This window comes from Mytilus trossulus, chromosome 9, assembly GCF_036588685.1.
Source record: "Mytilus trossulus isolate FHL-02 chromosome 9, PNRI_Mtr1.1.1.hap1, whole genome shotgun sequence".
Taxonomy (NCBI): domain Eukaryota; kingdom Metazoa; phylum Mollusca; class Bivalvia; order Mytilida; family Mytilidae; genus Mytilus; species Mytilus trossulus.
In genome coordinates, this window is record NC_086381.1 from 40,300,154 (window position 1) to 40,362,677 (window position 62,524).

Sequence of the window (62,524 nt, forward strand, 5' to 3'; positions counted from 1 at the left end):
CATCGATCTCCCGTCTCACTCGAAATTTCATTTAAAACTTTAAAACAACACTCGTGGGAAAATACAAAATTCGTGATGTTAAGTGTGCATATTATGATGGTCTTAACAACCATTTAATTAGTACTGACTGAGATGATGTTGTTTCAGTCAAAATTTCATTTGAAACTTTAAAACAACACTCGTTGAAAAAGACACATTCGTGATTTTAAGCGTGCATATTATGACGGAATTAACAACCAGTGATCGGTACTGACTGGGATGATGTTGTTTTAAATTCAAATACTATAAATTATATTGATATGAAATATGTCAAATTATTTAAGTAAAAAATGTCAGTACATTTGTATCATTTCTTTTAAAGCTTTTATGTCTGATTGAAATGAAACAAAAAATAATTATAATTTTTTTTCAAAAATGAAGACTATTTTACATGTATAAGAAATTACAACACAAAACAATGCATCAGTAAACATATTTGTTGAGGGGCCAGCCGAGGAACGCCTCCGGGAACTGAAGTTTCTCGATCATAGTTTTATTTCATGCGGATCTATAGGAAAACAACACTTCATCATTTTCAAATGGATTAATTTTATTATTCTTACTTTTATTCTTCTTTTAATGCCTTTTCAAAGGAGTCAACTTCCTAGACAAGTTATATTAGTATTCTGTAATTTAAAATTATTATCATACTTTAGATATTTGGTTGTGACTAGGAACACGGTCATGATAACGTTTTTGAAATTGTAAAATGATCAAAATGATTACTATATACCCATATAGGTTTTCGTTTTGACAAATATAATGGTAAGGCTTAAATCAAAGGGTGCTGTCGATTCTCACTAATTGCAAGCAATCAATAGAAACATTCAATTCTAAAATTTGCAGAAAATTATAAGAACATATGTCAGCCAAAGAGGCTTTTTTTGTTCACTGATAACATTAGTTCATGGTTAACCTCACTTCCAATGTCAAATATTTTATGTTTATTCAGTTATAGATAATGCATATTCTAAGGTTTTTCTTGTTGTAGAACACAGCGAGGGTTGTCAGGATTGATCAAATGAAAGACCGACCGGAGGGAGGTCTTTCTTTTAACAATCCTGACACCCCGAGGTGTGTTCTACGACAAGAAAAACCTTAAAATATGCTTTATCTGACTTATATACCGTCAAAAAATATTAATTTTATAAAGATTTGTAAAATTTAGTTTCCTTTTTTACCGACAACACTAAAGTGGGATATTCCTTTCTAATGCGTTCAGGTTTTAATACGCCCTGCAGCTCATTTAAAATGTGAAATAAAACTCACTAAATAATTTAGATATAAACCTTTTAAAAATTGTTATCCATACACAATAAACATATTACTGTAACTGCATGAAGACACAAATGTACTTTTACCATCCGATAACGATGTATGAAAAATACAAGACCCATTGTAAGTTATTTATTGTACCACTTAGCTTATGGAAAAGGGGGAGGGGTTATGTTTTTTTTTCTATTTGCTATGTTATTTCTATCGCAGAAAAATTGTTATTTATTTAACCATTTTACTTGAATCGAATGAAAAAATCAGAAAGATTTTCTTTCCAATAGCAATACATTTTATTAAAAGATAGTCAGGATAAAATTATATACCCTCCGCACCCGACCCTTTCGTGAGTTACGTTAATGTTATTCAATAGAATATAAGATTATTTTATTAGTTGATCATTGATAGAGTAAAAAGTATACATAAATTTTAAAAAGTTAAGAACTGACACGAAGACGAATATAAATACATGTAGGTCACAGTATGATTTCCTATTCAGTGTGTATCGTTCTGAACATGCATGAAATATTTGCCACTGACGTTAAGCAAGCAACCAAAAATCAATCAACCTATTCAGTTTGACTCAATAAGATTTTAAAAATCTTACACACGAATATGTTAAATCTGGATTTATTTTATGAAAGTCTACATTAAAATTCATCTGACCTATATGATAATGTTTCTTTATTATAGCGATAAATCAACATAACTTAATTCACGTAATTTGTTTACTAAAATTAAATTGCGGGTCTCCAATATCGGTTTCTTTTACATCTATCATTTGTTGAACTATAGAAAATAAATTTCCAAATCGTCAACACAAAACTATTAGACGAATAAAATTAAATCATAGATTGCATGTTTATCAAAGAAAATAATGACCTTACACAGGTCATTATTTTATGCCTTGGAGCATATACCATTGAAACATGGTATCGTCCGGGTTGATTCTGAAAAAGAATGACCTGACGTTCTGAAAGAAAATAACTCCATATAGGTATATAATGTCAAATAACACATATGTGATAATAAACAGTGAATGAAATGATCACGATCTGTCAGTGTTAACTTTGTTCTCATCGGAATTCATATCAGCGGTTATCATAACTGATCTTAAAATTTTCAAATGATCAGTTCCCCTTTTGGAATATTTAATGCTTAGGTTTAAATTGTAGGGTGTTCCCGATGCTAACAACGTGTCCATATAAATAAAAATATTTATTTTGTGAATAAAGGGAAAAAAAATATTGAAAGAGATGTCAGTTGATCATGTTTTACTTGTTTATATATAAGATTGATTAACAGTCTGCTTGATGTCCACTGACATCATATATTTGATAACACGAACTCAATGCTGTCATTTTATACCACACTGTAAGAATTTGGTTGTTGCGGTTGTTATTTCATTCGGCTTTTGTTTAAATCTGCAACCAAAGAACGACACAATAAGCTGTCTGTACCCATTTCTGAAGAATGAACTTGTCATAGTATAGATAATTGTGTTAACAGAAAAATTAAATAGTTCAAGGTATGTAATGGTTAAATAAACCCATGACCGTTCTTTCTGCAAAATACCGTCTTTCATAATACCAGCTAATAAACGACCTGGTACCATACAGATAAAATATACACTGGTAACAGTCATTACCATTTTTGTGATAGCTGCTTCTTGTCTAATTCTCTCCCGTTCCAGTTTAGCATTGATCATTGTAGTCAAAAGTCTGTTAGTTTTAATCAGTTCACGCGCAAGACGTATGTTCGTCATCAAGATCACAGTAAAAGGGATTCCACGTATTAGGACATAATACGGCAAATACAAGTATCTATCGACAAAAGCTACACCAAAATGCAGGTGGAAAGAATGTTTCACAATAATAACAATAATCATCATACCCAGCATAACAGTATACAATTTCAATGTAAGGCCGGTATTCCACTTTTCCCTAAATTTAAAAGGGTTTCGAATGGCAAAACTTCTTTCCTTCCCAATTATCATTGCACTGATGCAGCTACTTGTTATAAAAATATCTCTTACCAGTGTTGTGTGCCAATAAATTTCCTTGCCCAGGAACTTCTGTGTTGGCATATGAATGATAGACGGAAGTGCCAGGGTGTCAGATATTGACATAATTACACTAAGAATGTTAACTGAAGTCCATAGTTTTCTTTTAAACAAAACAATTAATGTTATCACATTTCCGATGATTACATAAAACGATATTATCCAACATATTATAATAGTTTGTAGCGACCATCCGGTTCTACCTTAGCCTACTTGGAAAATATCTTTTGAACTATTTGTCAATGAGAAATTTGATTCCATGATACTCAAACAAAGAAAAAAACAAAAAAGTTCGTGTTTGTTTGTTTGTTGTAATTGTGGCTCCTATTGAATTTCTTCTCAATGAAAATAACTTGATGGTCACATATATACTTTCATCTTCAAACCTTTTATATTCAAGAAAGAAATTTATTTAGACAAGTCTGTCTCAATATATGTGCATGTATAATTCAAGGGCATTAAATTCTGACCGACATGAAAAGGATCGGATTGGTGAGGTGCGTATAGTTCAAACGTTGTGATATTCACGTAACTTCTACAATTTTATGTATTTTCCTTTTTGTCAAAGAAATAAAAAAAAACTAAGATATATGCATTATGTATATCTAGATCTTAGAACTGTCTTCCTTTGTTGACCGCTTTATTATGTTCTTCTGAACTCCATCGTCAACCCTTTTCATTTGTCAATCTTTGAAGAATAGTAATAGTTATTAGACGCAAGAAGGTGGACAGTCTAGAAACCAACCTATACATTAGATAATCAAACTATGCCAATTAGATCTATCTTAACATTGTTATCTTTTTCATTAATCGACAGATAATAAATTATTCATAAAATATAATGACTGCTTGCAATTCCAAAGCAATGATCACGCCCTTATACCCATGATAGAGATCAATCCGGACGTTGACGCGTTCGAATCGAACACAGCATACGCGTGTACCACTGTGTTAAGACAGTTAAGAAATCGTACTTTCAAAGCAAATCTAACATATCTTCTTTGGACATTTAGCTCCAATATATTCTCTGCCAGAATACTCATTTCATAATGTCTCTTGTGTTTCATTATCTTTAAAAGATACATTTTAAAATATCCACTGTAAAGAGTAAATAACTTTTATCATACATTTAGTAGTAAATACAGCAGTTTCGAATATTTGATAAATAGCCTGCTGTTTAACACATATCACGCAACTTTGATGCGCACCCTTTATCATACCCTTTATCACACCCTACCCTTTATCGCACCCTTTATCACACCCCTACACAATTTAGTTTTTTTTAAATTCAGCTACACAAAATGCAACTTTAAAAAAGAACTTAAAGAAATACCACAAAAAACACACAAAACATATAATAAAAAACTTTTTTTTTTAAAGCAACAGCAAGTAAATTTAAAGTTAACCCAGGTGCTTTTTAAACAAGACAAAAGAAGAAGTGAAGGTAACCCAGGTGCAAGGGATCAGAAAGAAGTTCATATATACTATCCTGTTGAAATATATGATAAAGCGTATAAAATATGACAAAATCCGTATTACATTCCGTATCGCCCTTGACCAATATCATCCCTCGGGCCAAAATAAAGGCAACAGTAGTATACCGCTGTTTAAAACTCATAAATTCATGGACAAAAAACAAAATCGGTGTAGCAAACTAAAACCGAGGGACACGCATTAAATATAAGAGGAGAACAACGACACAACACTGAAATGTAACACACACAGAAACGGACCAAGCATCCGACAAAATCTCACGAGAATAACAAATATAATATCAAAACCAAATACATGAATTTGGGATATACAAGTACCGTGACACGTCTTATTGCAATGTGAATATACACTAAAAAATAAGAGGACACAAACGACGCAACGTTAAAATATAACAAACACAGAAACGAAAACAATAATATAACAATGGCCATCTTCCTGACTTGGTACAGGACATTTTTAAAGGGGAATTAAAGTGGTGGGTTGAACCTGGTTTTGTGGCACGCCAAACCTCGCACTTTAATGGCAATGTTAAATATAACATTGAAATGACAACATAATATAACAGGACTACAATACAAATAAATAGGAGAACATATTAGACAAAGAAACACATGATTGATAGATAACAAAAAGCATCAGGTTTAAAATTCAATACGCCAAAAAGGCGTCTCATCAACACAAGACTAGACGACACAAGACGCCCAGATATAAAAGATCGAAAGTGAAAAAAAGGGTACAACGTTGTACAGCACTGAAGATCATAAATTGAAAAAGGTTGGGTCACATACGGCTATGTTTGTATGCTTGGGGTAACAACATCCTTATCATTTAGAACAAATAAAGCTATAATTGCAATATTTATATTACCTAGTAAAAGACTAATATAAAAAGAGAAGAACGAACCATGTTGATCTTTTATCAAATTATAGAAGAATTAACTTATTGATAGTTGTTTCAACCCAGTGGCAAACATTACATGACTAGATATAAACAATATCAATATTGACAGAATTAAACTTAAAAATGCACAGATTACAATATCTTCTATACTAAATTAATTCTGATAATAAACCTATCGTCGTAAAGTCCATTATGAAGATATTTCAGTCAGACTTTCGACTGACCCCTGTCTTCATGTACGCCCAAAGCATGACACAATCAAGATATGTGTACACTTCTTTGAAAAGGGAACTTGTTATTGTATAAATCACAGTGTTAACTGAAAACTTAGACAATTCAAGGAAAGTTAGAATTTAAATATATAGTTTTACAATAAAGCTTAAGGTGATATCTGAATAACTATTTTTGAAAGTTTACATGATTCGAATGTATACGCTTGTTTGAAGTAAAATTCAATTCTGTGAAATTTTCCTGTCTATACATTCACAAGTGTCGTTCGATTTAAGTTTAAATTATTAATGTTTACAGCTTTTACCTTTTGCTAACTGATGATTATTGTTGAGTATTTTTTACGTTCAAATCATGTATATGGCATTATCCGACTAATTTAATCTGCTACATAAATATGGGCTGTTTTTGACAATACAATGTACATATTCAGGCACTCGCATCATTCAGTTATGCTGAATTACTGTCATCTTTACATTTTTAGCATTTTAGTTAAATTTTAGGCGGTTTTCGTTTTAAATGAAAGTGGCCGCATTCGAGTTCATTCATAGTATTGGAATTTAAGTTTTATTTGATGATATTACATAACATATATTAAGGTTGACACTTTCATTCTTGACAAAAAACATCTGAAAAGTTACGTTTTTTTTTGGCATATTTGATAAATTTTTACATATTTCAGCTTGAATCGGAGCGTTTTTAATGACTAAATCAGTTAAAACCTTTCAAATTAATAGAAGAGATTAAAATAGACACAAACAAAGTGTCCAAAATCTTTCGTTTGATGAACCTGAAATTTGAGACCAAAATCGGCCCTTACCGGACCTCCTTTTAATTTTTAAACTTTTTTACATTTTAAAATGATTGCTATTTAAACAAACTACTAGTAAGTAAATTAAAAATATTAATGTTTTTCTAATAGATTATTGTTTTGTCAAAAATGTTAACTTTCTTATTGTTTGTATTAATTAAATATATATATATTATAATGGTTTTTTAAAATCCTTTTTATTTTTCAATTTTCAAAGGATTTTGTTCTTATTCGAGCGTCATTGATGAGTCTTTTGTAGACGAAACGAACATCTGGCGTAAATTTAATTTTTTTATCCGTGTACCTATGATCAGTTGATTTTGTAATACTAAGGCTTTTCTACCGCAGGAATAGATTACCTCAGCTGATTTTGGCAAAACTTTTGGGAATTTTTGGTCCTCAATGCTCTTCAACTTCGTACTTTATTGAGCCGTTTAAACATTTGTTGATTCGAGCGTCACTGATGAGTCTTTTGTAGACGAAACGCGCGTCTGGTGTTTATATAAAATTTTAATCCTGGTACCTATGATGAGTTTATTTGAAGATATTTCTGCAAAATTTCGAAAGGATGGTTTCCATGGCAACCACGGTTCAAAAGATAAAGAATTAATATATGTTACTTGTTTTCGGGCCATACCTTCTTTACCAACAAAATATAAAGATATTTAAAGAGGGGTCATGAAATCCCCATTAGCAAGATCATACGATTTAAACCACTATCTTAAAGTGGTAAACCTGCCGTTATTTACTTTAAACACATCATATACATCACCCTATTCGTGATGTTATCCATAAAGTTTACTAAGTTTAATTTTTATTCTTTCCTCCTCATAATTCAGATTAACAATTATGTTGTGAAGAGAACACTCCTACATATGAAGTCTGGATATTTAGAAGATACAGGAGCATTACGTATTAATTTACACCATGAACCCATTCTTTCACGATAATATATTCCGATCGTATGCTTCATGATAACACTATTTGAAATTATTTTGAGAGTCATCAGACACATAATAAATTTAGTAAAATCACACAAACACTGAACTCCGAAGAAAATTCAAAACGAAATGTTCCTAATCAAATGGCAGAATCAAATGACAAAACACATAACACAAATGAACAATTGCAACAATCGTCATATTCATGACTTCGTACGGGCATTTAAAGAATAAGGAAATGGTAGATTGAATCTGGTTTTATAGCACGAAACCTCTCACTTGTACGAAAGTCGCATCAAGTTCCGTTATATTGACAACGATGCTTGAACAAAATGTCGCAAGTAAAGATAAAACAACTAAACAAACACCATCAAAACCTGGGGGTGATTTCATATGTTTCCGAAGTGTAAGCATATCCTGCTTTACATGTGGATCCTTTCGTATTGCTTATGTTATTACAAAGTCAATAAATAGCATATTTCGGTAAGTCACATTCGTGCAAAAGAAACGGGATTGCAATAATGACATAAGAACAGTATATAATATCATGTGTATAACGAATATTGTATTACGGTCAACCAACTCAAAATGGCGTACTAGAAAATTACGAAGTGATTATTTGGACAATAAAAGAGAGCGGCATTGTTCAGACAATAAATATATGAAATTATTCATCTTATTGAAAACATGTATTAACCAAGTATCGAACTTTAGTGAAGAAACCATGCAAACTTTATATTACTATTGTGCTCTAGACACCCATAACTGCAACATAGTGTCAAAGTAGAAGGAACGATGATGATTTTACACGATCTGCAAATTAGTGAAAGTGTCAGCGATCATAAATTGCTTCAATAACACATTCAGCGCCTTCCATGAAGATTTGGTTTCAAGTTTATTTCCCTCCTCGTTTTCCACCAATCAGATGAATTGGATATGTAGAATAATTACATCACCTGTTAAATTAGAGTTAAGGCAAACGTAACGAGAATGTCGGCAATTATTCGACGACAGAAATTACCAAGTATATGTTAAATAAACAGGCTTCAATTCAAAGTGGACACTTTGTGTTTATCTACGTTTTAATATTTTATCGTGTGTTTTTCTATGTTGTGATGTTATACTATATTCTCAGTAGAATGGAGAAGGTTTGGCACCATTAAAACGTTTAATCCCGATACAAATTTTTGCACCTGTCCTTAGTCAGGAATCTAATGTATTTGTTTATGTAAATTATGCATGTTTCTCGTTTTTTATATAGATAAACCGTTGGTTTCTCATTTGAATGGTTTTACACATATAATTTTGGGGTCCATTTTAGCTTGTTGTTCGGTGTGAGCACAGGCTCTGTGTTGAAGGTCGTACCTTAACCTATAAGTGTTTACTTTTATAAAATGGTGTTTGGATGGAGAATTATTTCATCGGCACTGACTTATACCACACCTTCTTACCTATTAGCTTTACGTGTGCAGTGCAGTTTACTTTGTTGTAAGCTTATTGACAAATAAGATATGGTATGATTGCCAATGAGATTTCTCTCTTCCTGGTACCAGAGAACATATGACACAAAAGTATTTAGCAACTGTCCACGATGAACAAAGTCCATGACAAGCAGAATTTTTAAAGGCATATGTAAAACCAAACCAAGAACACTAAGTACCTTATCATTACATTATATCCATGATTTACAAAGCTATAAAAGAAAACAAATGTGGTACACAACAACACCCCAAACTGAATTTTCAGGCTCCTGGTTCTAGTACGCCATCACGAGTTGGTTGACCGTAATCACTTTTTTTTATCACTTGTTTCTAATGTGTTAGTCTTGTCTTTGGGCATGAATTTATGCAACCATAAGTTGATATTATGGCCTGCTGTTTCCTCCACGGCCAACAATCAGTATCTAATGCATCAAAATTGAGTCAACAATTATAAGAAACAAAAACAACAAATGATATGAAAGACAGCAACCACCGAATGACAAGCTCCTAAATTGGATAACAAGGCATCGATTTATCCAGAATAGTCAAAAAGTCAGTATAAGAATTACGTGGCGCTCTGGGAAAGTAAATATTCCTTTTTCTTGTATAGTTATTCAGTTCCAGTTATTTTCAAGGAGTTTTGGGTTTTGGTTTTGATCACTGCTAAACATTTTTAAATTTCAACGGCATGCATGAAAAATTGTCAGTCGACTTTAATCTACCAATCAATTCAATCAAGTTCCAAAGTAACAATAAATTGTACTGGTTTTGCACAGAAAGATTAGTAAAGGAAACGATGCAAGTTGTTATCAATAAAAAGTATTTATTTTTCAAAAAAATAATCAAGCAGTAAACGGGTGTACTCTCAATTTATTAATAGTTTCTTCCCCTGTGGACGAGTCGTCTTTCTGAGGAATTTTTTTATTTTTATTCTTATTTTTGAATAAATTTTCAATAAAAGTCTTCTTCTCTTCCCTTGTTTTAGTACTCAGGCTCTCTTCAATGCTATTCACTGAATGCATATTTATCATAATCAGAGCAGCAAGGATGTTACGAAACACAGGAAGTCCCGACATCTTTTACCTGCAATACAATAATAGTACATATTAAACCAAAAGGAAAGATCTGGTCTTAAGAACATATTATTGCTTTTCTTATTCCAACTAAATCAGATATCAGTGTGATGTAGATTAATTATTTATGTAAACGGTTATATTGCTTTCACCGTACATGTAAAAAATACCAGTCCTCTGATCATCAACTTTGGTCAAAGTAAAATATATATATATATATGACTTTTTGATTCAGAACAGCAATAAGGGGAGAGGGGTTGTGCATGTACTGATTATGAATCACGGATGGATACCACTAACCTTTTTTTTCAGCATATATAAAAAAAAGATGTGGTATGATTGCCAATGAGACAACTATCCAAAAAAGACCAAAATGACACAAACATTAACAACTATAGATCACCGTACGGCCTTCAATAGTTTATTCCTAATTTTAACATTTCTTTTCTCATAAAAAATATTTATCATAACAGTATTTGTTTATACAAAGATCACTAGTGGACTCTACTTTGATAACTTCAAACGTAGAATTGGTCTCTGTGATGTTTCCTTTTGTTAAATTTCTATATACATATACTAATACATGCCTCAGACTTAACACTTCTTTGGTCAAAAAGGTTCCGTAACTGAAATAATATTCACTTTTCTGGTGAGGAGGTGCCTTTTAAGCTGGTTGAATGTGTCCTACAGATAAGAATGTGAACAGTTAGTGGTATAAAAAGTAGATTTGAAAGGATGTTTCACAATATATCTTTAGCTGAATCAGAATAGGTACCATTTATCAATTAATTTTCCTATTCATTGGTCAGATAATATCAAATGCCATTGAACACGTTAAACAAAAAAATGTACGATATTGTATATGCACTCGGATGCTAAAAGTTTTTATGGAATAAAAGCACTTATAATTATTTATTTGTACTTGTTGTCTCTTTGACAGTCATATACAACTTGTCAATCTTTCATCTATACAATGAAATAGTTCTGTTATTTGTACAATAAAATTCTTTGAGTTGAATTATTAAAATAAGTGCAATTTGCTATAAAAAGAAAAATCACAAAAAATACTGAACTGATGAAAATCGAAAAGTCCATAATCACATGGCAAAATCAAAAAACAAAAGACTATAAGTTTAATTGCTATTATAAAAATAAAACCTCAATACTAATTCTCACCAATGATATGACATGGGCATGCCAGTCTTCGCTTTTCCAAATTAAACCTTCTAGGTGATCTTCTTGTGAAATCCCATCAGCCCTTGATCTCTGTGCTCCTTTAAATTATCTCATAGTTATAATATATATAATTTCAGCAGCAACAACTTCCTTTCTGTTAAATATGAAAAATACTTAAAAGTAGCTCAGCCTCCTAATGCTGATTAACTGAACTTCTTTTCGAATTAAGACTGGTTTAAAGTACTTCACACATTTATTAGAAAATAAAACAAGTACAATGGCTTACCAATCAACTTTTTCCCCTGGATTCTTCTGAAAACTGATCCGGTATATGATAAACAACGATGTCCTTGCAATCTTTCAACTCTTTCATGTTTGTTGTATTACTAGTTTTGTTGAGTGTAGTCCTCTTTACTTGGTAGGAAAGCTTCATTTGGTATAGTTAAGGTGTCAGCCTGAGGTACACAGTCCTCCAGGTCATGTGCAGAAACTCTGTTATAAACAGCTAAAGCATGGACAAGATTACACATTTTGTTTGACATGTCTTCTGTTTTATGTCTAGCTTTTGTCATCATGTTTAATTTGCTCATAACAATTTTGAAAGAAGATACGTCCTCTGTTTTTGTCGCCATAAAGGTGGTGTAAGGCGACTCTGTAAAGACTTCTGCTGATGTACGATCAGGTGTATCTATTCTGTTAAAATCAAATTGTACGAAAAAATAAATTTAAATTATCAAAGAATATTAATATAAGAATGCTGTTCATATCAAAACTAATAACTTGACAGTCATTATTTCTTTTAGTCTTGCTTATTTTCTTTACTTATCGGTTTCTGCAAGTCCATGTGTTTTAACATCAGGTTATATATCATGTAATTTCTGTGTCATTTAGTCTCTAGTGAAGAGTAACGTCTCATTTGCAATCATACCACATCTTCTTTTTTATATGTAAATGAATTTCTATGAACTAAATTGTGCATTTCAACTAAAGGGCAAAAATTTGAAGACATTTTAATTACCTAAATGTTTTGTTCAATTGGTTGGTGTAATGACTGGCTATTAGTCCAATTCCGAACCGGTTTGTCAAAGTTTTGACATATCTGGTCTACATGTCTGATGAATGATTTGTCTGAGCTGCACGAACCTGCACGGTTAAATGTAGGGTAAATCTGAAAAAGAAAACAAATCAAATATTCAATTTGAAACAATTCAACGGTCAGCATGGTCAGTACAAATACTGATCGACAGAAACTCATTTTTCTTTACATTCCGGTATATCATATATAAACAAGTTTCTTGTTTTAACCATTTCTACATATCTCATATATTCAGGCCTTTTATAGTTGACTTTGAAGTATGAAAGTGCTTTTTGTTGAAGCTTATACAGTATCATGTATATTTTTGATAACTCCTGTGACATTTGGTCTTGTAGAGAACTGTCTCATTGACAATCATACCACATCTTTTTAATCTATATACACGTAATTATTTGTTGTGTGATAAACCTCCTGCAGATTTGTAACACAACACATTTCTTATTCCACAATTCCTTCCTAGATTGTACATGCATTTGTTATCATGAAAATATGTATTTACCTTGGTGCAAATGTGACCCCTGAACATCGGAATACTAGTAATGGCTTGCTTTGCACCCATCTGTGTGTTTCTGTTAAAAAGCAATATGTTTATGCTGAATACAATTCTTGGTATCTGTTTATTCTTATTTCCCGCAATCAACAACATCAACTCTGTTACCAATGGATATTTTTCTTTGAATTCATTGTAAGCTCTCTTCCATGTAAATTTCACTAGATTATTTGTTCTTAACACACTCTGATTTGCTTGACACAATTGCAGCACATGTTTCATTTTGTTTTTAATTATTTGAAAATTGATCCTCTTTAAATTCTCATTCTAGAGTTTGTTAATTGCTGTTTTGTTCTGCTTAAGCACAATTGCTTTGCAAGCCAGTTTACTTGTATCTCTGAATGTAGATTGTCTTGAAATTCTTTTAAATTCCAGATGTACATGTGAAGACAATACCAACATGTAAACACAGAAGAAATCAATTTGCATGTACATGTACATGGGCAAATCCAGAAGCTTGATGAATAAGGGGCACTATGAAGCCAAATTTATATCTTTCTTTAGAGATGTATAAATGTATATGCGAGTGTTAGTGGTAATGGATAAAAAATTAGTCACATAAAAGACAGTTTCATAAATTGATACCAACAGTCTTGACCTTTAACATCTATATGTATATCTATTTTTTCTACGAAAAACATATTTATATGGTTATTTGTTTCCTGGCCAGAAGATCTAGATTTCACCTGTTATAATTTTTTGATTTATAGGAGTTAAAAACAAATAAAAATACAAATATGTATACTATTCAAATAAAATATGTACATATAGCCTACATTGAAGGATCTAAGGGATTAAATAACAGTTGATTTAAGGAGTCAAATCCTGCCGCCGCATTTTTGCGCCTGTCCCTAGTCAGGAGGCTCTCGCCTTTGTTTAGTCTTGTAGTATTTTAACTTTTAGTTTCTTGTGCACAATTTGGAGTTTAGTATGGCGTTCATTATAACTTAACTAGTATATATTTGTAAAGGGGCCATCTGAAGGACGCCTCCGAGTACGGGTGACCTTCTGCTGTTATCTGCTCTATGGTCGGGTTGTTGTCTCTTTGGCACATTCCCCCTTTTTATTCTTAATTTGATATTGTGATTAATTTCATGTCCAGATAACAAATGGATAAACAGACTCAGTAGCAATAACATTATGTTAGAAACGGTCTTACCATACAAAACCTTGAGCATTGCATGTGCACAAACGTTTGGCACTGAACTAAACTTAAAAAGTACACATTTTACTGTTTGATAACACAGTAACTTTAATACCACGTAGGTTGTGATTCTATCTTATTATAAAATTACTAACCTGCACTTTTGGAACTGGACTGACAGGAGATATATTCTAGTAGATTTAGGGGTGCGTCTTTTGGTTTTTGTTGAAATTTAATCTCTTTCTTCTTGCTTTTGGAGTTTCACATGAAGCTGTCAATGGCTTCTTTCCATAAGGTTCACGTGTGTATTCCGACTTCACTGGAGTCAAACATTCCCTCGATCTTTTCTTGGTTGGAGATTGTTTTCCTGTGCAAGTGAACATGATTTGATTCATGGAGTTATTGCAGTTCTGTTTTCTGGATGCGGCAATGACAATTTTGTAGATGCTTCAGAGTCTGATAAAGTAGAAAGTGTCTTCTGACTCATATATATACCCTGTTTAACATTATAGCACTAACTGTCCAAACACCACTGAATTCTTGCAGTTCAACACAACCGTAACAGGTAAACTGACTTCAAATTTTCTAATATATTGATTTCACCGTGAATCTTATGAATATTCCTTCTGCATTCCTTCGTTAAACTCTTCAGATCAAACACGTGTGTACAATGAAAACACGTTTCTTGATCAATTGCACATGTTTACAAACAATGTTGAACTCCTTCTGTATTTCGCGCCATCCGTCAAGATATATTTAATCCCTGATGCAGCTCGTTTTTTTAATTTACGATTGACTGTAATTTACTTCAGGCGTTAGTTGAGTTTTCGTACTGATCGGAATATAACGACTGGATTATTCGGGTTATGTTTTATATTGTTATATTGGGGCATATAATAGCTGGCTATGCGATTAGGGCGGCTTTGTTTATTAATGAAGGCTGTACGGTGACCTTAATTGTTAATTTATGTGTCTTGTTTGTCTCTTGTCGAGAGTTGTTTCCTTGGCAATCATACCACATCTCCTTTTTTATAGATAATTCAACTCTTTATAAATCCAATAAACTTATCCTTTGTATCCCAAACATATATACTAGTAGTTATGTTCATTGTATGTATTGTACAACTTTTGTCAGATACTCATAGCTAGACTGGCTTTCTCTTGATCATATAGGAAGATAAATTTGACCTAACAAACCAAACTTAGACGAAACACAGTATATTAATACGTTAAATATGTATATCATAACTGTATGTTGACGGTTTGAAAGACATCTATTTATAGTTGCCTTATGGTCCCAATTGTAGCCCTATTGACCTTAAAGGTGTGAAACACAAAATACACACAGTATGTCTCAGGAATCATATGAAATAGGACAGATTAAGGAAATCAACCCTGCATGTCATTGCTTTGGTGAATAAATAACCATGCTTTTTTATAGATTTGCTGTTTCTGTAAATTATTTTGCAATTTCAGGTCACATGGTTATTTGTTGTAGGTTAAACACCAAAATTTATTAAAAACGCGATGATTTTGATTTTCCTCAAGTCAGCTTTCCATTTCTGTGTAGCAACATCCCAGCGGCACCAGCATACGGAGTATATGTGTCTCAATTGATAAGTTACTCTAGAGCAAGCTCAACGTACGTTGATTTTGTTGAACGGGGAATACTACTTTCTCAAAACAGGGCTATGAATCAATTAAATCAAGGCCATCATTCAAGAAATGTTAAGGTCGCAATCATGAGCTGATTGGTAATTAAGACAGATTGTGTCTGAAATCATATCTGATATTCTCCCTTAGACATAATTGACTTCCATCATTACCGAACTGAACCAAGAAATAACACGACGAATGCCGTATACGACGGTGCAGAAAATGCTTAACCTTCTGGGAGCACCTGATTTTACTCCCGGTTTTTAGTGGAGTTCGTGTTGTTTCTAAATCATTATTTATATCTGTTGATGTAAATACCCTTTGGTTTTTTGAGTCTCTGATTACTCCTTGGTTTTGGTTGTTATTGTCTTAAGCCTTTAAAAATCAGAAACTAGAGGCTCTAAAGAGCCTGTGTCGCTCACCTTGGTCTATGTGCATATTAAACAAAGGACACAAATGGATTCATGACAAAATTGTATTTTGGTGATTGTGATGTGTTTGAAGTTCTTACTTTACTGAACGATTTTGCTTCTTACAATTATATCTATCATGAACTTTGCCCATTAGTAACAGAGAACTATATTTGGTAAAAATTTACATAAATTTACCAAATTAATGAAAATTGTTAAAAATTGACTATAAAGGGCAATAACTCCTTAAGGGGTCAATTGACCATTTAGGTCAAGTTGACTTATTTGTAGATCTTACTTTGCTGAACATTATTGCTGTTTACAGTTTATCGCTATCTATAATAGTATTCAAGATAACCAAAAACGGCAAAATTTCTTTAAAAATTACCAATTGGAGGGCAGCAACCCAACAACCAGTTGTCCAATTCATCTGAAAAATTCAGGGCAGATAGATTTGGACTTGATTAACAATTTAACTTCCTGTCAGATTTGCTCTAGATGCTTTGGTTTCATAGTTATAAGCAAAAAACTGCATTTTACCCCTATGTTCTATTTTTAGCCGTGGCGGCCATCTTGGTTGAATGGCCAGGTCATCGGACACATTTTTCAAACTAGATACCCCAAAGATGATTGTGGCCTTGTAGTTTCAGTGGAGATTTTGTAAAAGATTACTTAGATTTATGAAAAATGGTTAAAGATTGACTATAAAGGGCAATAACTCCTAAAGGGGTCAACTGACCATTTTGGTCATGTTGACTTATTTGTAGATCTTACTTTGCTGAACATTATTGCTGTTTACAGTTTATCTCTATCTATAATAATATTCAAGATAATAACCAAAAACAGAAAAATTTCCTCAAAATTACCAATTCAGGGGCAGCAACCCAACAACCGATTGACCGATTCATCTGAAAAATTTAGGGCAGATAGATCTTGACCTGATAAACATTTTTATCCCATGTCAGATTTCCTCAAAATGCTTTGGTTTTTAAGTTATAAGCCAAAAACTGCATTTTACCCCTTTGTTCTATTTTAAGCCGTGGCGGCCATCTTGGTTGGTTGACCAGGTCACGCCACACATTTTTTAAACTAGATACCCCAAAGATGATTGTGGCCAAGTTTGGATTATTTTGGCCCAGTAGTTTCAGAGGAGAAGATTTTTGTAAAAGATTACTTTAATTAACGAAAAATGGTTAAAAATTGACTATAAAGAGCAATAACTCCTAAACGGGTCAACTGACCATTTTGGTCATGTTGACTTATTTGTAGATCTTACTTTGATGAACATTATTGCTGTTTACAGTTTATCTCTAACTATAATAATATTCAAGATAATAACCAAAAACAGCAAAATTTCTTCAAAATTACCAATTCAGGGGCAGCAACCCAACAACCGATTGACCGATTCATCTGAAAATTTCAGGGCAAATAGATCTTGACCTGATAAACATTTTTACCCCATGTCAGATTTGCTCTAAATGCTTTGGTTTTTGAGTTATAAGCCAAAAACTGCATTTTACCCCTATGTTCTATTTTTAACGGTGGCGGCCATCTTGGTTGGTTGACCGGGTCACCCCACACATTTTTTAAACTAGATACCCCAATGATGATTGTGACCAAGTTTGGTTTGATTTGGCCCAGTAGTTTCAGAGGAGAAGATTTTTGTAAAAGTTAACGACGACGGACGACGACGACGACGGACGACGACGGACGACGACGGACGACGACGGACGACGACGGACGACGACGGACGACGCCGGACGCCGGACGCCAAGTGATGAGAAAAGCTCACTTGGCCCTTCGGGCCAGGTGAGCTAAAAAGGAGGGATAATTTGATTAGTTTATTTCTAGTGTGGTTATTATCTATCAATCAATGAAATATCATTTGAAATCTTAACTGTAGTACTTGACACGATAAAGCTTTACTAATGCCAATTAAGAAACATTTTGACATACTTCAGTTGTGAGATTGAAGACTTGGAGTTAATTAAGACAATAATAAACATATAATGATTTCTTAACATTCTTTATTCGACTTATGAAATTCATGCAAGTGTCATATTCAATTTTTGTTATTTTTGTTATTTTTCTTTTCTTTGTTATTTTTCTTGTCTGTGTTATTTTTCTTTCCTTTGTTATTACTTTTATTGTTCTTGCTTTTCTTATCTTTTTTATTCTTTTTATTTTCATTTTTAAGTTTTTCTTTAATCCAGTCTGTATAAGCAGAAACTGTGACATGAACACTTGGAATACTTCCATCGCAAGGGGTAGGACCAAACGATAATACACCTACTAGCTTTTTACTGCAAACCAAAGGCCCACCACTATCTCTCTGAATAAACAAAATTTCATTTCTTAAAATAAATACAATATAAGTATACAAAGCCAAGTTCTTGAGTCAATAAAAACCACCAGTCAAAACTTATTTTTGTTTTATCGGCGAGTGTTCACTGATACCTTACGCCCTATTCTTTTTATCAATAGAATTTTGAGAATCTAAGAGTTTGCAGTTGTGTATATAGAAATACTCCCGTCTACCATGTTGAAGACACCATCACGACTTGGCTGACAATAACGGAACATCTGTTTCACAAATGACGACGGATGAATTCCATTCGTCGTTATCATAATTACACAATCCCTTTCACTTTTTGAAACTTATTTGAAGTGTTTTTATTTTCACGAATAACACGAAAGTGAAATATGTGTAACAAGATCTGACCTTTATTGACAACTGAGATCAATCCCGCTTAAAGGAGTTCGTGTTTGTTAGTTGCGAGTTTACTATGGTGTGGTTTATAGTCTAATGTTTGTCTTTTGATGCGTGTATCCTTTTTGATGTAGCGTAGTCTGACTTATGTGTTTGAACGTCTCTTTAGTATATTTAGTCTCTCGTTTATATCAACATATTTAAAATTTGAACCGAGAAACGTGGTGCCTATTTTCTACGATGTATACGAAGTGTTTATAACATATATGTTAATAGAACGTCTAGATATAAGCCAACAATCTTTCTCGCGAGGGCACGGGTTAATTATGAGTAATGATACGTATACATAATAATTAAAATAAAGTCAGATATCTTCAAAAGTTTTTTCGATCATCAAATATCATTTATCTGGAAATTACCTAACCAATGTGAAATTTACGGAAACATGAAAATAACTTTGAATTAATTATGTGGGCTAATGAAATATAGTTACATTACAAGAATCTTTTTTCCCATCCTGAAGACATGTGATGTTCACCGAGGACTTGGATGGAAAAGACCAGGAAGCCTTACAGTAGTCTTTAGCAACAACAGGCATTGACACTACTTGCAGACGATCAGGATAGTTCACCCCTATAATAAAAAGTATCAAATAGACCAAATTAATTATGTTGTAAAAATCCTTAAATGATAAGTTTTTAAGGAGACGTAAGAGTTAAACTCTAACAAAGATACTTTTAAAATCCCGTCACTTTATTGTTGTTTTTTTTTCATTTATCAAGGTCCTACGATGATATTTTCTTTTAATAATTTCCAGAAAATATGCGTTTCCTTTGTATTTGGTTTTACCTAAACAAATACTCATGTGTCCGGTTTGCTTGCAGATTGCAAACGTACACATTTTATTATTAACATTCGTAAGTTATTTTTTTTTTGCACACACATAACTAAAAAGTGGTTGCACGATTACTGGATGTCACCTACATGTCTTCTTTCATAAAATAAGTTTTTTTATTATCCAACATTTACATTTTGCAATAGAGAATTGAAACATTAGAACATCTAATCTGGGAAGTGAGCAAAATCCAAAACTATAAAAAAGGATTGCAAAAAAGTATTCAATTTATGATGCCGAAAGTCATTTAAATGGATTTCAAAAACCGCCAAGAGTGGATAAGAAATAACATGGTGGCAGTGTGACCATTTTAGTGAAAAATAGTCAACATTTAATTGTACGGCATGAACTATTTGTAAGCAATCTGGAATTACTTTGGCTTGAAGTGAGGAATTGTAGTAACATGTTTACTTTGTGTGTTATGCTGGCCTCGAAACTCAAACTCTCATATATGAAACTTAATTATTGAGTTACATAATAAAGCACCTGGTTAGTTTTTGCTAATTTCGCTTTGTGGTGATTTGAATTTGGATATGATGTCAAAACATATAACTCTTAATAAAAGTAACTTTATCGTTTACATTTTATAGAAAATGATGTTTGGGAGTCTTTTTTACAGCCAAAACTCGAGCTTGTTTTGAATTATGTGTGAATAACAGAAAAACATCATTACATCAATATTTATTCTTTCGCCGACATGCAGTCTTATATTCCCGTTTTAGTAAAAAAAAACAAAAAAACTTTTAAACAATATTGATTTTAATGACAAATTCCTGATTTACAGCGTGCTTATTATGACGGTCTTATATCGGTACTGGCTGGGATGATGTTATTTCAGTCGAACTTTCATTAAATACTTGAAAACAGCACTCGTTTAACAGGCAAATTCGTGATTTTAAGCGTGCAGATTATGACGGTCTCAACAACAATATATCGGTTCTGACTGGTATGATGTTATTTCAGTCGAAATTTGATTTAATACTCGTTTAACAGGCAAATTCGTGATTTTAAGCGTGCAGATTATATTGGTCTTAACAACCAGTTGCTCGGTACTGACTGGGATGTCGTAGTTTTTAATTCAAATAAAACAAATTATATTGATGAATGTGAAATTTGTCAAACCATTGTAAAGTATTGTCAATAGATATATATCTACTAGAACTATTACAGTAAGACCATATGATTAAACATTTAGAAACAATTTGATCTTGATAAGAACAAATATTAGACATCGAAATACAATTCAGAACAAACAGAAAACTTTCCAGAACACTTGAAGAATAAACGAAATTCGTAATGTTTTCATTCTAAATTATAAGAGATATTCGACAAAATTGGCAGGATATAACAAAATTTGGGACCTGGAAACATAGATCGCAGGCGTCGACAGACTAAATACAAAAGTTAAACATTTAAAATATCAGTTTAGTTATAAAAGCAAAAAATGACCATGATTACAAACTGATATCACAATTTCATGAACTTATTGTCATGGTATTTAATAAAATTCGTTGTCACAGAGAAAGTAATATAAGACCAGTTAAGAGTCTTGAATGTTAACAAAACAGCTGGAATGGCGGTGTCAGTCCTATCTTTTATGGATATCTAGCTTTATTTTGAAATCATTAACTAAATAATTTTGATATATATCTATTAGTTAAACGACTAAGAAGCAAATATAACCGGGATACGAGATGGAAGGATGACATGCCAAGGTACTATGGTTTATTACAGTCAGGTTTTGGTAATTAAATCACACGTTATCCCCATTGCATTGTCATTGTATAAAACATATTTGCGTGCAAAGAACTCTACTCCAAAAGGACCAAAAAAGTTAACCAGCTTGTATGGGGCTTAAGTTGTACTGTTTGATGATGAACCATTTGTACAATTGTTTTAGTAATTATTCAAAGACATCTCTTATTTGGGTGTACGCAATGTACCTCGTATCGTATTTATCATATTTCATGCATTTCTGTCGTTTAGATATTTAATCCCGAGTATTTTTATTAACGTTCTAAAGTTTTTCTCATTAAATCCTTTTACCTACACTATTTTTATCATAATTCAAACCAAGAAAATAGTAAACGACTTCTCTAAATCTCCTAATCATGTTGTTTAACGTTCGCGAGAAAATAAAAAGCAAATTAGAAAGTCAAGGTATCTGATTAAAATTTAGTGGTGCTGCTATTCTTATACTAGTATAGTCTGTCTTTTCGTCTTTTAAGTTTTTTTTTGTCTATGGCGTTGTCCTTTTGTGTTAGACTTATGAGTTTGAATATCCGTTTTGTATCTTTAACCTCTAATTTCTATTAATAATTTATGAAAAATCTAACCAGTAGCATTGGTATTTCCCCATCCAGATATTGTGCATAATTCACCAGTATAATTTTTCCCTATATCCGTGTCCAGGTCGATTTTATTAACGGTAGACCCAAATTTAAGCGGCGTCTTTAGCTGTAGTAGCATCAGGTCAGGATCGACACTATCCCCACCAACTCCAACATATTCTTCGTGCTGAAACACAATGAGCACAATTTAGTTTATTGTATATTAATCAGTATATGCAAACGATATGATTGAAGTTTGTACAAAATAAAACAAAAGAAAACAGTTTCAAGATTTTTGTCTTCAAAGAAAAACTGAGTATGAAGTCGTAGTTGTTATGGCTTTCTAACATTTTACATCTGAGCATAGTTTTGTGTAGACGAAGCGTACTTCTGGTGTATAAAAATATTTTTTAACCTTTTACCTTTCGATGGCTACTATTCGTTTGCTTCTTTGTCTTATGTATTTCGTGTTTATTTATTGTAACACTGTCGTGACACGCTGTCATTTTAATGTTGTAATTAACACAGTCATTTAAGTGGGAGGTTTGGCATGCCACAACACCGACAGGAAAGCAGGATAGGCGTAATATTACATGTACACCTATGTCAATGAATATTTAGGTATATTATATACTTCTTATAGTCCATACCACATAGTATTTTTTCAAGGGAATAATCTGTTTCATCTGACTTAAAAAAGAGCTTCCAGCTACTACTCTCATATTCTTTGGCCTACAATAGAAATAAAATCAAACTGTATCGATATAATGAAGACATATTCTAATATACTACATGAAAACAGATGCGTGATTGCAAAAAAGATAGCCTTCCACACCAAATGACACTGAGTAGCTAGGTAACTACACATTCTTTATCATCAGATGGTGGATGGAAAATAAGCAGGTATATGACATGTCAGCACTTATTCAATCGTTGAACAAACAAACCTAAGCGTTGCAACATCAATGGCAAGGTATTCCTCATGTACTGAAGAAAAGTCTTTAGAAGAGGGTTACATGCATGTTATGTAACACGCGTCTTTGATATATATGTTGTATATTTTTTCAGTTAAAACAAAAGACGAATAAGTCCGAGGAAATGAATGCCCACTCTCAAGCTTTTCATCTGGCCAAAATCAGTTGGAATAATTCTTGACCGTTATATAACTAACAACTCAGATGTCTATACGTCAAACACTCAAATCAATCAATGTGTTCGTAGATAGTAGATGTTTTTGGTTCTGTTGGGTTGTTCCTTTTGGGATTGTTATACGATGATGACTGATGTACCCATATTTTGACTATTTTATTTATTGTGGTTGTTTATTTAACGCATCAATGTAAATATAACGGAATTTGATAAGACTGTTATTAAGGTGAGAGGGTTAGCGTTATAGACCCAGGTTTAATCCACCATTTTCTACATCAGAAAATTCCTGTACCAATTCAGGAATATGACACTTCTTGTCCTTTCGTTTTTGATTTTGCCATGTGATTATGGACTTTCCTCTAAGTTCAGTATTTTTGTGATTTTACTTTTTTCTATATATTTTGTCGTTCTAAGCATTGTATATGAGTTTCGTAGAATTTCAATGACACATCTTAAGCTAAAGTGCAGATATGATACGAAGGTTCATAACTCTAGTACAGTCAGTCACTACCAGTTGCAAAATGCAAGCTTGAACTTATTCTACTAGTTCTTCGAATTGTGTAAAAGTTACATCAGTAAAGCGTAAGTGAATTGCGGATACGAAAGAAATGCATATTCCAAGGTATAAAGGGGTATAATTGTAGAGCCTTAGACGTACTGCTGTCAAAACTCTATAATCGTCTGCAATTGTTGGTTCTTAGCATTATAAATATTATCAACTTCGAATGAGTTCAAACATAACTTTATTGGTTGACCGTTATGGAAATAACCGTTTCACAAATGATATCGGATATGTTCCTTACGTCGTAACTACAATCTTCTTCCCTTCCATTAACGTAACCCCCCGAATTAGACTATTTACGGGATTTGTAATAACACATGTAACATAAGCAACACGACGGGTGCCACATGTAAAGCAAGATCACTCCTAGATTTGGTGGGGCTTGTGTTGCTTATTCTTTGGTTTTCTATGTTGTAGCATGTGTTCTTTTGTTTATCTTTTTGTGTTTTTCATTTTTATCCAGGTGTTGTCAGTTTATTTTCGATTTATGAATTCGAATGTCCCTCTGGTAACTTTCGTCCCTCTGTTAGAGTGAAGAATCAAAAACTGGACAAACGGACAATACAAGACGACTACTTGACAATTATGACCATATCAAAAATTATACGCTTTTTTTAAGGTCTTCATAAATTAATGTTTCTTTTAATTGTTACTTTTTTAATTGTGTATTCAACGTTAAAGGAAATCAGACGTGGATCTTAACTTTATTCGTATTTATTTTCTGAATTGATTTTTATAAATGGAGCACGCGTTAGAGACAATAGTTTGACCATAAAAATAGGAATGTATGGATCTCAAATTAAGAGCTATGAAAAATCTTATCCAATGGCATGGTACAATATCAACCAACATTTGAAAGTTAACACTTGACGCATCTAACAATAAAAATAAAACAGTTTCTCGCTATGTATACGGTAGCTGTGAAAAAGCAAACATGGATTAAAATCAATCTTAAGAACTTGACCAATACCTGTGACATTGACCTTATTTTATTTTTAAAGAGGGGCAAAAGATACCAAAAGGGACAGTCAAACTCATTGTTCTAAATAAATTGACAACGCCATGGTTCAAAAACAACATAGAAAACTAAAGACTAAGCAACACAACCCCACCAAAAACTGGGTATATGTTGAACAAATGCCTTCAACTAAAAAAACACATGAAGTCTATGTAAATGGTAATGGTTTACTGGATTTCAAATATTCACTACATCGATTGAAGAAAAATCTCATGTGAAGTCAACAAGTTGCTTGAAACAAAATTATCGCAACATGATGATGATTTAACGAGTAATTTGGAAAATATAAAACAAATCAAAAATAACTCTTCATGGAAGGGTAGGAACACTTCAAAATTTATAATTTTTTAATTGTGTTTGAAATCGAATTGAACAAATTCACGAAAACGTATTAAATTAATTATCATTTTTGATAACACTGTGGACAGAACAATTTGATTGCGCTTAGATCATCAATTGACTGGGTCATATTTAAAGTGAAACGTTCGTTTGTAATGCCTTCTTATCACGTCGTACTTATTATAGAGATTTACATTGTGGAATCATCAAAGATTCTTAATACATAAATTAAATAATTCGAAAAACTAGCACAGGAATTAACCTTGTGTTTGAACTAATTAAATATTCAGATATTCTCTACAGCCGTAATTTTTCTTTACATACACATTTCTATAACTTTTTGTGTTCAACATTAATATGAAACTCTTTTTGTTTTAATTTAAGATTTATACATTAACTGTAAAAAGAATAACTTACTCATAAACAGGATAAATAACACAATGTCCAGCTGTAAGAACCCAACTTCTGTCAATAATTGCTCCTCCGCAAATATGCGTAAAAGTCCCGCCTTCATTATCTCTGGCCTGAAGTGAAACCATCCATGGATGATCTTCTATGTTGGCCTCTTCCCCATTAACAATCTTCACACTTGTATCAGCCGCAAAAGTCTAAATTATGATATAAAATTAATTGAAAAAATACTTTCCATTTTCAACTTTATTTCTTTCGATATTTCTTATCAAATCTTAAGTAAAATCATTTCGACTAGAGAAAGGAAAAAAACCTGTCATCATCCAATAACCTTTAAGGTGGTACCCTACATTTTGACTAAAATTAATTTGGCTCGTGTAATTTTCATAAAATTTTGACAAAGTATTTACTTTGACCCTTTGACAAAAATATAAAACTTTCAAAAAAATTGAACCAAGCATTTTATCATAAAAATTACACTGGTTATAAAGCAGTTTGACAAACACTGATTTTGATCATTGAAAAGCTTAATATTCCCTTAACAACACAACGTAATTAAAACATTTAGCTGATTTTAAAGAGTTATCTCCCTGTAGTGTTAGGTACCACCTTTAAACTCTCTTCGATTACAGCGATTATACAGTTACATCATCAGGTCTAAAAGTCAAAGTAGTTCATTAATAGTGACTTATTCAAAGTAAAGACAATTCTATTGAAACTTAAAAACATATCTTCGCTAAATCACGAACTTTAACATATTTTGAAAAATGATACTAGCATAGCAGTTGTCATAATAAAATTCCCAAGAAAAAAAATAATAATATCATAATGTAATAACACATTCCCTTTTTGGAATTATAGCGATAATTAGGTTTCTATCATAAAATCACAAAATTAAAACAATTCAGTCATGATGAAGGCGGACTACAAAAATAGCTTAAAATCATCTTCCTTTACACTTTTATTTCCGTAACGAGGAGACCAATATGATAGAAGCTACATTCTAGGACATACTGCATACACGTAGTTGCATAGATTAAGTAGTTGACTTCATAAATTATGCCGTTAGTTTTCTCGTTTGAATTAATTGACATTTGTTATTACGGGTCTTTTTTCAAGGTGAGTATGCGGTATGGACTTTGTGCATTGTTGAAGGCCTTACGGTGACCTAGTGTTGTTAATTTTTGTGTCAGTTGGTGTGTTGTGGATAGTTATCTCATGTGCAACCATACCACATCTTTTTTTCATATATCATCATTCATGTAATCTCGGAAGTACTACAGTTCGGCTTATATGCTGTGTTTGTTTGTTTCTTCTAAAACATAATCTTATCTTCCTTTTTGTTTTCAATTACACAAGCAGAATACCACGTTTATACCCGTCTTTCATTACCAACAAAGTTTTCTGTGTTTCCTTTTCAGACCGATGTATGCTAAAACATATTAATGTTCTTAATAAGCAACACTGTTTATAAAAATTGAATTAGATCATATGTTTTATATCTTTAGTAAATATGTATATACGTACCGAAGCAAAAAAGATCACTACAAATACACAAGAAAGTAAAATCATCAATATCATCATTATAATTATTACATTGTATTTTTTAGCATTATCTTTATATTGCATTCGTTTGTGAAAATTCTATTACAACAATTGTATTTGTATAATCATTCTCATTTCTATGATTATTCCTGTACTGAAATCGAAACATCTGAACAGTATTGAATGTCCCGTATTGTCCATGTCTGAAAATAATCAAGATATAACTGATTAACTTATTGTTCAAACGTTCACTTTGATGTTCAGATAAACATGACTTTTTTATGTTTACTTTTGTGGCGATACATAACACTTCACGCTTACCTTATAGTTCAAAGTGGTATTGTTTTGTTTGAAGTTCATGCGATTCTCTGCGTTATTTTATTTGTTTTTGTTATCATTGTGTTTCTCTTCCAAAAAGATTTAAGATACTTGAAAAGAGGAAAATCTGTCACCGAAATTTATAGGTAAACATTATTAACTTACCGACAAATGCGCTAACGATGAATACTCGATACATCTGTGTGCTAACTAACAACTTCACTTCTGAAATCTAAAACATGCAATACCTATTACATGTATCTAATGACTAATTCATCCTAAATATGACAAAGATATATAAAAAATAAATACAAAACTAATGCGATTAACGAACAATCATGAAACATAACAACAAATCATATGAAAAAAGAAAAGAAAAGAATCTTAAAGACACTTTTTCGAGAGAATACTGTCACTTTGTTCAGCTACATCGATTAAAACGATTGCTTTTCAATTGGTACTTTGTCTTTGATTCAACGGTGTTGTTTTATTGCAAGTTTGTTGCCCAGAACCACAAAACAGTAATATAGAATCTAAATGTTTATCTATGATTTCAAATTCTTTGATATACAAAAAAAAACAATGTTTTGCGTTGTCTTGTCTCAAACTATGCATTGTTTAAAAAGATCAAATTTATGATAGTGGAGATATTTCTGCAAGTTGTTAATCCCAAACGTAACAAATACAAGTCTCTCAAATATATTATAGTAAAACATTATACCTGTGTGTCATGTTTGTATAGAAATAAAACAAAAGACAATATATGTATGATATAAACTACCCTCAACTTGTTTTCATTTTCTACGCAATCTGTATCCAAAGTATCCTTATGGCTAACTTGGTAAATACTAATAAATCTTTCATTTTCTCGATCATTCTACTCTTTTTTTCATGCAATATATCTATGAGACCAAGATTGCATCATTTCAGACAAACTTATTCAAAGTAAAAAGATGTAATTTATCAATTGACAAACCTTGAAAACTGAAATTTCTAAGACGGAACAGAAACGTTCGTCGTTGTATTACCTCTTCTGTGATGAATTAAAATCTGAACAGCCAGGTATATATACATGTACATGTACGTAGTGCGTGGTATGTAGTTGAAGCTGTTACATCTTGTTTCGAACATTACATTTTCAGCACGTCGATAATAATTTACCAATTGACACTGGTTAATTGCTGACATTAAATAAATATGTTTCTTATGATAAAACTTAAGATGGGGAATGGATCATAGTGCTTGGTTACTTTTCCTTGCATTTATTGTCAACTAAAAGGAAGATTTGATACTTATTAAGATCATACTATATTAGGTAATGTTCCTAATCAAAACAGTTATTGAAAAAAATTTAAATATTTATAAAATCTTATAAGGGTTCACATAATTCTTCTCGTCAACATTTATGTATTATCATAAACTATTAAGATTTCAGTTATATTGTATATACTGATAACTGGAAGTGTGATCTGTTGAACTGATATGGTGGTTTGATATCCAAGATTAGATAGTCGATTCTAAAAGTAAAAAAGATTGATTTAAATATGGCAGCGGGACAATATTTGATTACTCACAGTCAATTGTAAATCTGAATTCAGACAGTTTATTAACAAATCATAGTAGATACATATTTAATAATGCACGTATCTTTCTAGCTGTAAGAGCTACTAGAATAATTGTGTTCATTTCAAATTATAAATTAAGTAGATGTCAGAATAACCTGTAATCCTACATTTGATGAAATAATCCAAATGTTATCAGCACATCAATGACAAATATTTGAATGATAGATTACCTTAGACGTATTTGGCACAACATTTTGGAATTTTGGATCCTCAATGCTATTCAACTTTGTACTTGTTTGGCTTAATACATATTTTGATATGAGCGTCACTGATGACTCTGATATAGACGAAACGCGCGTCTGGCGTACTAAATTATAATCCTGGTACCTTTTATAACTATTTACATCACTGAGTCGATACCACTGCTGGTGGACGTTTCGTCTCGGAGGATATCATTAGCCCAGTAGTAAACACTTAAGCGATAAAGTGTTTTCATGAATATTAATAATGTGGTCATTTTTATATATTTCTGATTTTTTGGAATTTTTGGAAAAAAACGCGTTTGGCGTACTAAATTATAATCCTGATACTTTTGATAATTAAATATTACACTACATAATTCTAAACATTAGCTAAGATTGATCGAAAGACCATTTGAAATCAGAATTTTTTAATTTGTACGCTGTGCTATCATCTCTGTTTCGGTTCCTGATCGCACAACGCTAGTAACATAATTTACTGTTACCCGTTGTTTTGAAAACGTCAACAAAAAGTTTATTCAAATAAGTTAGGCAAACTGCAGTTCCAACAATATTGATTACACGGCAAATTTCTCACGCTTTTGAGTGTTGGTTTACTTAATTTGGTCTGATCTTTTATTTATATAAAGGGTTTGGAAACTTCTTACTTTGCACATCATAAATCACAAAACCTCTAATGTTGCAAAGGTCAACTAACATTTACTGTTCTTTCGTGATGAAAGCACATTTAGAATTAACTTTTCGGAACTACTTAAAGTACATGATTCATATTATCAACGAAACTTTCAAACAACGTTTTTTGTACATTTATCTTACAAAACAACATGTACTGTTAAAATATTCTTTTAATTTTGCAATTATTGGAATGTTCGTTAACGTAGTAATTACATGTTTGTACTCTTACATTTAATTTATGTTTGTATATATTTTTAATAATTTTCCTGGTGATTGTTCACTACATACAAGATGTCACACTGAATATGATTATAACAATATTATGTAAAATAATGATGTAAAATTAATGGCAAAATGCATTGATTTGTTTGTGTTTTTGTGTCCAAAGGAATAGAACCATGTGTCCTTTTTCACCACAAGAGGCAGAGCTCTAAGTATTTGGCCGAAATATCAACACATTAGAATACCGTTGTCTGTCTGTCCGTCCGTCGTCAACATAACAAATGACGTAACCAAGTTGCATTAAACTTTGTTGAATTGTTTTTATTCATTGACATAAGCTCCCTTACGTTTATTTTTATAAATTATAGATTTTACGTTTCCGAGTTATGGGTTTTATTCATTAAAAAGGGTTGATTTACCAGTTTTATGAAAATAAAATCTGAATTCTGTTAAAAAAAAACTCCAGTTCTCAAACAAACAGTTTTTATTAACATCCATTTACAAATGTATATTCAATTTCGTAATTCTGAAAAATTAACTATCGCAATTGTTAAGTGTTTTATTAATTATTGTGGTATTTAATTACGAATATCAAACGGTAGCTAGATTATTTTTTTTTATCTTGTCCTGGCCGGACTTATTCTTAAAACTTGAAAACTTGAAACTTCACAAGAAGTTTTGCTAAAGGTGCTTCAATTTATAATAAATTAAATAAGATTTTGATTTGACCTCGAAGATCTCCGTCTGTTTGAACGATAAGGGTAATATTGTAGTTGATTTCATTGTGTATCCGATTATTCATTTGATACATGTCAAATGAACAGGAATTTTATTCATAAACAACTGTTTAAACATTGAATTATACGGATGTGTATTGGAAATAAATCTCTAACTTGCTATCAGTAAATGCAAGTACTCTGAATTTGATATGTTTTGTTTTTTTATATTTTAAAGTATATAAGTCAACTTTTTTTTTAAACTGATGTAAACAATTTATTTTGTGTTGTGTCATTGCACCTCTTTCTAAATGAGGAGTAGTTCTACAATCGTAAATGAGCCAGTGCAAGACAAATACCCTGAGATACAGAGATTGTTGCTTGTTGCTTTCCATAATATGTTTTTTTTTATCATTATTGTTTTAATTTTTTGCAGCATGATGTTTACCTAGTTAGTGAACTGTTTACATTTTCCCCTAATGTTTAATGCCGTATAATGAACTGTAATTGTTAAAATATTCATTTATTGGTTTCGTAATATTTTGTTTTCTTTATTTGAAGCCGTACCACTAAACAGTGTTAATAAATTAAAGTTTCCAAGCGATTTAATGTCACAGCATTCACAAGTACAAACCAAACGCTTTGGAAATGTTGGTCCTCAATGCTCTTCAACTTCTTTCTTTTTTGGCCCTTTTAACTTTTTTGGATATGAGCGTCACTAATGAGTCTTTTGTAGACGAAACGCGCATCTGGCGTATATACTAAATTTAGTCCTGGTTTCTATGATGAGTTTATTTACAACCACTGGGTCGATGCCACTGCTGGTGGAGATTTATTTCCCCGAGGGTATCACAAGCCCAGCAGTCAGCACTTTTTTTGCTGACATGAAAAATCATTGATATGGTTATATTTATAAATTTACTGTTTACAATTTTTTGAATTGTTTTTGAAAAACTAAGGCTTTTCTACCTCAGGCATAGATAATCTTAGCTGTATATGGCAAAACTTTTAGCAATTTTGGTCCTCAATGCTCTTCAACTTCGGATTCAGTAGAATGTTCCTGTGCCTGTAGTGTATGCCCTTATATTTTTACAGTTAGGGTTTTTTTGCTTGTGAGAGAGCTGTCTTCTTTTTCAATTATCATTATTAATGATCTATTTCTTATACTGTATTTTTGTCATTTTGGTCTTTTGTAGATAGTTGTCTCATTGGCAATCATACCACATCTTCTTTTTTATATTCGTACTTTATTTGGGCTTTTTAACTTTTTTGGATTCGAGCGTCACTGATGAGTCTTTTGTAAACGAAACGCGCGTTTGGCGTATATACTAAATTTATCCTGATATCTATGATGAGTTTATTATACTTAACTACAAAATAATTATCAAGAACCTAGCAAGTATATATAAAATTAAAGACGGACAGCGAGGTTTAAGGTAAAGTATATGAAAAGTGTATCTTTTTTCAAGTATTTATAAGATTCAATAAAAAAAAAATATATATAACAATATAGGCTGCTAGTCTTTTCGGTCAACGTACATTGACAAGAGTACATTATTCCACCATTGGAACTAATAAAGTAGTAAACACATTATGCAATATATTTTTTTTCAATATTTTTATGTTTCAAAAGCATGAAACTTTCATGTATAGGTGACATCTTGTATGTAGGAAAACATTACAAGTAGGCATATTCTTGTTTTTTTTAATCATTAAATGTATTAGTTTAAGGATATACATTAAACTACTAAGTACAATGATGTAATATTGAATTTATCAAACGTTTACAAGAAATTGATCGGATATGTTAATTATGTCGTAACTACAACATGTACAATATCCTTCTATTTTCATGAATGTGACCTACCGAATAAGACTTTTACTGGATTTGTAATAACACAGACAACACGACGGGAGCCACATGTGAAGCATGATCTGCTTTCTCTTCCGAAGCACATAAGCTTACCCACAGTTTTCTGAGGGGTTCTTGTTGCTGAGTTTTTAGTTTTGTATGTTGTGTCCTCTGTACTATTATATGTCTGTTTGTCTTTTCATTTATTGCCATTGCGTTGTCAGGTTTGTTTTTCAATGTATCAGTTTGACTGTCCCTCAGCTGGTATCTTTCGCCCCTCCTTAATTTGAGACATGCTTTGTTGAACCGGTTAATGCTTTAATTGCACTTCTTTAATATTGTCTGGAGTTGAATCATGTTTTATTGTATTTGGTTAGGGGTAAATTGTTCAACGTAGAAAAATGAGAAAGGAAAAATAGTTAAAATTTATTTTTAAAACCAATTCAGCACAATAAAATAAACTCACCTTTTCCCCTCTATGTTTTAAGCAAATGTCGTTAAACATTGTTCAGTTGAATTATGTGTTAATTTTGTAATTTCTTGATTGTTGGTTGGTCGCTTAACTTACAGTGTCAAGTACATGTATTCAAGAGTGTTGCTATCGATTATAAATTAACAATAAGACAATACGTAGGTAGGTTTTGTCACTGTAGGCTGCCAAAAGTATGACCGGAATGCCCGAATTGATCTAAAATAATTTCGATGTTTGAAACTATGTTCTATTTTTGAATATTGAATTGAATATTGAATTCGTATTGAATTCTAAACCTGATGCCGTTTGTAATCTATTTATCATGTGTTTCTTTGTCTAATACATTCTCCTAGTTATAAACATTGTAGTCCTATAATATTATGTTGTCATTTCAATGTTATATTTAAATAAAAGCAACAGTAGTATACCGCTGTTCAAAACTCGTAAATCCATGGACAAAAAACAAAATCGGGGTAACAAACTAAAACCGAGGGAAACGCATTAAATATAAGAGGAGAACAACGAAACAACACTGAAATGTAACACACACAAAAACGGACCAAGCTTCAGACAAAATCCCACCAGAATAACAAATAAACATCAAAACCAAATAACCGGCTCAACTAAGCCATTAAATTTCGAGGTTTGGCATGCCACAAAACCAGGTTCAACCCACCATTTTTATCTATAAAAATGTCCTGTATCAAATCAGGAAAATGGCCATTTTTTGTAGCATTTTAACGTTGTTTTTCCGTTGTGTCGTTTGTTTTTTCTTATATTTGAGTGTGCATTCACATTACTAAAAGACGTATCACGGTACTTTTCTATCCCAAATTCATGTACTTGTTTTTTATGTTATATTTGTTATTCTCATCGGCTTTTGTCAAATGCTTAGTCCGTTTCTGTGTGTGTTACATTTTAATGTTGTGTCGTTATTCTCCTCTTATATTTAATGCGTTTTTTCAGTTTTAGTGATACCCCAATCTTGTTTTTTGTTTATAGATTTACGAATTTTGAACAGTGGTATACTACTGTTGCCTTTATTTAACTGATAAGCGAGGAATTTAAAATATGAAATACAGGGTTGCTTATTCTATCCAATAAGTTACTATCCCTGTATAACAGTGTTGTCGTTTAAAAAAAAAATATCTGTATTTGAACATATTGTTTCCCGAAAGAAATCATTCATAGATACTAGTTTTTCGATATCACAAACTAGTAAAAACATTTAAAATTGTTATCATCGGTATACACGTGAGGACATCATTCGTGAATATATCTCAACATGCAGACTTCTTACACGTTCAGGTATTTTACATCCAATATTTTATGGAAATATTCTTTATAAAGCACAACAATGTCAGTATTCACCTCAGAAGCTAACACAACCTTTACATAGACTTATTGAGAAGGGATATAGTTACGATACTGTTGTCTGATCATTAAAGATTTCATATTTTGGCGTTAATATTGATTCACTTTGGGTCTTTGCATCGGAACTAAACACATTTAAAAAAAAAAACAGTTGTTTGCATGACACGGTTATGTTCTTCTCCTATATGTTATGATGCTATGATACTAAAACCCTCACGGGAGGATTGTCCCTGATATTCATATGATGAAGATATAATATTTCAATCAGTTTTATTGAAGTCTGAAGCTGGCAGGTCAAGTTATCTGCTAGTAATCTTGTGTTATTTATATATTATTGTAATTTTCTTTATTTTCTTTGATTACATCTTCTGATATCAGACTCAGAATTTTAATGTGCAAATTGTTATGCGTTTACTTTCCTACGTTACCTAGAGTTATAGGGGAGGGTTGAAATCTCACAAACATGTTAACCCCGCCGCATTTTTTCGCCTATCCCAAGTCAGGAGCCTTTGTTAGTCTTGTATTATTTTAACTTTTAGTTTCTTGTGTACAATTTGGGTTGAATATGGCGTTCATTATCACTGACCTAGTATATATTTGTTTAGGGGCCAGCTGAAGGACGCCTCCGGGTGCAGGAATTTTTTCGTTGCATTGAAGACCTGTTGGTGACCTCCTGTTGTTATCTGCTCCATGGGCGGGTTGTTGTCTTTTTGGCACATTCCCCATTTCCATTCTCAATTTAAGATAAAACTACAAACGAAAACCACTGCAGAATCAGAATTCTTACTTTCATCCAACAATTCTTATATTAAGTGATTCTTTTTATATTATATTCTTGATGTATTTCTATAAACATATTAATATGAGCAGACGTAGATTGAAAGCCAAAGAGACAAAATAGAAGAGATTGATAAACATGTTTATCCAAGCTGCATTTTTGCGCCTGTTCCAAGTCCGGAGATTCTGGCCTTTTTAGTCTTGTATTATTTTAATGTGTAGTTTCTTGTGAATGATTTGGAGTTTAGTATCACTAAACTAGTGTATATATTTATCTAAGATCGATCTGAAGGACGCCTCCTGGTTTGGGAATTTCTCGCTGCATTGAAGACCTATTAGTGACCTTTTACTGTTGTCTGTTATATTGTCGCGTTGTTGTCATTTTGATACATTCCCCATAAACATTAACATTATTTGCAATAACTGTTATGATTTGGAACATTACTTACATACACTAACCTAAATAAGTTTCAAATCTGTCATGTCATGATCGGTGCCACAATTTAACACAAACACATAGACCTTTCCTGGTGTTTGTTTTGTTTCGTGTAGTTCACAAATTTGATGTCTGAAGAGTGTTATGTAAAATGTTGTTTGAACGTTACGTTTTTTCGTATTCCTTTTGGGATGTTTCTTTCTTATTTTATCAATAACCAAAAAGTTACATACATTTGACCATAACGATTTATTTGTCTAGTTTCCGCAATTAACCCGTGTCAATTGGTAAATTGTTATTGACGTGCTGAAAATGTTATGTTTAAAACAAGATGTAACAGCTTTAACTACATACCACGCACTACGTAAATGTACATGTATATATACCTGGCTGTTCAGATCTACAGAAGAGGTAATACAACAACGAATATTGCTGTTCCGTCTTAGAAATTTCAATACAGGTTTGTCAATTGATAAATTGCATCTTTTTATTTTGAATATGTTGAATAAGTTTGTCTGAAATGATGCAATATTGATCTCATAGATATATTGCATAAAAAAACGAATAGAATAATCGAAAAAAAATATTAGTATTTTAGCAGTTAGTCAAAGGAATACTTTGGATAAAGATTGCGTAGAAAATGGAAACAAGCTGTGGGTAGTTTATATCATATATATTGTCTTTTGTTTTATTTCTATACAAACATGACACACAGGTATAATTTTTTACTAAAATATATTTGAGAGACTTATATTTGTTACGTTAGTGATTTACAACTTTCCGAAATATCTCCACTTCCATGAATCTGATCTTTAAAACAATGCATAGTTTGAGACAGAATTTGAAATCATAAAAAAAAACCAAAATGTAGATTCTATATTACTGTTCTGTGCATTCGTTTCAACCGATGTAGCTGAACAAAGTGACAGTATTCTCTCTCGGAAAAATTGTCTTTAAGATTCTTTTCTTTTCGTTACTCATGTGATTTGTTGTTATGTTTGATGATCGTTCATTTATCCCATTAGCATTGCATTTGTTTTTATATATCTATGTCATGTTTAGGGTCAATTAGTCATTGGATACATGTAATAGGTATCGGATGTTTTAGATTTCAGAAGTGAAGTTGTTATTCAGCACAAAGATGTATCGAGTATTCATTGTTAGCGCATTTGTCGGTAAGTTAATAATGTTGACCTATAAATTTCGGTGATGAATGTTTCTATTTTCAAGTATCGGAAATCTTTTTTGAAGGGACAAATTAGGATAACAAATACAATAGTTGAGAGAATCACATGAAATTAAAACGAAACAAGACCAACTGGGTCGATAGGGTAAGCGTCAAATGTTATGTATCGTCACAAAAGTAAATGCATTTCAGTCTTTTATAACCCTTTTTATCTGAACATCAAAGTGAACGTTTGAACAATCCGTTATTCAGTTATATCTAGGATTTTAGATTATTGTCAGACATGTTCAATACGGGACATTCAATACTGTTCAGAACTTTTGATTTCAGTACAGGAAAAATTATAGCAATGAAAATGAGTGCAACTGTTGTGATAGTATTTTCTCAAACGAATTCAATATAAAGATAATGCGACAAAATACAATCTTATAATTATAATGATGATATTGATAATTTAAATTTCTTGTGTATTTGTAGTGATCTATATTGCTTCGGTACGTATATTATACAATTATTGACTTTTGATGAGGTTGATACAATGATTTATCAACCCCAGAGATGTGATATTCACCAAGGCCAACTTTTTCAGTAGCTACTTCTGCTGCTTCAGCCATACTTTGTTGCCGGAAACATGTAACTGTCGTCTGTGAGATCGAAACGATTTTATGTAGAGAGCGCTGATTGGTTGATATTTATTCGGTCGTTCAATTAAAAACCATTTTATTTATACATCCCTTACATAGCTAACAAGAATTCCCCGTTTCTATATTTAGGTACACGGACGCTTTTCCAAATCTTATATTAACCTCTCGTGATTTTTGCCGCGGTGAATATAATGTGGTATCAAAGACGATTTTCTATGCTTTAAGCCAATGAGAAAACAGAAAATGTATAGTCATATAATAAAAACATTTATTAAAGATAAAAAAAAATATGATGCAATTCAACTTTTATAAACAGTGTTGCTTATAAAAAAAACATCAATGTGTTTTATTTTGCATCGGTCTTTCAAGGAACACAGCAAAATTTGTTGATAATGAATGACGGGTATCGATGTGGTATCCTGCAATTGAAAATAAGATAAATGAAGCTAATATTTAGTTTTAATGTAGATGGGGTAATAATTTGACAAAATGTAGTAGGGTAATAATTTGACAAAATGTAGTTTATTTGGTTTTAAAAAAAATATCATAAAATGAATGGGTCACGGTGCTTATGCTACAGGTTGTTCAAAATTGACAGATTTTGTTTAGATTATGCATGGGAAACTAAATTTTCTGCCATAAAGATAAAACTGCATTATAGCATTTTAAAATAGAATATGAGAAGATAGCTTTAATAGCATGCTTTCAGACATGAAATGAAAAAAAAATTTGATCACTGGACCCGTTTTCTTGCTACATAATAGAATAGTGAAATTCCTAACATATTCTTTTGTCAAAGCTTCTTAATTTGAATTATATGCCTTTACATTGCAGTTGCCTCCCCTTAGGTGGCAAAGTTTGAAAAAAAATGAATCAAACACAACTTTCTGGGTTTTTTGTGTGTAAAGTACAACTATGAATGTGATAATACATCACTTTTTCTATATTGAAATGACATTTCTTTCACATGAATTAACTACTACTCTCAAAATTTGCACATTCTATCAAAGATCTAGACCGATGTTTTCTGGTATTTCAAAATCCAAGATGGTGGAAGACACCCTATCTACATTAAAAGAAGCAAACTAACGAAACTGTAGTACTTCATAGATACATGTATGATGATAAATCAAAGTGAAGATGTCAGCACCAAACCACTGATTGATAAATGATGACACCCACAAAGAATATCATCAGAGGTATCGAAACAGTGCTAGCAGTTAGAAACCAAACACATTTCATTCCATCCTTGATGAGTAAATTGTATCATCTCCGATTATAAAACACTAAATATGGTATCTTCTAATAAATTTAGCCAACTACTTGATCGATACACCTTCTGTATGCATTAAATAAAAGAAAGTAACATCTAGCACATTGGCCTTTTGGTTACGGAAATAAAAGTGTAAAGAAAGATTATTTTAGCTGTTTTTGTAGTCTATCTTTATCATGACAGAATTGTCTTTTTCTTCTTGGGAATTTGATTATGACAATTGTTTAATTAGTATCATTTTTCAAAATATGCTAAACTTCGAATTTTAGGCAAAGATACGTTTTTGAGCTGCAATAACATGATTGTCTTTACTTTGAATAGGTCACTTTTAAGGAGCTATTTTGACTTTTTGATGATGTAACTGTATAATCGATGTAATCGAAGTGTGTTTAAAAGGTTATCGGATGATGACAGTTATATTGTCGCGAATTGATAATTATCTTTAATGGTAATTTAAGGATGATATTTGTTTTATTGGGGAAAAGTTGACAATTTTTATTATCGCATTAATGAAACCGTCTTAACCTGTTGAGTTTTTGATATTTTTTGTTTTTCATTTCTCTAGTCGAAATGATTTTACTTGGGATTTGACAAAAACTAATTTAAGAAATAAAATTGACTATGGAAAGTTATTTTAGCTCACCTGGCTTAAAAGGTCATGTGAGCTTTTCTCATCACTTGGCGTCCGTCGTCGTCGTCGTCGTCGTCGTCGTCGTTAACCATTTTTCAAACATCTTCTCCTCTGAAACTACTGAATGGATTTGAATGAAACTTAGCATGATTGTTCCTTAGATTATTTTTCACAAAGTGTGTGCTTCGATTTTTGATCCGTCAAAAAACATGGCCGCCGTTACTTAAAAAGAACATAGGGGTCAAATGCAGTTTTTGGCTTATATCCCAAAAACGAAATCATTTAGAGCAAATCTGACATGGGGTAAAAATGTTCATTAGGTCAAGATCTATCAGCCCTGAAATTTTCAGATGAATCAAACAAACCATTGTTGGGTTGCTGCCACTTAATTGGTAATTTAAAGGAAATTTTGCAGTTTTTTGTCATTATCTTGAATATTATTATAGGTAAAGATAAACTGTAAACAGCAAAAATGATCAGCAAAGTAAGATCTACAAATAAATGAAGATGACCAAAATTGTCAATTGAGCCCTGAAGGGGTTATTGTCCTTTAATGACAATTTTTCACAATTTGTTCATCATATTTGCTAACTTTAAAAAATCTTCTCTAAAACTACTCAACCTAATTCAACCAAACTTCAACTGAATGATCAGTAGGGTGTATGAAATAAAGTTTGTGCTTTATTTTTCATTTCGTCAAAAAACATGGCCGTCATGGCTAAAAATAGAACACAGGGTAAAATGCAGTTTTTGGCTTATATCTCAAAAACTTCAGCATTTAGAGCAAATAAGACAAGAAGTTAAAGTATTTATTAGGTCGCGGTCTACCTGTCCTGAAATTTTCAGCCGAATTGGGTAACTGGTTTTTCAGGTATTATGCCCCTGAATTGATGATTTTAAAGAAATTTTGCAGTTTTTGGTTAGTATCTTGAATATTATTATAGATACAGATAAACTGTTAATAGCAAAAATGTTAAGCAAAGTAAGATCTACAAATAAGTCAATTTGACCAAAATTGTCAATTGACCCCTTAAGGAGTAATTGCCCTTAAAAGACTTTTTTCACAATTTGTTCATCATGTTGACTTACTTTAAAAAATCTTCTCCTTTGAAACTGCTGTATTAATTTCATCCAAACTTAGGCTAATTGAGTTTCAGAGTATCAAGTATACATTTTATATTTCATTTCCTTGTATGTCAAGAAACATAGCTCCTATGGCTAAAATAGAACATAGGAGAAAATGATTTTTTTCTTGCTTTTGAAGAAAATAGGACGATTCAAAGAACATTTAAATAAATTGAAAAGCCAAAATAATCATTGATGAGAGATTTAACCAAAAATATTAAGGTGAGCGATTCAGGCTCTTGAGAGTCTCTTGTTTCAATAAATTTTATATCATAATTTAGACTTTTGCGGCTGATACAAGTGTAAAGATTGTTAATGGCGAAGAGGCAAACATAGAAGATCATCCATGGATGGTTTCAATTCAGGCCAGAGATAATGAAGGCGGCACTTTTACTCATATTTGCGGAGGTGCAATTATTGACAGAAATTGGGTTCTCACAGCTGCACATTGTGTTAATTATCCTGCTTATGAGTAAGTTATTCTTTTTACAGTTAATACATCAATCTTACCTGTCAGTAGATATTTAAATAGTGCAGAAAATAATGTTTATACAGTCATGATTGTACATGGAGAAGAACAAAACGACACAAACCCACACTCAGAAAAAGAATGTTGAATCTATCATAGCATGGATCAATCTTTTCCAGTTTTTCTTTGGATTTAAGAATAGTCGGTGCTTGATCATTAATACGTTTCTGTTGCCTATGTTTGTTTTTTATATAGTTCTTTGCAGAAAAGATCCAGTTTCCAATGTCACCAATATCATTTAAGTACGAAAAGAGTGAACTAAGGGTGGGACCATTTAACTTCAAAATGGGGGTATGTTTTTTTTCCTTAAGAATATTTTGTCATCCTTAAATTATAAAACAAAACGTGGTCAACATGGTCAAGACGGTCAAGTAGATGACAAAAAACAACAATTTCTGTATCCATAGATTCCCAATACCTTAAAAAGTAAAATCACAAACATTAAAGGATTAAATTTTGAACAAGGTAATTTGATTGATAGCGTCCAAAAATAAATTATGATTCAGACAAAAACAAATAGTTCCTGCCCATATCTTGCTGTTAAATGGTTGCTCTCTTATGTACATTTTGTGTATATTTTGTATTAGTAGAACTATTGAAAATTGCAACTTAAAAATTTTGATGGACTCAGTCGAGGATTATGCCAGGCAATGGGCTAAGCGCGAGAAGGAAGACGTAGACACTCTATCCGATGGATTAAGGCAGTGAGGTCGTTAATACAAATCAGAATTAAGAAACTGAATGGGTCCATCAATGTCAATGCTACGTCAATCTTCAAAGACCCAAATGTTGCTAAACACCTATCCGACCTCCATGATATATATGTTGTTGTCCCCGCAGACAAAGCCCCAAATAACGTCGTTTTTGTCTGTAAAAGTCATTACATTAATTGCTTGATAAACGAATTAGGAATAGACAATTCACTTGGAAACTCAACATGTACCCTCACGACACTTACCAAAGAGGAAATCCTGGATAATCATAGGTCTGTTCTTTGTTGCTTTGGTATTTCAACCAAAGATGAAGAACTGGATCTTCCATCACTGTATTGGATACCTAAACTACATAAGTGTCCTTACAAACAACGGTATATTGCGGGGTCTTCCAAGTGCTCCACGAAACCCCTTTCTAAATTATTAACATCTATTTTATCAGCAATCAAAGACGGGCTTCAAAGTTATTGTGAAACTGCCTATTCTAGAGGTGGCGTGAATCAGATGTGGATACTTAAAAATTCCAAAGATCTTTTAGAGTACATACAATCTAACTCTCTTTCATCTTGTAACAGTATTAAAACATTTGACTTTTCTACTCTTTACACAAGTATTCCACATTCCAAACAAAAAGACAAATTAAAAGAGTTGGTATTACTTTGCTTCATAAAAAAGAATGGCCAACGTAGATACAAGTATCTTGTCTTAGGGAAGGATAAATCCTACTTTGTAAAGAATCACTCTGATTCAAACAAAAAATTCTCTGAAACCGATATTATCAAGATGCTTGATTTCTTGATTGACAACATATTTGTTACGTTTGGAGGACGTGTTTTTCAACAGACTGTCGGCATTCCGATGGGAACAAAATGTGCCCTTCTACTTGCTGACTTGTTTCTTTATTATTATGAGGCTGACTTCATGCAGGAACTTCTTAGGAAGAAAGATAAGAAGTTAGCAATATCCTTTAACTCTACTTTCTATAGATGCCGTTCTTTCACTAGTCAATTCAAAATTTGGTGACTATGTGGAACGCATCTATCCCATTGAATTGGAGATAAAGGATACTACAGATACAGTTAAGTCGGCTTCATATCTTGACTTACATCTCGAAATTGACAATGAGGGTCGGTTGAAGACAAAACTTTACGACAAAAGATATGATTTCAGCTTTCCAATTGTGAACTTTCCATTTCTAAGTAGCAACATTCCAGCAGCACCTGCATACGGGGTATATATCTCCCAATTGATACGATATTCCCGTGCTTGCATTTCCAATCATGATTTTCTTGATAGAGGGGTTACTGCTCACAAAGCAGCTATTAAACCAAGAGTTCCAAATGGTAAAGTTTAAATCATCCCTTCGTATATTTTACGGACGCCATCACGAGTTGGTTGACCGTTATGGAATAACCGTTTCACAAATGATATCGGACATGTTCCTTACGTCGTAACTACACTCCTCTTCCCTTTCATGAATTTGACCTACCGAATTAGACTATTTACCGGATTTGTAATCACATAAGCAACACGACGGGTGCTGCATCTGGAGCAGGATCTGCTTACCCTTCTGGAGCACCTGAGATCACCCCTAGTTTTTGGTGGGGTTCGTGTTGTTTATTCTTTAGTTTTCTATGTTGTGTCATGTGTACAATTGTTTTTCTGTTTGTCTGTTTCATTTGTAGCCATGGCGTTGTCAGTTTGTTTTAGATTTATGAGTGTGACTGTCCCTTTGGTGTCTTTCGTCTCTCTTTTGATAATGCTCGCGTCACATTGTCCCGATTTTTATGCCGATGACAACACGATTATAGAAATTTTCAAAATCGGGACTTATCGTTTCCAGTTCGGGCTATTCGTATTGCCATCTTTAACCATCGTGGAACCATCGGCCACTTTTTCTAGCCTTCGGGAGCAACTTCGGGAAGGGTTCTAAATTTTTTAACATGTTAAAAAATCCCCGAAGGTGCGTCCGATGTTGAGGGTTCGTATTGAGTTCGTATCACCATCCTCATAATCGTAATGTCACAGGGAATGCACCGTTTTGCATTCGTGTTTCCATCGTTTCCATCGGGCAGTTTTGACATTACGATATCTACACGAATGACTCACAAAGCTACCAGAAGGTCTTGTGATGGCAACACGACTTCGTGAAGACCTCGTAATCCCGTCGTGTTGCCATCATATAAAAGTACGAAGGCAACAAGATGGAACTACGAAGGCAATAAATCCAGCTAAATGAATGTTAATTTTTGCGCTAAAATACATTCAAAGTGCCATGCGCGATATGCACTGGTCAGTCTAATACGACAGTTACGAAAGACGTTCACAAAACATGGAGCTCATATCATATGATTCTATGAGAACAAGAAAGGCGACATCGTTGTTTCTATTAATTCATATGGAACAAGAATGGCAGCTATTACAGGATAAGTATTTACTTTTACAAGTAAAATATTATTTTTTGTCAATTTTTCATATCAAGTAACATAATGAAAATCATAAACGCGCCTCGTACACCAACACTGCAGGTACACGTATATAGGGAAACCAACTTTTTCTTCATTATTTTGATTTTTTATGTATCGTCTGAGTTGTTGTCACACGAATGTTTACTCCATAACCATTTCATTTTGTTTTCTATATATTTGGCCGCATTTGTTGCTTTCCCCACATCCTTTCTTTTGTCTATATTATTATGATATTCTCCTGGAAAGAGCTCTTTTTGAATAAAAGGAATCAACGAGCACATTACCTTACCTTTAAGATAGATAGTAAACAAGGGCATAATTATGGGTGATTATTCAGAATAGTGCACACATTTTACTGTTCAAACAAGGCAATGCCGAGCGTGGCATCCCCTCGTATGTAACATGTTAGGGACAAATATGGACACTATATTTACGTTTAATCCAGCTGCAATTGTTTTTAGAAATCAACCAAAACATTCAGTAACTGGATATACCTTTAATATTGTCTTTTACACATTTGTTTTTCGTTCATTTTTTTACATAAATAAGGCCTTTAGTTTTCTCGTTTGAATTGTTTTACATTGTCTTATCGGGGCCTTTTATAGCTGACTATGCGGTATGGGCTTTGCTCATTGTTGAAGGCCGTATGGTGACCTATAGTTGTTATTGTTTGTGTCATTTTGGTCTTTTGTGGATAGTTGTCTCATTGGCAATCATACCACATCTTCTTTTTTATATTTAGAACCAGCAGGTAACAAAATGAACAACCAATTTCCTATTATGCTATTTCAAGGAGAAAAAACAAGTCCATCTGCATGACCTTGACATTTGGCCTTGAACGTAAAAAATGTCATATCATTACAAGGAGGAATAATATACCAAATGTGGTTACAATCTTTTGAAGCATATTGGTTTTAGAGTTACCACAAGGGTGATATTGCCTTGTATTACAACTGCCACTGTGACATAGACCTTTGAAGTTTAAAGTCAATAGCGCTTAAGATATTCTTAACAAGTAACACCATACCAAATTTTGAGCATTTTGGTTCTAGAGTGCCTTTTAGACATCGTATGGCCATCGCGCCATCATCGTAATCCATCGTGTATCCTTCGTGATCCATCGTGTAGCCTTCGTGATCCATAGTGTAGGCTTCGGCTGATATATGAAGCTTAAATAACCGTCTTCGATTTACCTTCGTATGTCCATCTTTTGCTATCGTATATAATTTCGGCACCATCGTATAGACTTCGTTATTCATCGTACTTGCTTCGGTCACTTTTTGGTATTTCAACGAAATCGGGACCAACTTCGTACGAACTTACAATTTTCGCATTCGGATGTCCATCGTATATAAAAATCGGGACAGTGTGACGCGGGCATAATGCATTGTGTTGAAATAACATTTTAGACAAAATAAAAAGTGAAAAAATAGCCAATCGGAATTGATAAGTCTCAAGGTTCGTCACGTCCAAAAAGAAAATAAGTGAACATTTTAAGTTATTAAAAATGTGTATGTTAAATAATAATCACGCCCGTATATAATGATTAGTTCTTTTTTAACCTATCTACTCGAGCTCATTGTCCTCTTGTGAAGAGCTAACTTTTTTACAATCATGCTACATTTTCTTTTTTATATGGTATATTACAATCTGTTTTCATTACATCGCTTCAGTTTTATTTTATTTCTTTTTTAGGGCAAAGAATATGAGAGTAGTAGCTGGAAGCTCCTTTTTGAGTCAGATGATACAGATTAAACCCTTGAATAAATACTATGTGGTATGTGGACAATAAGAAGTATATAATATACCCAACTGTTCATTGACATAAGTGTACATGTAATTTTACACCCATCCTGCTTTCCTGTTTCACTGTTTATACATTCAGCTTGGACAACATTAATTATGTCGTACATTTCATATGTATTACTGAACAGGATGACTCCATACACGATTAACCCCATATTCATTTTAAATGGTCATTATGACAATAAAAGCTGTTAGAACATTTCCAATTTTGATTGATGAGTGTCAGTCAATTTGCAGAGTTATCATCAGCGGTTAATTCAGAAATGTTCAAACACTTCGCTTGTAGTAAATTGAGATGTGTTTACCTACACTCTTAAGCTTGCTACACGCTACTCAATTAACTGCAAAGCGTCTGAACAGTTATTAATTTGATTTATTCAATAACGATAAAGCATAGGATTTTTGGATAACAAAGAGTCACATGATGTTAATTATTTTACAGAGAAAAAAAGCATTCGGTCTTCAGCAGAACAAAACGAAACAGACAACTGGTCGTTACCGGACCTATTCAAATTTAAATAACCGATGGACAGTTGATTATCTGTTAAGATTGATGTTCCTTTAATAAAACATCACTACAAAACAGAATAATGTAATTTTTGATGTAACGTATCTTCTGATTGGTTGACACCGTTTTGTTTATCAGCACAGAGACATAATTTTTGCATGTGACCGTGACGTCATCAACCTTCTTTATAGTTTATTCCGTTCTAAAATGGAATTAAAAATTAAATTATAAGAAATGACTGTACTATTTGTTTCTGTCTAGTCGAAATAACAAGAAAAATGTAGTGTACACTTTAGAAAACCCGCTACACGCGTAATTTAGTGTGAAAAAATGATACATTCCTTCAATAAGTTATTTTTTTAATTTTTTTTATTTATTTTTTAATTATACATTCTTTATTAAAACCTTTACATTTGTTTGATACAGAAAGTAACGGTACTTTAAATAACGTAAATAACTTGCATATGTTAGCAGCTTGGCATAAGTGATTTATAAAGTTGTTATGCTATTTGGATCCGATACTTTACATGGTACTTTTCAGTATTTAGGGGAAATGTCGAAATACATCAGTGAGTTAATTTAATTTTTTTTGGTATGTGGCACATATATTTTATTGTTGATTTGCAACATATTTGAATTGTAACAAAATTAGAGTAGTAAAGGTTGTTCGTACCACTATAAATTTTATTCCTTTTCTTCACTTTATCTCTTTGCACTCAGAGAAAACTATATGAACCACTAATACTGATTTTTTGAATGACAAATGGGTCATTGTATACATTTGTTATCTTTTTAGAATTTCATATCCATTTAGCATCTCAAATACCCTAGCATGCTGTGTCAACGGTACTAAAGTACTACAAAAAAAATGTCGTCAACGATTAGGCACGTCAAAATATTTAACATTATTTTTCAGAAATAGATAGTGAATGTAGTATTGTAATTGCAATTGTTGTAGAGACGCTTATGCTCAGCACGTTTGCAGATAGAGAGAAATTTAATCAGTGCCCACTACACATGATGTTTCAAGACTATGTAATCATGTATAAATTATAATATCACAACGAAAGGAAAATTACTGTATCTATGGAAAGTAAATTCAGTCGCCCTTAGGTGTATCGTCTTTGAAATTATTTAGTCGAATAACTGCACGTCCAGTTTAGGTCAATATCACGATTCTAGCCTCCAAACATATTACGTGGACATTTAGAACTAAACAGACACATAAGTGGTTCCCACTTCGAACGATTCTTTGATCGATCGATTTTTATTAATCCATTAATAGCTATTCCATATATCATTGAATACACCTAAAATAACATTTCGTCAAAGGATATCATAATATTCTTTTCACGGTGGAATTTCGCTTTCAAAAGTCATAACATGTAAAGAATTTGTAAATAAGCTAGAACTATGATTTTACCAACAAGATAAAATCATAATACGATTTGATACTCAGTTTCAAAATTTAATTTTTTCATGGAAGAAAAGCAATCACGATTTTCTTTTCTTTAGTTTTATTTTCTACAAACGTCATGCAATCATATCGTTTGCATATACTGATGTTACAAAAAACTAAATTGTGCTCATTATGTTTCAGCACGAAAAATATAATACAGTTGGTGGCGATGGAATCGAACCTGACCTTATGTTACTACAGCTCAAGACGCCGTTTAAATTTGGATCTACCATTAATAAAATCGAGCTGGACAAGGAAACAGGGAACACTTATGTTGGTGAATTGTGCACAATATCTGGTTGGGGAACTACAAATGCTAATAAATCTAGTGGTAAGATGTATCAACAATTAATTATAGAAATTAGAGGCTAAAGATACAAAAGGGATATTACAACTCATAAGTCTAACACAAAAGGACAACGTCATGGGCAAAAGAAAAACTAAAAAAGACGAACATACGGACTGTACTAGTATAAAACAGCAGCACATCTAAATTTTAATTAAATACCTTGACTTTCTAATTTGTCTTTTCTTTTCTCGAGAACGTTTAACAACAGAATTAGACGATTAAGAAAAAACATTTATTATTTTCAAGGTTTGAATTATGATAAGGGAAGTGTGAGTAAAAGGAGTAAATGAGAAAAACTTAAGAAAGTTAAAAAAAAAATTACTCGGGTTTAAATTTATAAACGAAAAAAAATACATAAAATACAATAAATACGATACAAGGTAAACTCATTTAACAGATGTCTTTGAATGATTACTTAAATTATTGAACAAATGGTTCATCATCAAACAGTACAACTTAAGTCCTATACTAGCTGGTTCACCATTTTTGGTCCTTTTGGAGTAAAGTTCTTTGCACGCAAGAAATTCAAGTGTATTTTTTTACAATGACAATGCAACTATGATAACGTGTGATTCGCTAAGCAAAAAATGATTTGTAATAAACTATAGCACTTTGGCATGTAATTCACCCAGGTCATTTCACATCCTTTCATCTCGTATCCCGGTTATATTTGCGTGTGTGCCGTTTAACTGATAGATATATATCAAATGAATTAGTTGAAGATTTTAAGATAAAGCTAGAAACACCTGTAAAAGATAGGGCTGACACCGCAATTCCAGCTGGTTGTTAACATTCAAGATTTTTAACTGGTCTAATAATTCTTTCTTTGTGAAAACGAATTTGTTTAAATATCATGACAATAAGTTCATGAAGTTGTGATATCCGTTTGCATTATGGTCGTCTTTTGCTTTTCTAACTAAACTGATATTTTATATGTTTAACTTTAATATTTAGTCTGTCTACGCATGCGTTCTATGTTGGCTGGTCCCAAATTTTGTTATATTCGGCCAATTTTGTCAAATATCTCTTATATATTTAGAATGTAAAAATAACGAATTTCGGGGGGTTTTCTTAAGCAAAGTTTTCCTTTTGTTTTTAATTGTATTTCGATGTCTAATCTCGTTTCTTATCAAGTTGTTCTTAAATGATTTTTTATCATATGGTCTTACTATAATAGTTCTATTAGGTATATATCTATTGACAATACTTTACAATGGTTTGACAAATTTCACATCACCATAATTTGTATTCATTGAATTACATAACAACATCATCCCAGTCAGTACCGATCAACTGGTTGTTAAGACCATCATAGTCTACAGGCTTAAAATCATGAATTTGTCATTGAAACGAGTGTTGTTTTAAAATTTTAAATCTCGATTTAAACGAGAGAATGATGACTGCATGTCGGCGGAAGAAGAAATTCTGATTTAATACATTTTTGCGATTATTCAAACATAACTCAATACAAGTGTCAGTTTTGTTTGTAAAGTAGACTCCAAAACATCATTTTCTAAATATAAACGATTCAATAACTTTTATTAAGAGTTATTTGTTTTTGACATCATATCCCAATTAAAATCACCACAAAGAAAAACAAGTCATTACAACCAAATGCTTTATTTACTGACTCACTAAATAAGTATTATATTTGAGAATTTGAGTTTGGAGGCCGACATAAGACACCAACTAAAAAAATGTTACTACAATTTCCCATTTCAAGCCAAAGTAATTAAACATTGCTTACACACATTAAATGCCGTACAATTAAATGTAGACTGTTTTTCACAAAAAGGGTCACAACGCCACCATGTTTATTTTTATCTACTCTTGCCGGTTTATGAATCCATTTAATTGACTTTGGTCTCATAAATTGACTCGTCGAGATTACACTTTGTTATAATTTTATACTATAATTCTTAACCTCAAACGGATATGAAGGTTTTTTTTTAATAAAAGAAAACCATTTGTTTCATAACGAATAGCTCGAAAGAATGTGCGACGTAACTTATTTTATTAAAACGTAATTAAATTTTCAAAAAACATTTCAAAAATAGAACCATTCAAATGGAGGGGAGGTTTACTTAACCTAAACTGAACTTTACTGAATAGTATAATACGAGCTTCGAATGACAATATCTCTTAACTTACATTAAGATGGTGACCATTTGTGCTTTGAAAATCCAGTGCTATTTCCATCCCAAAGTATCATATTTAATATACTTAAGCAATGCGAAAAATATTCACCAATCCGAAATATCCTATATTTAAAATACAACCCTGTGTTTTGATATAAACAACAATAGATGACCGCTATGCAGACAAACACGCACGTGTGATTGTTTACATCATAGAAACACGTGTATGGTCAACTTTGATGAATACATACATACTCATGTCGTTTATTGTTAACGAGGTCTAACTTCGGTATTCAACTACACAAATTACTGAATACTATTTTGCAATCTCTTTAAAAACTTTGGATTTTGCTCAATTACCAAAATAGATATTCTAAGGTCTCAATTTCCCTATAACAAAATTTACTATTTGGATTATTATAAATCGTAATTTTATTAAAACAAACTGTTTGTAGCTAAGATTGGATTATTGGAGATATACTGTTACCATTTAAAGTTAGTACTTTTTGTGAAAACAAATGACAGTTAATATTTTTGCTTCCAATGTTTTGACCAAAGCCAAAAATGCAGTCCATCTTCACTTAATATTGGGAACACTAATATTTCTATTTAAAATTATATACAAATCTTTAGATCCTTTGGAACTTCTAACAAGTCTAAAAATAGCAGATATAGTTAAAAGTAGTTCCAATGTGTATTTTGTCCCACAAAGGATTTTGATACTTGATGTTCAGCAGATATAATACTATCATATATCATGGAGTTTATCTGATATATTTCTTCTAATTTGTTAAAAAATTAAAGTCTTTATACTTATATTGTCCCACCATATTGGACTAGCAAGAAAGCCTTCCCAACTGCCACATTCATCTCTTATCTCTGAGAGATTGGCATGTTATTGGATTTTTAAACTTGACATAAGTTTCAATTGACAAGTGCAGAAGTAAGAAACACATTTAAATTGTCTATTATTAGATTCTGTTAATACTAAATGTTGGAAGACATGTAGGTGAAATCCATAAAGGTGCAACCATTTTTTAGTTATTTGTGTGTAAATATCATGTGCAAAAACGAATTTAAATAATAAAATGTGTATATGCTAGTAGTCTGTTGTAATTTATGTATTATTGTCATTTTATTTATTTTCTTTTGTTACATCTTCTGACATCGGACTCGGACTTTTCTTGAACTGAATTTTAATGTGCGTATTGTTATACGTTTACTTTTTCTACATTGGCCAGAGGTATATGGGGAGGGTTGAGATCTCATAAACATGTTTAACCCCGCCGCAATTTTGCGCCTGTCCCAAATCAGGAGCATCTGGCCTTTGTAAGTCTTGTTTGATTTTAATTTTTTGTTTGTTTTTTGTATATTATTCGGAGTTAAGTATGACGTCCGTCATCACTCTACTAGTATACATAAATTTTACAGGGCCAGCTGAAGGACGCTAAGCGGGTGTCTCGCTACATAGATGACCCATTGGTGGCCTTCGGCTGTTGTCTGCTAAATGGTCGGGTTGTTGTCGCTTTGACACATCCCTTTTTTATTTCTCAAAGTTATGTTTGCAATCTTCGAGCAAACCGGAAATATGAGTATTTTTTAAAGTTAGACCACATACAAAGGAAACGTATATTTTATGGAAAAAAGTAAAGTTACAAAAATACTGAACTCAGAGGAAAATCAATTTGGAAAGTCCATTATCACATGGCTAAATCAAATAATAAAACACGAAAAAAACGAATTGACAACAACTGTCATATTCCTGACTTGGTACAATATTACAAGATGATATCATCGTATGACCTTGATCAATTTAAAAATAGCAATAAAGTGACGTTATTTTAAAAAAACATCTTTGTTAGAGTTTAAGTCTAACGTCTCCGTGAAGAAACTTATAATTTTAAGGATATTTACAACATAATTAATTTAGTCTATTTAATTTATAATTATAGGGTCGAATTATCCTGATCGTCTGCAAGTATTGTCAATGCCTGTTGTGGCTAAAGATGACTGTCTGGCTTCCTGGTCTTTTGCATCAAATTTTTTGAAGAACATCATATGTCTTCAGGATGGGAAAAAGGATTCTTGTAATGTAACTATATTTCATTAGCCCACGTAATAAATTCAAAGTTGTTAACTCGTTTCGGTAAATTTCACATTGGTTAGGTAATTTCCAGATAAAGGAATGCAATGGTTTCAAAAAATATGTCGCAGATGTCTGACTATATTTTAATTATTGTGTACACGTATCATTACTCGTAATTAACCAGCGCCCTCGTGAGAAAGATTGTTGACTTATATATATATATATGTTACAAACACTTCATATCGTAGAAAATGGACACCACGTTTCTCGGTTCAAATTTTAAATCTGTTGATATATAAACATTTTAGCTTGTTTTCACAAAAATATAAAGTATCTTTTTTAACTTCAAGCTCCAATACGGTTCCTGTCAAAGTTTTTTTTTATTTTGTTCACATCTGCTTCATTATCTATAATCGGTATCATTTTTTTTAAAGAATGAGTCTGAAAACAACCAAAACGCGATGTCAGGTGTATGTCTAAGCAGTCGGAAACCCGGTTTAAATAGAACAAAAGAATCGAAGCTCTTTGTTAGAGAACGCGATAAATGCTTACTATAATGTTTATTCTAGTGACACATTTGATTAAAGTTAATAGAAACAAAAAAAAAACAGTTTTCGTCTCAATTAGGAAGAGTTTTATTTAAAAAACACCATTTGCATAAGTTTTCAATTTATCTAGTACATAGTTAAGCAGAACAATTAGATATCAAGTCGACGACATGGGTATCTTTCAAGTAAGATGTAGAAAATGCCACGGACGAAAAAAACATATCAATCTATTAGTTTAGTAATTTTCGTGTTTGCCCTTCTATTTTGTGACTCAAGAAAAAAATTCCAAATAATGGGTAACAATTGCATCGGAAAGAGAAAATCAAGTGCACCTTTTTATGTTAGGGCGTGTTTGAGTTGAATATTTTGTCTTGATATCGTACAAAGCAAGAATATTTGATATATCGTACCGCTTCAGATTCTATCATTTTTATATATCAAAGCACAGATTGACTTTATAACATAAAAAAAATCACAGTGCTGAAAGATGAAATATATGGGTCAAGTGAAATACCTATCTAATGAATCACAAAAACAGAGAAAGTGTGTTCGATTAGCTAATTTTTTTTTACTGAAAGTACTTGACGACAGTCTTTCAAGTTGAATGACGAAAATGCATATCTTCGAAATAAAATATTTGTGTTTGTGTTTGATAACTAGGGTTTATTGTCTTCTACCACTAGAAATTCTAGTCTGCCCCTCCACAAAATATTTAATTAATTTTTTTCTATATGTTTATGCATTTTCGAAAATTCCACCTGACAACCGATCAGACAATAGTTTTTAGTTGAATCAATGCGTACAAGTTCATTAATTGATGCTCATTAGCTAGTTGATACGTTTGTATTTTAAAATACAACTGACATATAAGGATCGTAATGGTGCAAAATAGGCAGCGTGTCATCCCTACAATGGCTTCCATTTCTACGATTGTGAAAATGAACTGGCGTTATGGGAGATAATTTTGATGAAATAGAATCCTGACTGTATGCAATGTTAACCAACAAAAATATAAAAATTTTCGAGATTTGTACATAATATAACAAAGATAACTACGGATTGCATTGAAATACTTTTGATAAAACGAGTAGGGCGTATGATATCAATAAACACTCCCGAATTTGGCTTTGTATACTTATATTGTATTTATTTTAAGATAATTTTTTTCAGAGAGATAGTGGTGGGCCTTTGGTTTGCAGTAAAAAGCTTGTAGGAGTATTATCGTTTGGTGCTTTTACAATTTGCGATGGAAGGGTTCCAAGTGTTCATATCAGAGTTTCTGCTTATACAGACTGGATTAAAGAAAAACTGAAAAATAAAGATAAGAAGAATAACAAAGATAAGAAAGGCAAGAACAATGAAAATAATAACAAAGGAAAGAAAAATAACAAAGACAAGAAAAACAACAAAGAGAAGAAAAATAACAAAAATTGAATTTGACACTTAAATGAGGCGAATAAAGAATGTTATGAAATCGTTATATGTTTATTTTTGGCCTGATTAACTCCAAATCTTAAATCTCACAAGTATGCCAAAATGATTTGTTATTAGCATTAGTAAAGCTTTGTTCTGTCAAGTACTACAGTTAAAATTTAAAATAACATTTCATTGGTTAATAGCAAATAACCACACTAGAAATAAACCAATCAAATTATCCCTTCTTTTTCCTGATCCAGGGTTTAATAAAGATGTTACCTGAAGTTCCAAACTAATTTATAGAATATAGACTATATATAAAAAGGATGGTTATTTATTCACCCAAGATTTGTTTTGCTATGAAATGCAGGGCAAATTCCTAAAACTGTTAAAATTAACGGAATATTTGTTTTAACTCCTTTTTCGAATGATTCCTGTGACGTAATGTGTGTCCTATGTGTACCACATCTTTAAGGTCAATAGAGCTAAAATGGAGACCATAAGGCAGCTATACATAGATGTCTTTTATACCGTCAACAGACAGTTATGATATTCATATTTAACGTAATTAATTGACAATTCTGAAATACATACTCAAAGTGATTACATTTTGATATCAATATACTGTGTTTTGTCTAAGTGGGTTGTCCCCGCTGATAAAGCCCCAAATCACATCGTTTTTGTGTGTAAAAGTCATTACATTAACTGCTTGATAAACGAATTAGGTATTGACAATTCACTTTAAAACTCAACATATACCCTCACGACACTTACCAAAGAGGAAATTCTGGATAATCATAGGTCTGTTCTATGTTCCTTTGGAATTTCAACCAAAGATAAAGGACTGGAACTTCCATCACTGTATTGGAAACCTAAACGTCATAAATGTCCTAACATACAACGGTGTATTGCTGGGTCCTTCAAGTGTTCCTCATAACCACTTTCCTAATTATTAACATCTATTTCATCAGCAATCAAAGACGGGCTTCAAAGTTATTGTGAAACTGCCTATTCTAGAGGTGGCGTGGATCAGATGTGGATACTTAGAAAGTCCAAAGATCTTTTAGAGTACGTACAATCTAACTCTTTTTCATCTTGTAACAGTATTAAAACATTTGACTTTTCTACTCTTTACACAAGTATTCCACATTCGTAACCAAAAGACAAATTGAAAGAGTTAGTATTTCTTTGCTTCATAAAAAGAATGGCCAACGTAGATACAAGTATCTTGTCTTAGGGAGGGATAAATCTTGCTTTGTAAAGAATCACTCTGAATCAAACAAAAAATTCTCTGAAACTGATATTATCAAGATGCTTGATTTCTTGATTGACAACATATTTGTTACGTTCGGAGGAGGTGTTTTTCAACAGACTGTCGGCATTCCAATGAGAACAAACTGTGCCCTTCTACTTGCCGACTGGTTTCTTTATTATTATGAGGCTGGTTTCATGCAGGAACTTCTTAGGAAGAAAGATAAAAAGTTAGCAATATCCTTTAACTCTACTCATCGCTATATAGATGATGCTCTTTCGCTAAACAGTTAACATTTGGTGACTATGTGGAACGCATCTATCCCATCGAACTAGAGATAAAGGATACTACAGATACAGTTAAGTCGGCTTCATATCTTGACTTACATCTAGAAATTGACAATGAGGGTCGGTTGAAAACAAAACTTTACGACAAAAGAGACGATTTCAGCTTTCCAATTATGAACTTTCCATTTCTAAGTAGCAACATTCCAGCAGTACCTGCATACGGTGTATATATCTCCCAATTGATACGATATTCCCGTGCTTGCATTTCTTATCATGATTTTCTTGATAGAGGATTGCTGCTTACAAGGAAGCTATTAAACCAAGAGTTCCAAATGGTGAAGTTGAAATCCTCCCTTCGTAAATTTTACGGACGCCATCACGAGTTGGTTGACCGTTATGGAATAAACATTTCACAAATGATATCGGATATGTTCCATACATCGTAACTACAATCCCCTTCCCTTTCATGAATGTGACCTACCGAATTAGACTATTTACCGGATTTGTAATCACATAAGCAACACGACGGGTGCCACATGTGGAGCAGGATCTGCCTACCCTTCCGGAGCACCTCAGATCACCCCTAGTTTTTGGAGGGGTTCGTGTTGTTTATTCTTTAGTTTTCTATGTTGTGTCATGTGTACTATTGTTTTTCTGTTTGTCTTTTTCATTTTTAGCCATGGCGTTGTCAGTTAGTTTTAGATTTATGAGTTTGACTATCCCTTTGGTATCTTCCGTCCCTCTTTTAGTTTGACGCTATGTTGCAATGATGGTTGTCTAGAGCACAATAGTAATATAATTTGTGGACTGTTTCTTCACTAACTTTGCATGCATAGTTGTTTCGTGTTTCAATAAGATCAATAATTCAATAACTGTTGTCTGAACAATGTCGATCCCTTTTATTGCCCAAATTATCACTTCGTAAATTTATTGACGCCATCACGAGTTGGTTGACTGTATTATATAGTGTCCTTATGTCATTATTACAATATCGTTTCCTTTGCACCAATTTAAAAAAAGACATGAAATCACCACAAGTTTTGGTGGGCTTGTTTTGTTGTTTTATCTTTTTATCCATTTATGTAAATTACATCTGCTTTGCATAATAAAATTCCATCCTCATGTAGGCTTGAGTATATTATTATGCAAAGCAGATGGAATATACATAGATGGACCATTGCAATGTTTGTTTATTGATATCTCTACTGGTTTTTTATTATTATAATGCGACGAAATACCTGATGTAGTTTTTTGGTGAATATGTTTGTCTTTTCGTCATCTTTCGGCGTTTTTTTACTTAGCGTTGTCAATTTATCTTGACTTTCAATTCCGTTTTTCTTTGAGTAAAGGTATGATAAATTCAAATACCAATTTCGAAGTCTACTGATAAGTTCGATTTTTAACAGTGTAAATGGGAAAAAAACACAAAGCCAAACAGCCGCTTAATCTATAAAATTGAGAATGGAAATGGTGAATGTTTCAACGAGAAAACAACCCGACCAAATAAAAAACAACAGCAGAAGGTCACCACCAGGTCTTCAATGTAGTGAGAAACTCCCGCACCCGGAGGCGTCCTTCAGCTGTCCCCTAAACAAATATATACTAGTCTAGTGATAATGAACGCCATACTAATTTCGAAATTGAACACAGTAATGAAAGTAAAATCCTGATTTTTTTATTATGTTGATGAGCGGTTCATTTGAGAATATGTTAGTGATATGGTGTTTTATTGCATTGTATTTATTGATGTTTTGTGCAAGTTTTGCTTTTTGATATTAATTAAACCCGTCCTAGCCTGGTTTTGAGTACCAAGAAAGCAAATGCTCTTATCAATTTATTTAAAAAGGTGGATTAAACCTTGGTTTATGGCTAGCGAAACCCCTCACTTGCATTACAGTCATATAAAATTCCATTATAATGTAAAGTTATCCTTGATAAATATTTCACTGTAATTTGAAGGGGAAAAAATATGACATAATTGACGTAGATAAATACTAAAAAATTTTCAAAATCTGTCAAATGGAATTATAAGGTATCTGGTATATACCAAACAGCAATTTGACAGATTTTGGCAAAATTTCAGTATTTATCAACGTCAATTATGTCATATTTTTTCATTTCTTCAATTTATGGTGAAATATCAAGGATAACTTTACATTATAATGGAATTTTATATGACTGTAATGCAAGTAAGGGGTTTAGCTAGCTATAAACCCAGTTTTAATCCACCCTTTTCTACATAATAAAATGTGTAACAAATTTTGACTGTCCCGTTACAAAAGTTATTTGATATGTGCTTTACTCATGGTATAGTTCCTTCACCTTGGTGCCAAAGTATTATTCATCCTATATTAAAAGATGGAAAAGACTATCGTGATCCACTTGGATATCGTTGTATAAGCTTAATGTCAACTGTTGCCAAAATGTTTAGCTCTATTCTTAATCGCAGACTTACCTCTTATTTTGAGCGGAATAACACTCTCTAGATCTGTAACGAACAGAATGGATTCAGAAAAATGAGATCCTGTTTAGACCACATTTATACACTGTGTACCATTTTAAGAAACAGAAAGCTAATGAAACTTGATACACACATATGTTTTAAAGACTTTAGCAAGGCTTTCGATTCTGTTAACCATACTTACCTCTGGCATAAACTTGTTAAAGCGGGCGTTTATGGAAATATGCTGAGAACGACCCAAAGCATGTATACAAACCTTCAAAGCTGTGTAAGACTTAACGGTACTCTTACAGATTGGTTTTCGGTCGAATCTGGTGTTCGGCAAGGAGATAATGTAGCTCCCACATAATTCGCACTCTTCATCAACGACTTAACTACAGACATTAATGCTTTGAATTGTTGAATCCGTCTAGAGACTAACTTTGAAATCAGTACATTATTATATGCTGACGATATTGTGCTTATGTCGGATACAGAAAATGGACTGCAAAAACAATTAACAGCACTGGATAACTGGTCTGTGAAATGGAGCTTGAAAGTGAACTGTGATAAAACGAAAGTTATGCACATTAGACAACAGTCATCTCCGTGCTCAGACAGAGTATTTAAGATGGGGAACACAACTATCGAATACACACCAAGATATCGATACCTAGGACTTACAATATCTGAAACTCTAGAATACAACGAGTGCGTGAACGAACTCATCACAGCTAGTAGTAGAGCACTTGGTGCCTTATCATCAAAATATTTTCTGGTGGATGGTTTTGATTACGAAACATACACAAAATTATTTACAAGTACATTTGTTCCAATCATGGACTATGCATCAGGGGTCTGGGGTTACAAGCCTTACGATAATATTGAAAGACTCCAATACAGAGCAATCAGGACATTTATGGTAGTTGGAAAATGTAGTCCAATTCCGGCCATTTGTGGTGATATGGGTTGGACTCCAGCATATATCCGTCGCCAGTGTAACATGATAAGACTTTGGCATAGAATAACAAGTATGCACGTAGGTCGAATTCCAAATCGTAGTTTCCAATAGGAATCAACTTTATCAGAAAAATATAAGAAAACATGGTACAACGAGCTAAAACCAGTGATGGAAAAATGTGAACTTTTGGAACTATTTAACAATAACTACACAACTGGACTAAATGTAAAATTTATTGCCAACTACTCAGAACTTTTGCTCCGTCAAAAACATCACGGTAAATGGAAACTGGATAGTTTGAACATGCCAAAATTACGAACTTTTATATGTCTTGAAATAAATTTTGAAAAACAGCAGTACATTACCACTAATATGACACGACAACAGAGATCGACTTTAACCAGAATGCGTTGTGGGACTTTTCCATTGGAATTAGAACTTGGGCGTTATCGTGGTATCCCGTAGACGTTTTTGCAAAGTTTGTAATGACAATGTATCCGTTGAGGACGAAAAACATTTTTTAGTTAAATGTCCTTTATATTTGTGTGAAAGAAACAATGCCTTCGCTGACTTTCAGCAACGTAACAACATAGACTTTTCCGTTCTTTCTGATGACGAAATACTCATTAAATTGCTAACTACAGACTGTAAACTTGTGTCAAACTATATATTCAATATTTCAAAAATCAGAACTCAGTTACTTTCTCATTGTGATATTTAAATAATCTTGTTTTAAAATGTTCTTGAAGTATTAACTTCATATCTTCTATATTAGCGCAAATTATAGATATTAATTGACAGTGCTTCGTAAGCCTTTGAAGGCTGGCTGATTGACGTTGTAGTAATGTATGTAAAATAATTGTTATATCAGGTTGCCCTATAAATAAAATTATATATATATATATAAAATGCAATCTGTCAAATTGCTGTTTGGTTTATCATTAGGCGTTCATAGTTTTATGGTCTTTTCACAAATAATCTATTATTTTGTAAGAAATTCAAAGTACATGTAAGTGCTGTAATACTGTGAATTCATATCAAGTTTGGAAGACTTTATAAAAAATGCCGTGGCTGTAAACAAATTCAGAACAAACATGTAGAAAGTTTGTAATGATAGAATAAAAACAGTCATGTTCTTTATAACTTCATTTGAATATTGGTAGTTAATTTTAACCGCCAGTAAACATAATAATGCATGTCAAGTAGAAGGTGAAAGGTACTGTATGGCTCAACTAATTATCAGTATATCTATAGCCTATTTCTCTGTTTCCGTTTTTTTTGTATGTTGCATCACAACCATTAACAATGTATTCAGAATATTTGAAAAGGAAAGAACACCTCATAATTAAAGTGTTGAAAACGCAAGACCCCTTTATTATCGCTTTTACCGAAAAGATGTGCAATATTTCTAGACCGTTTAAAAGAAATCAAATAGTCCCTGACACATGTAACTGTACACACTTTATTATTTCAAAAAACTTTAAATTATGAAATATTATGTTTTTTTTATCAGAATCTTATCATAAACTATTTCAAATATAAAAGATATGTTGTCTAATTCAAATCCGAAAACACAGAGCGCGATTTCTGTTTCACATACATTAACATTTCATAATCCTACTATTTCTTTCGAGTTCAGTTGGCCTAACCAAATCTATTATTTCCCAACGCGGGGTGTTTGTCGTGCAAGCAGGATCACTTCATATATTACTTTTCCCCATTTGATTATGGACTCTTCGTTTTGAATTTTCCTCGGAGTTCAGTACTTTTGTTATTTTACTTTTTATAACCTATTGGATTTTTTTTTAATCTTTATAAATTTGATCTCCAATCACAAACATAGAGTTAAATGGATTTTAACAATAGACGCGTGGAGAAAGAAGTAAAAAATCATAATAATGATTGGTTTGGTTGGTGTTATGATAGATTTAACTTGCTATGATTGTATAAAAAAGTGCTTTTCCCAAGTCTCGAGAATATGACAGTTACTTTCTATTTGTTCCGCTGTTTGATTTAGTCGTTCGCTCGGTACGTTTTACAGGGTTTTTTTATACAAAGATGCACTCCAGGAAGTCTTACCTTGCAAAAAATCCATCATTAAAAAAGATAACATTAATAGCAAAATTATATTCCTCATATTCGTAAATTAATTTAGCAAATTTCCATTCAAATAATGACCAAAAACGTCCTTCTTAATCGCCACAGTCAAAAGTCACAAGTACTTGAAGACAGGAAGTTAGTAAACATTGCATTATGTACAGTATTGGTTACATGATATATACTACTAAGTATGTGTATACTCTCCGTTATACGCAGCAATTTACTCTTTCAACACCACAGGTACATTAACTATAAAATAGTTTAGTGTTTACTGGCTATGGAGTGTCAGCCATGCACCGTATGTGAAAAAAAAATAAAAAAAATATTAGTATATTTAAAACTGACATCTTTTGGTTTTTTTGTAAGCTGTAGCTACAATTGGTTATACTTTTTGCTTTGTTTGCTGCGTCACTTCAAATGGTAAAGGGGGGAGGGGGGTTGTCGAGATATCATAAACATGTTTGATTTAGTTGCATTATCATATGACTGTTCAAAGGCATGAACCTGACATTCAGTGGTTGTCGTTAGTTGCTGTCTGCAATATTTCTTTCTCGTTTATTGTTTTGAACATAACTCACTACGTCAATTTTTTTTGTATTGTTTCTCGTGTTCTCGTGCTGCATGGTGTCCTCAGTTTAGTATAGTT

General features: G+C 32.3%; 2 protein-coding genes across 2 annotated transcripts; one reads left to right on the forward strand and one right to left on the reverse strand.

The window, feature by feature from the left end:
- Nucleotides 1-18,370: 18,370 nt before the first annotated feature.
- Nucleotides 18,371-27,652, reverse strand: LOC134684620 (chymotrypsinogen A-like). Its single transcript, XM_063543919.1, has 6 exons — nt 27,614-27,652; nt 25,754-25,944; nt 22,919-23,000; nt 22,275-22,455; nt 19,537-19,676; nt 18,371-18,665 (listed from the first exon to the last, which is right to left on the reverse strand). Exons 1-6 carry the CDS (start codon nt 27,650-27,652, stop codon nt 18,396-18,398), a joined length of 903 nt encoding a protein of 300 aa, XP_063399989.1. The 3' UTR covers nt 18,371-18,395.
- An 8,717-nt stretch (nt 27,653-36,369) lies between these two features.
- On the forward strand, nt 36,370-54,870 carry LOC134683890 (chymotrypsinogen A-like). The gene is made up of 8 exons (XM_063543196.1): nt 36,370-36,419; nt 37,068-37,134; nt 37,623-37,639; nt 41,100-41,290; nt 46,224-46,305; nt 48,443-48,632; nt 52,741-52,880; nt 54,593-54,870. Exons 2-8 carry the CDS (start codon nt 37,101-37,103, stop codon nt 54,854-54,856), a joined length of 918 nt encoding a protein of 305 aa, XP_063399266.1. The 5' UTR covers nt 36,370-36,419; nt 37,068-37,100; the 3' UTR covers nt 54,857-54,870.
- Nucleotides 54,871-62,524: the final 7,654 nt, after the last annotated feature.

Coding starts and splice junctions, on each gene's coding strand:
- LOC134684620 (XM_063543919.1), bottom strand. CDS start 27,652: ATGAACTTCAAACAAAACAATACCACTTTGAACTATAAG. Junction 23,001..25,753: donor GTTATTTATCCTGTTTATGA/GTAAGTTATTCT, acceptor TTTCTATTGTAG/GCCAAAGAATATGAGAGTAG. Junction 18,666..19,536: donor GGAAAAAAGATTCTTGTAAT/GTAACTATATTT, acceptor TTGTTTATTCAG/AGAGATAGTGGTGGGCCTTT.
- LOC134683890 (XM_063543196.1), top strand. CDS start 37,101: ATGTATCGAGTATTCATTGTTAGCGCATTTGTCG. Junction 46,306..48,442: donor CCTTGAATAAATACTATGTG/GTATGTGGACAA, acceptor ATTATGTTTCAG/CACGAAAAATATAATACAGT. Junction 48,633..52,740: donor AAATGCTAATAAATCTAGTG/GTAAGATGTATC, acceptor TTATAATTATAG/GGTCGAATTATCCTGATCGT.